The sequence below is a fragment of the Vulpes vulpes genome, chromosome 2, assembly GCF_048418805.1.
Source record: "Vulpes vulpes isolate BD-2025 chromosome 2, VulVul3, whole genome shotgun sequence".
NCBI classification, from domain to species: domain Eukaryota; kingdom Metazoa; phylum Chordata; class Mammalia; order Carnivora; family Canidae; genus Vulpes; species Vulpes vulpes.
The window spans coordinates 31,603,259-31,675,066 of NC_132781.1; the positions used below are offsets into that span (position 1 = coordinate 31,603,259).

General features: G+C 44.5%; 1 protein-coding gene and 1 pseudogene across 1 annotated transcript; one reads left to right on the plus strand and one right to left on the minus strand.

Moving 5' to 3' along the window:
- Positions 1-8,171: 8,171 nt before the first annotated feature.
- On the plus strand, positions 8,172-41,444 carry SCPEP1 (serine carboxypeptidase 1). The gene is made up of 13 exons (XM_072747539.1): positions 8,172-8,333; positions 11,705-11,853; positions 15,699-15,788; positions 20,191-20,346; positions 20,694-20,768; positions 25,612-25,684; positions 29,315-29,352; positions 29,812-29,940; positions 30,997-31,090; positions 31,909-32,022; positions 34,874-35,011; positions 36,559-36,722; positions 40,852-41,444. Exons 1-13 carry the CDS (start codon positions 8,270-8,272, stop codon positions 40,912-40,914), a joined length of 1,347 nt encoding a protein of 448 aa, XP_072603640.1. The 5' UTR covers positions 8,172-8,269; the 3' UTR covers positions 40,915-41,444.
- A 25,414-nt stretch (positions 41,445-66,858) lies between these two features.
- On the minus strand, positions 66,859-67,348 carry LOC140597786 (ATP synthase subunit d, mitochondrial pseudogene; annotated as a pseudogene).
- Positions 67,349-71,808: the final 4,460 nt, after the last annotated feature.

Consider the following 71,808-nt stretch of genomic DNA (forward strand, 5'->3'; position numbering starts at 1 on the left):
CCCTGGGTGGCTCAGCGGTTTAGAGCCTGCCTTTGGCCCAGGGCGGATCCTGGAGACTTGGGATCGAATCCCATGTCGGGCTTCCGGTGCATGGAGCCTGCTTCTCCCTCTGCCTATGCCTCTGTCTCTCTCTCTCTCTGTGACCATCATAAATAAATGAAAATTAAAAAAAAAAAAAAAAAGCCCCACGTTGGGCTCCCTGCATGGAGCCTGCTTCTCCCTCTGCCTCTCTGTCTGTGTCTTTCATGAATAAATAAAATCTTTAAAAAACAATATTTTAAAAACAAAAAATTGTTAAAATGTAACAAAGTAAATGTAAAAACAAACACTTGACTTCCCAAAGGAGTGTTTACCAAGTTGCTAGAGTCATTTACATTCTCAATATCTGGGAAGGGTCTACTAAGACTAAGTGATGAGGGACCTCTGGATGGCTCAGCGGTTGAGCATCTGCCTTTGGCTCAGGTCGTGATCCCAGGTCCTGGGATCAAGTCCCACATTGGGCTCCTTGTGGGGAACCTGCTTCTCTCTCTGCCTCTCTCTCTCTCTCTGTGTCTCTCTGCAGAGACACAGGCAGAGGGAGAAGCAGGCTCCATGCAGGGAGGCAACATGGGACTCAATCCCAGGTCCCCAGGATCATACCCTGGGCCAAAGGCAGCACTAAACCACTGAGCCACTCAGGCTGCCCTAAATAAATAAAATCTTAAAAAAAAAATACTTAAGTGATTATTATACCATTTACACTTAGAGGTGCCTGGTTTCTGGAGCTAAAATTAGGTGAAACTGGGGTAAAAATGGCAATTCCATTGAAATGGGGATTGTAATCAAAGACTTGCGTATTCATGGATAGGGTGATGGACATTTGTGAACTGTTATAGATTTATTAGCAATTTAATCTGATAGTTGAAATCAATTATGTTTATAAGAACGCGTTTGAATTGAGAGAGTGTATCAATATCTAAGAGAAAGGAGTTAATCCCAATACAAGAAAGCTGTTCTCAAGTTCAGGGAATTACTAGATTTTATGTATCAATGGTTGCTGTCATGTGCATTATTACAGTAGAATGCACTACATTTTTTCTTAAAGTTTTTTTAAAGTTTTTTTTTTTAAGATTTTATTTATTTATTCATGAGAGAACAGAGAGAGAAAGGCAGAGACACAGGCAGAGGGAGAAGCAGGCTCCATGCAGGGAGCCTGACATGGGACTCGATTCTGGGTCTCCAGGATCACGCTCTAGGCTAAAGGCAGGCACTTTGCTGCTGAGCCACCCAGGTGTCCCTAAAGTTTTTTACTTCTAAGTAACCTCTAAACTCATGTGGGGCTTGAACTTACAACTCTGAGATCACAAGTCACATTCTCTAACTGACTGAGCCAGCCAGGGGCCCTCATTTTTCCTTAAAGTTTTTTTTTTTTTTTTTTTGTATTTTTTTTATTGAAGTTCAATAAACAACAACATACAGCATAACACCCAGTGCTCATCCCGTCCAGTGCCCCCCTCAGTGCCCGTCACCCAGTCACCCCCACCTCCCGCCCACCTCCCTTTCCACCACCCCTTGTTTGTTTCCCAGAGTTAGGAGTCTCTCATGTTCTGTCTCCCTCTCTGATATTTCCCACTCATTTTCTCTCTTTTCCCCTTTATTCCCTTTCACTAATTTTTATATTCCCCAAATGAGAGACCATACAATGTTTGTCCTTCTCCGATTGACTTACTTCACTCAGCATAATACCCTCCAGTTCCATCCACGTTGAAGCAAATGGTGGGTATTTGTCGTTTCTAATGGCTGAGTAATATCCCATTGTATACCTAGACCACATCTTCTTTATCCATTCATCTTTTGATGGACACCGAGGCTCCTTCCACAGTTTGGCTATTGTGGACCTTGCTGCTATAAACATCGGGGTGCAGGTGTCCCTCCTTACTTAAAGTTAATGTAAATTTAATAATACATGGTAGAAACAAATGACCTAGTAGGTGCCAGTGAGGCTTATTTATATGGGGCAGGAGAGAGAAAGAGATACATTTATTTCTCTCTTTTTTTTTTAAGATTGTATTTATTTACTCATGAGAGACAGAGAGAGAATGGCAGAGCAGGCTCCATGCAGGGAACCCGATGCGGGACTCCCATCCCGGGTCTCCAGGATCAGGCCCTGGCCTGAAGGTGGCGCTAAACCGCTGAGCCACCCGGGCTGCCCAAGAGATACATTTTCTTTTAAATTTTTATTTATTTATGATAGTCACACACAGAGAGAGAGAGAGGCAGAGACATAGGCAGAGGGAGAAGCAGGCTCCATTCACCGGGAACCCGACGTGGGATTTGATCTCGGGTCTCCAGGATCGCGCCCTGGGCCAAAGGCAAGCGCTAAACCACTGGGCCACCCAGGGATCCCCAAGAGATACATTTCTTTTCGAAGAACAGAAAACAGTGCAGTCACATTCTCAGGCAAGCAACTTTGGGAAGAAGTTCAAGTGAAACAAGAAGTATAACTTAATTCTCTTAAAACCATACATGCTTGTTTCTCCTTAGAAAGTGTTTGGGTATTCCTTAGGACTAACTTATGCCGCCCCCTACAAGACTGCTACTCCAAAAATGGAAAGTTACCTAAGCAGCAGGTGGCTTTTAAGTACTTGCCTGCCTATTCTTGTTTCCTCCCTAGAGATAGGCAAAATGCCACCATTCTCTTTACTATGAACCTGGAGTGATGACAAAGGATTGATTCAAAGTGATAAATCTAAGAGTCAGACTTAGTCTTAGATATGATCTGATTAAATCTGATCAGATCTAATCTAAGACTCAGAACCAAAATATTAACATTAATTTAATAAGACTGAGTGTTAGGTACCCAATTATATGTGTTTATCTGTATTTTGCAACGTTCATGACTAAAAATTTATTGAAAGGGCCTATCATTTGTCAAATGACCCTTTAAAAACTTCTAAAGGGTCATTTGACAACATTTGTCTAAATTATAAATTCATGTATCCCTTTTGTTCATGTACTTTGACCTATCCATATACGATAGGTCATATCTAGGCATATTCCATATCTAGGCATGTATAGACTAATACTACGAGCAAAGAATCCTATATAATGTTTCCTGAAACATTGTAAAAGCAAATAATAAGAAACAAAGTAAATATCCATCAACAGAGATTTAATTGAATAAAATTGGTGTACATCCAAGGTTGTATAGAATTTCACTGTATCAAATTTATTTTTTTATTATTTTTTTCTTAAAGATTTTATTTATTTATTTATGAGAGACACAGAGAGAGAGCGGGGCAAAGACACAGGCAGAGGGAGAGGCAGGCTCCCTGCAGAGAGCCCTATGCAGGGGACTCAATTCTGGGACTCCAGGATCACACCCTGAGCCAAAGGCAGATGTCTGCTCAACTGCTGAGCCACCCAGGTGTCCCTATATCAAAATTTATGTAATGAAATCCATATTGAGGTAGTTCCAAATATACTGCCATGGAAATGTGCCTAGGATATAATGAGAAAAAAAGAGCAAGGAGCAGAACACTATATGTTTTATGCTTCGATTTGCTTTCCTTTTTAAATTAACCTTTTTTTTTTTTTTTTAAGTGGGTAGCTCAGTTGATTAAGCATCAGACTCTTGATCTCAGTTCAGGTGTTGATCTCAGGGTCATGAGCTCAAGTCCTGCACTGAAGGGGAGCCTACTTTAAATCAATCAATCCAGTATGTTTAAATTAAGTTTTTAAATATAATTATAGATTCTCATGCAGTTGTAGAAAGTAATACAGAGAGATCCCATGTAACCTTTAGTTAATTTCCCCCAGTGATAACCAGGGTATTGACTGATACAGCCAAAACACAGAACAATTCCATTATCACAATGATCTTACCTGTTGTTCTATTATAGCTGCCACAGTGCTTTCTATTTCTATGATTTTTTGTCATTTCAAGAATGCTATATGAGTGAAATTGTAAAGTATGTAACCTTTTGGTATTGACTTTCTTCCTTCTCAGCATAACTCTCTGGAGATTCATCTATGCTGCTATGTGTATCTATAATTTGTTCCTTATGCTGAACAGTATTCTGTGGCTTGAGTAAACCACAGTTTGTTTAATCATTTGGGGTGAAGGCCTGTTGACCCTGTTTAAGGCCATTTGGGTTATTTCCAGTTTGGGGCTATTACAAATAAAGCTGCCATTAACATTCCTTGATGGGTTTTTATGTAAATAATTTCTCTGGGATAAATGTCCAGGAGTGCAATTGCTGGGTCATATGATAGCTGCATGTTTAGTTTTTGCTTTTTTTAAAAAAAAGATTTTATTTATTTATTTGAGAGAGAGAGAGAGCACAAGGGGGGAAGAAGGGCAAAGGGAGTGGGAGAAGTGGATTCCCCACTGAGCAGGGAGCCCTACACAGTGCTCATCCCAGGACTCCAGGATCACGCACGACCTGAGTCAAAGGCAGATGCTTAACCAACTGAGCCACCTGGGGACCCTTGCATGTTTAGTTTAGTTTTTTTTTTTTAAGTATTTATTTATTTATTCATGAGAGACACAGAGAGAAAGAGGCACACAAGCAGAGGGAGAAGCAGAGGGAGAGAGAGGCACAGAAGCAGAGGGAGAAGCAGGCTCCCTGCAGGGAGCCTGATGTAGGACTCAATCCTGGGACCCCAGAATCACGCTCTGGGTCAAAAGCAGATGCTCAACCACTGGGCTACCCAGCCATCTGGCATGTTTAGTTTTTTAAGAAATTGCCCAACTGTTTTCCAGAGTAGCTGTACCATTTTGCCTTCCCACTTGCAATGTATGAAGTGATTCAATGTCTTCATATCCTTCGTTGCTGGTTTTCATTTCAGCTACTCTGAAAGATGTGTAGTGGTATCACATTGTGGTTTTATTTATATTTATTTTTAAGATTTTATTTATTTATTTGACAGAGAGAGCAAAAAGGCACAAGCAGAGGGAGCAGCAGAAGGAGAGGGAGAAGCAGGCTCCCAGCTTAGCCTGGGATCAAACCCCTCCAATGTGGACCCTGGGATCAGGACCTGAGCTGAAGGCAGACACTTAACCAACTGAGCCACCCAGGCACCCCCTCATTCTGTTTTTGTTTTTGTTTTTAGATTTTATTTATTCATGAGAGACACACACACACAGAGGCAGAGACATAGGCAGAGGGATAAGCAGGCTCCCTGCAGGAAGCCCAATGCAGAACTTGATCCCAGTACCTGAGCCAGATGCTCAACCACTGAGCCACCCAGGCATCCCAGCAAACCAAAACTTAATTGCAGAAATGTGATCCTTATTTATTTTTAAGAAACTATTATTTTTTAGTATTTTATTTTTTAATATTTTATTTGTTTATTTGACAGGGAGAGAGCACAAGCAGGGGGAGCAGCAGAGGGAGAGGGAGAAGCAGACTCCCCTCTGAGCAGGGAGGCCTGATGTGAGTCTTGATCCCAGAAGTCTGAGCCAAAGGCAGACCTAGGCACCCCTAAGATTTTTATTTTATTTTTTTTTAAAGATTTTATTTATTTATTCATAGAGACACAGAGAGGCAGAGACATAGGCAGAGGGAGAAGCAGGCTCCATGCAGAGAGCCTGACGTGGGACTCGATCCAGGGTCTCCAGGATCACGCCCTGGGCTGCAGGTGGCGCTAAACCCCTGCGCCACTGGGGCTGCCCAAGATTTTTATTTTAATCTCTACATACATGGGTCTCAAACCCACAACCCTGAGATCTAGAGTCACATGCTCTACTGACTGCTCCAGCCAGGTGCCCCAGTGAATCTACAGCCTGCTAATCAGCACTAGTTAGGTAATCTGCCTGATAAAGCCCACCTCCCACCCTCCCCTGCAAGAAAGAGGATCTTTCCTGAAACAATTCTTTTCTTTTCTTTTTTGTTTTATTTTATTTCTTATTTCTTTTCTTTTGTTAATGACTTCCTTGTTGAGAGGTTTCTGCCTATAAAAAGCCTTCAATTTTGTAGAGCTCCTTGGATCCCCTTTCTATCTGCTGGATGGTGTGCTGCCAAATTCATGAATCATTGAATACAGTGAATAAGATCTTTAAAATGTACTCAGTTGAGAGGCACCTGGCTGGCTCAGTTGGAGGAGTGTGCAATTCTTGATCTCAGGGTCATGAGTTCAAGCTCTTTGTGGGGTGTGGAAATGACTTAAATAAAACTTTAAAAAATTTTACTCAGTTGTATTTTATTTGTTCAACACACCTATCAAAATATACAACATTACTGTTATTTCAGGAAATTACTTTATGTCCCGTACCCCTGTCAATGTCTGCCCTTTATCCTTGAGGGGTAACCACAGTTTCTAATTGATTTTTACACCATTATTTTGTTTGTTTTTAAGTAGGCTTCACACCCAGTGGGGAGCCCACCATGGGGCTTGAATTCAGACTTTTAAGATCAAGACCTGAACAGAGATAGAGTTGGATTGAGTCACCTGGGTACCCCATACATCCATCATTGTTTTATCAGGCAGTTCCCTGGCCCTTACCTGTATCTCCATCACCCCTACCGAATTAGCCCACCCCAGGGCTCAAAGTGGGGAGCCTGGTTGCCTCAGTCGGTTGAGTCTGGCTCTTGATTTTGGCTCAGTTCTTTATCTCAGGGTCGTGAGATCAAGCCCCAAGTGGGGTTCCCTGCTCAGCAGGGACTCTGCTTGAGATCCTCTCTCCCTCTCCCTCTGCCCCTTCCACAACCCTCTCACTCTAAAATAAATAAATCTTAAAAAAAAATAAAGTTATATAACATTTGTAGACTTTCATACAAGAGTATCACTTCTATTTTATCCTCGAGAAATAATTCCCTGAAAATACCATATGGAAAATATATTTACTATAGTGTTATTTTTGCAATGAAAACACAAAACCCTGAAAGTCTAGCTATACTGGAACTGATTAAGAGGATTTGAAGCTCTGGTGACACAGACCAACTTGGAAGCTTTGTTACAATGTTTGTAAGATAGTTACTTGTTTCACTAAGGGTGTAATCTGTATATTTTTCAAATGTTCCCCTAGAGGTTTATTACCCTCCCCCCCACCCGGCTGGTGCCCTCAATATGGCATTTTACACCACCCCCGGGGCCACCCCCAAACTAAAGCTTAAGGGAAACTGGTTACCTGTTTCTCTTCTCTGGCCTCAGTCTCGGGGCCTTTGCCCATCACCAGCAGGACTGTCACTTCACAAGGTGGCAGATAAAAACACCTGACCATTGATGAGAGTGAGGAGGAGAGGGATGCCGAGGGGAACAGGAGAAGGAGTCCTTGTCACCTGGACTTTGTTTTTCTGTTTCGTTTTCTGTCACGTGCGCTTTTGAAATAGAGTAATTAGCAATAACCTGACCCTCACACTGTCCTTGTATTATCTTGTTTCCTAGTTCCACGAGGTGTTGTTCAGTACATCCTTAGGGGAAAAAATGACTTTTTAACACACACACACACACACACACACACACACACACACACACCTCTACCATTCATTTCCTCCCTCTCCCTCCCCAAACCTACAGTTTCCTCTTTAAAATGATTGTTGTGAAGACGAAGCTAACACCGAATTCTGACAACGACAAATTATCATCAACACAGAAAAAAAAAAAAAAACAATAAAACTTTTTATCATTGTACTTCAAAAGATGAAGACCACAGGAAAAAAATATATATATACCCCAAATGCCAACAAGGGTTTTGTAGGATCCAACACATTTTTGTAATTTCCAAAAGGTCCGTGACATATGTAATTTTATAGTTAAAGTAATTTTAAAGATAAATCTGTGAAAACGGAATCGTAGGCTTCTACGAACCAGCTGGTTCTGGCTTCATCTCTCGGAGGTACACGCGCGGTAGCTTCTGAAATGCCAGGCCTGTTTGGGGGGAAGGAAGAGAGGAGCCCGGCTTGACTGCTCTGCAGCGTTTCAGTCCCGTCCCATGACCCAGGCCATCAAATGCATTCACCGCCTCTTCCTCTCTGATCTGTCCCCAAAACGGCCGAGGAGGATGCGGTGGGGCAGACGGGACACCCCGAGCGCGGCCGTCTTGCTCCGGGGGGACCAGCCCAGCAGAGCGCGCCCGGGACACAGGTAGCCCCCGCGGCTCACTCCCCGCCGCCCCGGCCCCGCCCCCGCCGCCCCGGCCCCGCCCCCGCCCCCGGCCCCGCCCAACCCCGACAAGGCCCCGCCCCCTTAGACAGGCCCCGCCCCCGCCAGGCCCCACCCGCCGCCGTCACGTGGCGGGGCGCGGGTTGCAGCCTGCAGCTGCTGATGCTGCCGCCCGGTGTTCGCCATGGAGCTGGCGCCTCGAGCCTCTTCCGTGCCGCTGCTGCTGCTACTTCTGGGCCTGAGCACCGGTAGGTTCGGGCAAAAGGTGCATCAGCGGCCGGTGCCTCCTTCTCTCTCCAGGGCTGAGCGTGTGTTAGTGGGTTTGCGCTTTTGAAAGCAAATCTCTTTCCCCCAGTTTCTACCTTGCATAATTATACTGCTTTGGAACCTCGCTCTCTTTCCTTCCTTCCTTCTTTTTTTTTTTTTTTTTTAATGCTAAGTATTTTTTCTACACCCCTTTCTGGCTGAGTGGTCTGGTACTCCTCTCTTCCCTACCCCCTAGGTAGAAGCAGTTGTGCAAAATACATGACTTGGGAAAACTGCTGATCAGTGAGGTTTCCACGATCCTAAGTCCACCGCCCTTTTCCTGCGGTGATTGGCTGCTAAATGGGTTCATGAGGACTTTTTATTTTGAGCTGAAACATGCGGTGCGAAGGACCCTGAAAAAACAAACCCTATCACGAATGGGACGTTTCATTGAGATAAGGTCTTTCTCTCTCTCCTTATCAGGACGGGATAACATCTCCCCTCACTGCAGTTCTTTTTGACGAAAACAAATTCGTGTTTAATAGGATGACTTGCACATTGGTTTTCACTCTTTCACCAGAATGTCTCGTGGTCTGAATCAAGGTCCGAGAATTCCAACTGGTCACAAACTCGCCTTGTGATCTTAGGGGGAGTGCTTAGGAGTTCGCTTGCCTTTTGTAACCTGGGGATCCTCTGGCCCTTCAGCTTGGGTCTGGGAAATGTTGTCAAATATATCGCCCTGCCCAAATTTTTAACAGTGGTCACTGCCAGGGAAGGGAGGAGTGCCAGCCGCCAAGTCAAAAGGGACGCAAACCCTATTTGCCATTTCTCCAGGAGACTGTAATCTTAGGTCCCTTGAACAGAGAATCTTTAAGCCACATCTGTGATCTAGCCATTCTGTTTTGCTCCTCAAGTCACTTTCTGGTTTTCTTAATCTACATCCTTCTTACAAAACCCCAAAATCCCACCCCCAAGGGAGTAGTGTCGTGGTCTACTCCCTTCTCTTCTGTTTCAGACCAGTCTTTGTGCCTTGCCTTGTCACCGGGGCTTGAAATTTCAGAAAAGAGGAAGTAGAAGGCAGGAAACTCCCATCATGGAGGGTCAGCTCTCACCATCTTTAAGCCTTTTCTTACCCACAGAGGGGTATTTGAGGAAAACAACTGTTGAGTTGTTACTTTAGCAAAGGTGACAGAAAATGTATCGAACCTACTCTTTTCTGATACAACATCTTTTCAGATGCTACAAAGTTAACTAGGGAAAATTGAGGCTGTGGAATTAAAGGATACGCATGTGTGTGTGTGCATATATATATATATATATATATATATAGCTTTTGATCTATGGAATATCTTTCTTTTGATATTTGGAAAGCCAAGCTGCCTTCCCCAAAGGTGATGCCAGCGTGCACTCTTGCTGACAGTGCTGAGGACTGATCTCCTGTCTCCTTGTGGACATTGAGCCATTGTTTTTTTTTTTTTTTATCCATCAAATAAGCCAACGTTTTTTTAGTGACCTCATATTGATTTGACTTTCATAGCCGAGTATTAGTGATGTTAACTCTTTTTTCACATATTAATTAGCCATTCAAATTTCCTTTTCGTAAATTACTTTCTCAGAGCCTTCACACATTTAATTAGGATCTTCCTTTTTGGATTTTTTTTGTTTGTTTTTTAAAAGATTTTATTTATTTATTCATGAGAGACACAGAGAGAAAGAGAGAGGCAGAGGGAGAAACTGGCTCCTCGCAGGAAGGAGCCTGATGTGGGACTCGATCCTGGGTCTGGATCTCCAGAGTCACACCCTGGCTGAAGGCGGCGCTAAACCGCTGAGCCACTCCGGCTGTCCTGATCTTACTTTTTGAAATTGATCTACATGAGAAAGGAAAATCACCCTTTTTCATATATGTTACAGATCTTTCTTTCTTGTATGCTTTTTAATTTTATTTCTGATGTACATAAATTTTGTTGTACAGAATATATAACAAGCCTCTGTCCTCAACTCTGTTTATCTTTTTCTTTGTAGTCTCTGGGGGTATGGCCACATCACTTCCCCAGCCAGAGATCAGAAAAGCATTCAATTATATTTTTGTATTTTTTTAATGTCTAAAATTTAAAATTGAAATGCTTGATCCACTTGAAATTTATTTTGGTTTACAGTGTCAAGTAAGGACCTGTGTTGTTGTTTTTTTCTCCCTCACAAAAGCTAACAGTTGCCCCAGCATAATAAAGTGAATATTGGTCCCTCTCATTTGGGATACTTCTTTAATCATATATTAAATGAGATATTAAAAGCCAGCATCTTGCAGTTTTTTTTTTTTCCAGAAATGTGAATCTGTCTTTCTGAAATAGAATTGTAAATGTGTTTCAGGCTTATTGTTAAAAATCTAAGTATTGGGGCACCTGGGTGGCTCAGTGGTTGAGCTTCTGCCTCTGGCTCACGTCGCGATCCTCATGTCCTGGGATCGAGTCCTGCATCAGGCTCCCCATGCGGAGCCTGTCTCTGCCTCTCTCTCTCTCTGTCTCTCATGAATAAATAAAAAAAAATCTGAATATTGCAGAGGGTGCAGAGGAAAAAGTGAAAGCCCTTAACCTCTTTTGCCACTATTAAGTTTGATTTGGGGATCCCTGGGTGGCGCAGCAGTTTGGCGCCTGCCTTTGGCCCAGGGCGCGATCATGGAGACCTGGGATTGAATCCCACATCAGGCTCCCGGTGCATGGAGCCTGCTTCTCCCTCTGCCTGTGTCTCTGCCTCTCTCTCTCTCTCTCTGTGTGATTATAAAAAAAAAAAAGAAAAGAAAAAAAAGTTTGGTTTGCCTTTTTTTTAAATAGTTTTTTTTTTTAAAGATTTTATTTATTTATTAGAGATACAGAGAGAGAGGCAGAGACACAGGCAGAGGGAGAAGCAGGCTCCATGCAGGGAGCCTGATGTGGGATTCGATCCCAAATCTCCAGGATCCGGATCTGGACCAAAGAGGGCGCTAAACCGCTGAGCCACCAGGGCTGCCCTTTTTCTTTTTTTTCTTTTCTTTTTTTTTTTTTAAGAAGGAGAGAGTGGGTGGGAGAGGCAGAAGGAGAGTCTCAAGCTGACTGCTCCGCACAGAGCCGATGCAGGGCATGATCTCATGACCCTGAGATCAACACCTGAGCTGAGATCAAGCGTCAGGTGCTTAACTGACTGAGCCACCCAGGCACTCCTGGTTTGCTTTTTCATTAACTGAAGTGCTTTTCCTTATCTCCACAATATATTAAAGTGAGTAAATTGCCTCAGATAGGAACCAAATTTTCTCCAGTTTAGCATGGCTGTCTCTGCAGGTTTGGACTTTACCTGGATGTTACACATTCTTCAGGAAGATCACGTTGTACTTCTGTTTTAGGAGCGGTCACTGACTGGCCCGCAGAAGAGGGAAAGGAAGTATGGGATTACGTGACCATCCGCAAGGATGCCCACATGTTCTGGTGGCTCTATTATGCCACGAACCCCTGCAAGAACTTTTCAGAACTGCCCCTGGTCATGTGGCTTCAGGTAAAAGTGACTTGGCTGCCCAGCCAGCTTCCCCCACATACTGCTTTGCTTGCTCTTAAGGTCTCACAGCTCAGCTGTGAAGGACTAATCAGATCCAGCAGCTGATGGAGGGTCTCCTAGAGTTGGAGGTTTGGTGTCCTCCTAGGGCAGGCAAAGACAATGGTCTACCAAGGGGGCCAAATCAAAGAGTGAGGGGTTCTAGCCTTTGTGGGGGGGTCTTTTTATATTGAGCTCAGCCAGCAGCAGGACGCCTTCGTGGAAGCTCTTAAAGACACATTTGACTTTATGCTCACAGAAATGTTTTGAAAGGTTCCAAAGCAAAAGCTAGGGCACTCTGAGCACCCCTCCCTCTCCCTCTTCTACTAGTCCCTCCTAGACCCTAAATCCTCACCGCCAGAAAAGCTGATCTTTGTAAAGGATTCATTCAGCCTTTTGTATCTTAGTATTAAATATTGGGCCTATCCTTCTCCCTAAGTGTGTTTGCATGTTCATCTTGAGCTCTGATTGTAGGCTGGAAGGCAGGGGACTGGTTGAAGGGTATTTGGGGGTAGTCAGAGGAGCCTTCCTTGCATTCCTAAAATACCTGCCCAGAGGTGGCCCACACCCACTTGGAAGACCAGTCTGTAGGGAGGGGTTGAGGAACATGCTCTTGCTTCAGCCTCTAGAGACTGGAGGTATGGCCCAGATTGGGCTCCAGGTGGCTCATCGGTAAATAAGTGTCCTGCTTCTCCCTTCCCAGGGATGCAAATGTCACTTCCTCCCAGAATGTCAGCATTCACCAGCAACCTGCCAGTGCCCTGGGCTTGGCCTCCTTGGCTAACCCCCACAGACTTTCTGGTGAGATAGGGCTCAGAGGAGCCCTTTGTAGGGAAAGGCCCTTTCCCTTGTAGCATTATCACAACTGTTACCTTTGAGGGCTGGACGTGAGGCCCCGCTTGAGGGTGCAGATAAGAAGAACGCATGTGTGTATCCCTGTGAACTTCTGTTTACCTCGGGGCTGCCGGAGGCGGAAATGCAGCAGAGTTCTGTTTTCTGAGCTTTGGTTTTTCATCTGAGGATTTTATTAATCAGCAGGACTTCTTCCAACCTCAAGTGAAAGCTTACAAACGGAGCCAAAGCAGAAAGCAGAAGTACTGGAGTGTAGGCCAGGTGCTACCCAGTCAGCATCCTCTTTGTCACATGCTGCCCCTGAAGCACTTTCTGGGCTCTTAGGAATTTAAAAACTGTTCACCTTTAGAAGTTGCAGATCTTTCCTTTGGTTGATTGCAGAGTGAGGTGGTTGTTCTATCTGAATTAGTTGCCAACATTTTGTTTTGTTATTTATTTATTTATTTATTTATTTATTTATTTATTTATTTAATAGAGAGAAGGGAGAGAGAATCCCAAGCAGACTCCAGGCTGAGTGGAGCCCAGCTTGGGGCTCAATCTCATGACCGTGAGACCATGATCTGAGCCAAAACCAAGAGTTGGACACTCCAAATGCACCACCAAACATCTCACTTGCCAACATCTTAAATTCAAAACATTTTCTTTTTTCCAACAATCAGGAGACATGGCACCTTGGGTCCTGAACTTGCTATCCCAAAGCTGAGTGATCGTGGCCCCTTTCACACAGGGCAGGAGCTTCTGATTGTGAAATCACACAGCTGATTTCTCTGCTCTGTGCGTACACTTTGTCGCGCTGCCCAGTGTATGACTTTGGTTAGGTTAACCCTCTGAGCTAAGATACTCATTGGAGGTTATCCACAGGCTAAGTAACCAACCTGCCCTTCATTTCCTCTGAGGCCCACAGGAGAAGGAAAAAGACTATGATTAGGGAAGAAATAATTAATTTCGATGAAAAGGAAATCTATTTTAGCAGCCTACTGGTGACACACATACTGACTTCTGTGGGCAGGTCTTTGAGTAATTGAGGTCATGTCACCAGAGTGAAGTAACTCTGAGTGCAGTAGTGAGCTATTTTCGATACACTTTCAAGTCATTTAAGCAGTCCAGTTGGTCTGCTGACATGTTTCCCATATTTCAGAGTCACTGGATAGTCCTGGGCCATGAAAGCACCCCATCCCGAAGTTCTAAGGGAAAAAAGACTTTGCGGTAGGATGTTCTCAAATAGAACAGAAACATCTTTCAGCCAGCTTCTTGTTGCCATTGGGGTTAGGTGAGGGAGGGGTGTCATCTCCTGCCTCCGACCACAGCTTATCAAAAGCAGGCCAGAAAATTGGGAGTTGTCCCAAGCCTCCTAGGATTCCCAGCTTCCCTCCTTTTGTTCTGGTCCTGTCCTGTCCTGTTTCCCAGTCAGTCCACTAGGAGAAAGGGGCCCAGCACCCACCTGGAGATACACGCTTGCTCTTAATTTACTGTGTGTTGCATTTTGCAGTGTTGCCACATAATTCCATATAGTTTGTGGTTCTAAATGGCTGTTTCACAGTCTGTACTGATCTGTTCCCTCAGCGAGGGGCATTGGAGGTGCATCCTTTCACTGTCATAAATGTCACTGTGATGAACAGCTGCCCCTGGTTTGTGAGCTTTTTACCATGATATTGGGAAAGCTTAAGATACTGAGTGCATATAATTAGAGGGATGGATAGCCTCCCAGTTTTATAATAGTTTGGGGTAGGTTCAAAACATTACATAGTTTCACACAGTCTTTCCCTGTTGGAATCTTCCAGTTACCCCTGAGCCCTGACCCGACGTTGTCTTTTTTTTCCCCCCTTTAGATTGTCCTGTACAAGTAGCCCTGGCTTCTGTTTTGCCGGAGCTATTCCTTCCATGTTTGTGTATGATCCTTTCTTGTCCATCTTGCTCGTGCACAGGGAGGCAGGATCCTTTCTCTGAAGGCCTGTGCCCTTGGCTCAGCTGGTCCCTGAGGCTTTGTTCAGAAGAGCACTGACCACGCTTTCCCCTGACTGTCTCCCAAAGGGCCACCTTCCCTGGCTTAGCCCTTCACAACCCATGGACGTCCAGCTCCCGTGGTTGGGCCCAGACACTGAGCTTTGTTCACAGCCCTGCCCCACCAGCCCTCAGCCCTGAGTGCACAGTGTCCAGCCCTCCCTGCTCTAGGACTTTTGCATTTGCTAAATTATATCCTAGGGATTCATGTGATCACACCGCCCCTTAAACTGTGGCCCTAGTCATTTCGCAGGGACACTGAGGAGACAGTGGTGTGGTGGAGAGTCACAGGGTATGCCCCTTCCCTGGACATACTGCTCATCTTGGAAATATGAGGGGTTGGGTAAGGTGTCGTGAAGATCAGTGAACCCCATGGCAGGCCAGGGTTCAATCTCAGAGGATCAGGGGTAGGAAAGTCCCTTCTGGGGCTCTTAGACCAGATCTTTTCCATTTATTTGTTTACTTACTTAATTTTGATTTTAATTTTATTCTCAAGTAATCTCAACATGGAGCTCAAACTCACAACCCTGAGATCAAGAGTCACATGCTATACTGAGCCAGCCAGGCGTCCCTGGGTCTTCTCCCTGTAGAAAGCTTGAGCAGTCAATTACCAGGGGGTTCTGTTGATACAGACCCCCTGGTTCTCCAGGTCAGCTGCCTTTCCTATAATGTTGACCCAGCCATCCCTAAATCATAAGTTGTTGGGAACCCTGGGTGGCTCAGCAGTTGAGTGCCTGCCTTTGGCTCAAGGCATGATCCCGGATTCCCAGGTTCAAGTCCCACATTAGGCTCCCTGCATACAGCCTGCTTCTGTGTTTGCCTGTGTCTCTGCCTCTGTCTCTCATGAATAAATAAATAAAATCTTTAAAAAAAATCATAACTTGTTTATCATGAATGTGGTCAGTGTTATGATGCTTTGACTAATGTTTTCTCTGGGTTTATTTTCTCTTCCACAGGGTGGTCCAGGTGGTTCCAGCACTGGATTTGGAAACTTTGAGGAAATCGGGCCCCTTGATAGCGATCTCAAACCACGAAGAACCACCTGGGTACAGTGAGCGTAGCCCCTATCTGCACATGCCCTGTGGCCTCGCCAAGCCTGAACACCGCCACCCCGGCCCTCCCGCAGTCTGCGGGGGCGGGGGGGGGGTGTCACAAGTTTAGCAGCACTGCCCCATCCCTTTCCCTGTGTGTCCATTTCTCAGGACAGCTTATCCCTTCCCGGGACTCTCTGGCCTTCCCACATCGCAGCAGAAGCTTGTTCTCACAGACACCAGAGTCCTCGTGACTCCCCCCATATGGGCCATCTCTGTCATCCACCTGCAGGGTCCCTGCCTCTGGCCACCACTTTCCTGCCAACCCCCTCTCACTCCCTCACTACCACCTTGCTTCTGGACTTCATCACGACTTCAGAGCCTGTGTCCTCTACCCTGTTGGTGTCTCTCTAGCTCTGCCTTCCTCCTTCCCTCCCTCATTCTTAGTTTCACTTCCTGCCCTAACCCCTCTCTGCTCAACCCCTGGCTCCTTCATCCTTCTCCCTGACCAGCCATGCCACCCCCAGGCTTGTATCAGTCCCACTGTCCCCCTGGTCAGATCTCCTCTTGGGTGCCAAATGCTGGTGGGCAAAACCGTCTGGCTGGCAGGGAGGGGCCGAGGCCGCCCTCATCGGTGTGCTGGGGCCCTGCTCCCCTCCCGGTCTGACCGGCCTCCCCGCCTCCCCGAGAGAGCAGAGCCATCACCTGTGACCAGCTAGCCCCTGGCCTCGCTAATAAGTGCTTCACTACCCTGCCCCTCATTACCCTCCCGTCTCAAAACAACACACGAGGCTCCTCCCTGCTGAGGTCCCTCCTCCAAGATTCCTAACTTGGACAGTTAGTACCTTTCCACATCCTTACGCTATCTCTAGGCTCTCTTCTCCCTGGGGTGCAGGGTACACAGGTTTCCCCCAACCTACTACACAAGCCACTCCAGCTACTACCTTTTTTTTTTTTTTTTTACGATTTTATTTATTCATGAGAGACAGAGAGAGAGGCAGAGACATAGGCAGAGGGAGAAGCAGGCTCCCTGTGAGGAGCCTGATGTGGAACTTGATCCGGTGACTCCAGGATCACACCGAGCTGAAGGCAGATGTTCAACCGCTGAGCCACCCAGGTGTCCCTAGCTACTACCCTTTCCTAAGAGAGTTCTTTATATAGGCATACCGTGGAGACACTGTGGGTTTGGTCCTGGATTTGGTTTGAATTTTTTTAATTTCCCAGGCCATATAAAAGTTAATGCTTACATTATACTGTGGTCTGTTACATGGGCACTAACATTATGTAAAAAAACACTGTACATACCTTTTTTTTTTAAGTTTTTTTTAAATTTTTATTTATTTATGATAGTCACAGAGAGAGAGAGAGAGAGAGAGAGAGAGAGAGAGAGAGGCAGAGACATAGGCAGAGGGAGAAGCAGGCTCCATGCACCAGGAGCCCGACGTGGGATTCGATCCCGGGTCTCCAGGATCGCGCCCTGGGCCAAAGGCAGGCGCCAAACCGCTGCGCCACCCAGGGATCCCAAAACACTGTACATACCTTAATGAAAAAGTGCCCTATTGCTAAAAAATGCTAGCCATCATCTGAACTTCCCATGAGTGGTGTTCATTGGTTACAGAGCACTAAAATAAGTACAATAATAATGAAACAGTTTAAGTATTGCAAGAATTATCAAAATGTGGCCACAGAGACATTACGTGAGCAATTGCTGTTGGGAAAATTGTACTCATGGACTTGCTCAATGTGGGGTGGCCCACAGACCTTCAATTTATAGAAAGAGCAGTAAAATGAGGTGTGCTGTTTACTGCTGTCTAGTCTTTACTTCCTATATATGCTTTAGCCTAGAGCTTTCTGGGCTAGGGGCTGGGGGCAGGAGAGAGTGGGTGCTAGGGAGCCCAACGCACATTAGCTCTAGGATACAGTACACATATCTCCTCCATGGCCCAGACAAGGTTGGGAAGCACTGCCCTAACCCATTTGGCTCTTCCCCTAACTCTGCTGGAGCTGTTGTCCTCAGGGGCATGCTGGTTTCCCAATTCCAAGTCCAGCAGATCCTTCATGGGATTCTTTTCATGGACTTTTTTGCTATCCTGTTGGCCATTCCCATGTCTTAGATGTTGCTGTTTCCCATACTGTGTCCTTGGTAATATTCTCTTCTATGTATGTTCTTTTGGCAGCCCTATCCTCTCAGATTGCTTTAATGATACATAGATGATGATGATTCCCAAGTCAGTATCTCTAGCTCAGAACTTTTTGCCCCAGAACTATTTCTCCATTTGCCTCTGAGATGTCTCCGTGTGGATGTCCCTCATACATCCCCTATTCAAGATATTCCAATCTATGTTCATTAGTACACCGTACCCTCTACCCACCCACAAAACCAGCCAACTCCATGTGTCCCTCATTGTGGCAGATGGTACCACCATCCAATCAGGTGTCTGAGCCAGAAACCAGAGAGCCATCCTTGTCTTTCTGTGCTCCTCACCTACTCATCCAATCACTTTTAACTAAAAATAAATTCTTTTTTCTTTTTTAAAGATCTTATTTATTTATTTGAGAGAGGGAGAAAGAGAGGGGGAGCATGAGTAAGGGCAGAAGGAGAAGCAAACTTCCTGCTGAGTGTGGAGCCTGACACAGGGCTGAATCCCAGGACCCCGAGATCATGACCTGAGTCAAAGGTCATGCATAACTGACTGAGCCACCCAGGCTCCTCTAAACATGAATTCATAGGGACGCCTGGGTGGCTCAGTGATTGAGCGTCTGCCTTTGGCTCAGGGCGTGTCCTGGGATTGAGCCCCGCATCTGGCTCCCTGCATGGAGCCTGCTTCTCCCTCTGCCTGTGTCTCTGCCTCTCTCTCTGTGTTTCTCATGAATAAGTAAATAAAATCTTTAAAAAAAAATGAATTCATAAAATATAGCTTTATTGAAATAATTCACATACCCTGCAACTCACCCATTTAAAGTATACAATTCAGCGTCATTCAGTATATTCAGAGTTTTATAACCATTACCACAATCAATTTCAAAACATTTTACTACTCTTCCATCCCAGAAAGCCTCCTACCCCTTAACTATTAACCACCAGTCTCTCCTTAGGCAACCACTAATCTATTTTCTGTCTCTGTAGACTTGCCTGTGTTAACCACTTTATAACAATGGAGTCATACGGTATGTGGCCTTTGGTGTGTGGCTTCTTTCATTTAGCATAATATTTACGAGGTTCATCCATGTTGTGTGTGCCACTACTTCTCCTTTTGTAAGGGCGAATAATACTCCATTGTATGGCTATACCACATTTTGTCTCTTCATCTGCTGATGAACACTTGGGTTGTTTCCATGGTTTGGCTCAATGAATAGTGCAGGGGACACTGGTGGCAAACATTTGTTTGAGTTCCTATTTTCAGTTTTGGTGAAGGGGGATATACCTCAAAATAGAATTGCTGTGTCACATGATAACTCTCTTTAACACCCGAGCATTGGTAATATTCTTCATCCACCCCTTTTCCATCCTCTCTAGTGGCTGCTTTCAGAGTGCATCTCCAATGCAGATCTCTCCTTAGTTTAATCATTCTTTCAGTTCCCAGAAGATCAGATCCAGATTCCTGCTCTCTCCCTACCTCCTGCCACATCTCCCAACATCTGTCCATCTACACTTTACCTTCAGGCCTCTGCCTGGCCAGTTCCTTGGCTTGGACTTCATTCCTTTGACCACTCATTCACACCTAGCTTCCCATACTCACGTCTCCATTAGTCACTCAGTGCAGGGCCATTCTTCCTCCACGTCCCTCTGAGTCCTTGGATTCTCTGTGTCTCCCTTCTGGTCCTCCTTTTTTTTTTTTTTTTTTAAAGATTTTATTTATTTATTCATAGACACAGAGAGAGGGGCAGAGACACAGACAGAGGGAGAAGCAGGCTCCACGCAGGGAGCCCGATGTGGGACTCGATCCCTGGTCTCCAGGATCATACCCCAGACTGCAGGCGGCGCCAAACTGCTGTGCCACTGGGGCTGCCCCCTTAAGTGCAGTTTACTTTTGCCTCTGAGTCTTTGCACATGCCGTTTCCTTAGCCTGGAACATTCCTGAACTTGTTTCTGACTGAAATATCACTTCTACTTTGCCTTTCTTTGTCTTAGTCTCTGTTTCTGGCCCTTATTATTTATTTATTTTGAAAGTAGGCTCCAGGCCCAATGTGGAGCTTGAACTCACAACACTGAGATCAAGAGTTGCAAACTCTACTGACTAAGCCAGCCAGGCGTCCCTCCTATCCCTTACTATTTTTTGAAATCCCTTTTAGCAGTAGGATTGTAAGCATGCTGGTACCTTCACATCCTTGGGTTTTGTTGAGTTCATAGAAGATGGTAGAAAGACAGTCAGTGACTGAGTGATTGTACCACTTGACTTTCCTGTGTGACATGTAGCTCCAGTCAGCCAGTCTCCTATTTGTGGATAACCCTGTGGGCACTGGGTTCAGTTATGTGAACAAGAGTGATGCATATGCCAAAGACCTTGCCACAGTGGCGTCAGACATGATGGTTCTCCTGAAGACTTTCTTCGATTGCCACAAGGAATTCCAGGTGAGCAGTGACTCGGGCACAGCTAAGCAAAGGGGCTAGCAGTCACACAACTACATCCACCTGAATAAACTTAAATTTCCCCAAGAGATCAGTGTCTAGCCATTGTCAGAGAAAACTTTTCTGCACCTGAGGTCAGATTGTGGCCTTTTGTTTCTGTCATCTCTAAAAGTGGTTTTGAGCTTGAAAGAATGACCTTGGAGCCCAGTATTCTGATCAGATATGGGGGGAAAGACTAATAAAAGCAGATTTGTCTTGTCTGGCCATGACATGCAATAGAAATTTGAAATTCATGTGAATAAAAAAGCATTCGGGGTGTTTAATTCTTTGTAAATTCCTTTTCTTGCTAGACGATTCCATTCTACATTTTCTCAGAGTCCTACGGAGGCAAAATGGCTGCTGGCATTGGTCTAGAACTTTATAAGGTAACGGGAAAGATGACTCTGTTTTGGTTTCAGACAGAAACTGATTCGGTTCTTTTCTATATCACCTTATACTGAATATACTTTGAGTAGGACCTTATATAAAATCTGTAATAATCACCACAAGAAGTTTCAGAGAGAACAGTGAAAATTGCCCTACCAGTTGTGAAACAAGCTGGAAAGAAAGCTACAGCGAGTGAAACAATGTTGTGCTAGCACAGCAGCAGACTAACAGATTAAATGCAGCAGGATAAAGGATCCAGAAACAGATTTTACGTATACTGGTGTATAAATATGTGTATGTAAATAACATATATATGTAATGCATATGATCATATGGCATTATCACATCCGATGATAAGATGGCATTTCAGATCATTGGGCAGCAGATAGAATATTCCGTGAATGGCATGGAAACAAATGGTTCTCACTTTGAAAAATTATAACGTTGAATTCCTTTCAAAAAACATCAGTTCTAGATAAACATCTAAACATAAAGAAAAAACCCAAACATAAAAATCAAAACTATAAGAGAACCTGAAGCTTACCTTCATTTAAAACTTTTTCTTTTATTTTTTATTTTTTGAGAGAGTGTGGGTGTGTGAGCAGGGAGGAGGGTAGAGGCAGAGGGAGAAAGAGAATCTCAGGCAGACTCTGCAAAACCCAACATGAGGCTCCATCTTCTAACCCAAGATCATGATCTGATCCTAAATCAAGAGTTGGACACAACTGACTGAGCCACCCAGGTGTCCCTGAAGCTTTCCTTCATAAGATGAAACACCCAAAGGCTAAAAAGGATAAAGTTGATATAATTAGACCACATTAAAATTTAAAACTCAAGAGTTCCATAATTTCAGAAGACATATGTATGCCGACATAAATATATGCTAGAAAAAATACTTATATACATTTTTTAGAGAATTTATTTATTTATTCATGGAAGACACACAGAGAGGTAGAGACATAGGCAGAGGGAGAAGCAGGCCCTCTGTAAGGAGCCCAGTGTGGGACTCTATCCCAGATTCTAGGATCATGCCCTGAGCCAAAGGCAGACACTCAACCGCTGAGCCACCCAGGAGTCCCAAAAAAGTACTTATATTGATAACCATAAAAAGAGACAAGATCCTAGAAGTAAATTGGCAAAAAATATAAAGCAGTGTATAGCAAAAATGCAAACAGCCTGTGAACATATGACAAATGCTCAACTTTTGTTAGCCAAATCTATAAGGTTTACAAATATTTAAAAGATAGTGACACCCAGTTTTGGTAAGAAGTCAGGGAAATAAATGTTTTTCTCCACTTTTGGTGAGACTGGAAATTGGGAAATCATTTTATTTTATTTTATTTTATTTTATTTTATTTTATTTATTTTATTTATTTTATTTATTTTATTTATTTTATTTTATTTTATTTATTTTATTTTATTTTATTTTATTTTATTTTATTTTATTTTATTTTATTATTTTATTTTATTTTAATTTTAAGATTTTTATTTATTTATTCATGAGAGACAGAGAGAGAGGCACAGACAGAGGCAGAGGGAGAAATAGACTCCATGCAGGGAGCCTGACATGGGACTCGATCCCGGGTCTCCAGGATCCCGCCCTGGGCTGAAGATGGCGCTAAACTGCTGAGCCACCCAGGATGCCTGGGAAATACTTTTAAAAGGGCAATTTGGCAGTCTTTGTCAACTTGTAAATCTATATGCCCTCAGACCCAATAATTTCAGCTCCAGGAATCTGTCCTGTGGGAATTCTTGTGTGTGTGTGTGTGTGTGTGTGTGTGTGTGAGAGAGAGAGAGAGAGATTTTTTTTTTAACATTTATTTGAGAGAGAGAGAGAGAGAGAGAGAGAGAAAGTGAGAGCTTGTGGGGGAAGGAACAGAGGGAGAGAGAGACTTAAGCAGACCCCCAGCTGAGCACAGAGCCTAACACGGGGCTCAATCTCATGACCCTGATATCCCAAACTGAGCTGAAACCAAGAGTCAGACACTTAACCAACTGAGCCACCCAGGTGCCCCAAGTCTGAGGATGTTTAATACACTATTGTTTACCATGCCCTTCAACAGGAAACAAGGTCAGGGCTGTCCCTATAAGATTAGTTAGATAAAATAAATGTATCCTTCCATGAGAGGACACTTTGCAGCCAGTATAAAGAATGGCTACATTTCTATATCTGTGTGTATAAGCTTGTGAAAGCAAAGAAAGGGGTTAGAAGGGTATGTAACATGTTAAGTGTGGCCAGCTGGCCATGTGGGACAGAGGGCAAGTCTCTCCACATTTTCTCCCGTCCACTGCACTGTTTAAATTTATTTACAATGCTCTTATATGGCCTTTGCTTTTTTAAGATTAATTTAAAAAAAATTTAACCTTTTGTAAGAAATAGTATATGTGTGATAACAGAAAATTAGAAAATACAGCAAAGCACAAATTTAAACTTAGAATGTCACCTTTGCACCACGTGGAGAGCCCCATTAACACCTTAGTGGATGTGCCTTTACATCTTTTTCTGCACTTTTATAAAATCCTTTTTAAACCAATATGAGGTCATCTTAGACATCATGTCTACAGCCTACTTTCTTCATCACTAGTCCTCACCTTCCCATTTCAGTACATTTTCATCTCAAATATTCAGATTCCTTTAATGATCCCAACGTGTCCTTGATAGCTGGTTGGTCCTGCATCAAAGCAGATGCAGGAATCACAGCTGACTGTGATGTCTCTAAAGTCTGTTTTCATCTAGCACAGTTCCTTTAAAATGACTCAGACTCCGTGAAGAAACCAGACTACTTGGCTTGTCTCCCTTTTTTGTCTGGTTATGTCTTCATGGTGTTTATTTAAATCCTCTCTTTACTGTATTTCCTACAAAACTGTAAGTTATAGATAAAGGCTAATAGATTCAAGGTAAAAGTTTTGGCTAGCATATATTGTAATAGGTCAGGTTTCAGGAAAAATCCAGCTCACCTGTTTTTATTTATTTTTTAAAGTGTTTATGTATTTGACAGAGAGCGCAAAAGAGCACAAGCAGGGGGAGCTGCAGAAGGAGGGGCACAGAGAGAGGGAAAAGCAGGCTCCCCACTAAGCAGGGACCCCGACTGAGGCTCAATCCCAGGACCCTGAAATCATGACCTTAGCTGGAGGCAGACGCTTAACCATCTGAGCACCCCTACCGCCTGTTTTTATATGATCTGTGAGCTAAGAAGGGCTTTTATATGAACTAAGAGTGCCTTTTAGATTTTCAAGTGGTGGTGATGTAGGGAGGGGAATAAAAGCAGAATAATTTTTTTAAAGATTTTATTTATTCATAAGAGACCCACACATACAGAGGCAGAGACATAGGCAGAGGGAGAAGCAGGCTCCCTATGGGGAGCCCAATCCTGAGATCATGACCTGAGCCAAAGGCAGGCACTCAACCACTGAGCACCCAGGTGCCTCAAAAGCAGAATAATATTTCATGGTGGTGGGCATCCCTGGGTGGCTCAGCAGTTTAGCGCCGCCTTCAGCCCAGGGCCTGATCCTGGAGTCCTGGGATCGAGTCCCACGTTGGGCTCCCTGCATGGAGCCTGCTTCTCCCTCTGCCTCTCTCTCTGTCTCTATGTCTCTCATTAATAAATAAATAAAATCTTTTAAAAATATATATGTATATATATTTCATGATGGTATGAAAATTACATGAAACTCAAATTTCAGCATCCACAAATAAAATTTTATTAGAACTCTTCATTTGTTTACCTATTGCCTATGGCTGTTCTAGAGTTACACTGGCAGAGCTGAGTAATTGCAACATAGACTGACTGGTCTACAAAGCCTACAATATTTGAAATTCTGTCCCTTTATAGAATAAGTTGCCAGCCTCTGATATCTATGATGCTGTGCACTTCATTGGGCTTCAAATCAGAAAGCACATAGCATCTAGATCTAGTCTGATTTTTCTACTGGACTTTCTCACCCTCTGCCTGGGCAGAAAGTTATCTGAGTGGTGTTTTCTTCAAACTATGTGGATGTTCAGTTCTTCATCCATCGTTCACCTAACGGTTTTAATATCAATTTTTAATTCTCACTTAAGTCAGTAATTTCATTAGGAGTTTCAAATGGTGGTTTTCTCCTGTTTTTTTTTTTTTTTTTTTTTCCCCACACCTATTAGCTGGTATTCTTTTATAAAGTGGAACTTTCCCTTATCATCTGGATTACTTAGGTAACTTATGAAATAAGTTCCTGGGGTGCCTGGCTGACTCAGTGGGATGAGTGTAAGACTCTTGATCTCTGGGTCATGAGTTCGAGCCCCATGTTGGGAATAGAGATTACTTAAATTAAAAAAAAAAAATTATTTTTAAAAGAAGTAAGTTCCTTTTGGAAAACCCAGATAAATGCATAATTCTTTCTGTGTAATTGCTAATGTTCAGATTCAGGATGTTCATTATTTTATTTTAGATCTCTGAATAGTTCATGCACACACATAACTTAAAATTCAAAAAATGAAAAAGGTATTTTTTTTGTAAAAAATCTCCCTCTTGCCCCAATCCCCTTTCCTAAGTTAGCCTGTTATTAGTTACTTCTGTATCATTCCAGAGGTATTCCATGCTTATGTTAACTAATTCATGCCAACACTCATGAAAACAGTAGAGAGAAATTCAAACAGTTCTTTGTCATTTTGCAAATGGCAGGAGGAAAAGAATTACTCTTGCTCTCTACTGGGTCGCTTAGGTCTTTGGGAATCTTAGAAAGGATGAGCAGAAGTTTTCTGTGCTCAGGAAGGGTGGTGCATAAAGGCTTGGCTCCCTCCTGCTGAGGAAGGGATGGAGGTCTCTGGGTTCCCTTGGCAAGGATGTTTCTTGGCTCTTCTTTCAGGCCATTCAGCAAGGGACCATCCAGTGCAACTTTGCTGGCGTTGCTTTGGGTGACTCATGGATCTCTCCTGTTCGTAAGTACAGAATTCTCAGATACTTCTTTACTCCTTTCCTCCATCTTTCCCTGGAACTTTGGGCTTTGCTGTCCAGATAAAAAAACAGGGTGACAGAATTTTCTGGGTCCTTAGAGATGTCAACACAGGAAGTGTTTGCCTCAGGAGCATCCAAGAAGTTTGGGGATGAGAACTCATTTATAGAGCTCCTACCATGGACTGCTGCTGACTGGACTGAATGACTGAATTCTCTTATTTGATTCTCACACCAGAAGAATCACATTTTACAGTTGACTTTTTTTTTTTTTTTTTTTTTTTTTTTTTGAGAAGGTAGCAGGGCAGAGGGGGAGAGAGAGAGAGAATCTTAAGCAGGCTCCATGCCCATCACAAGCTCAACAGAGGGCTTGATCTCACGACCCTGAGATCATGACCTGAGCCAAAATCAAGATTTTAATGCCTAACCGACTGAGCCACCCAGGTGCCCCAACAGTTGAAAACATTCTAAAGACGAGATAGGTGATGAAATTTGCTCTCTGACACACAGCATGAGTGGCCTGGTCAGGATTCAAACCCAGGTCTGTTGGTCACTTGTCACCACCACTAGAATGAACATTAGGGGTGAAATTCCTATCTGTTGCTCACACTGGTGGTGAGACAAGGTTACTATTAGGTCCTGCAGCTCAGGTTCCTAGTTTCATAACCAGAGTGTCCTCTTTGGAAGTACAGTTAAAAGTTGTTTATGATGTACACATCTAGGGCGTGGCTTCTGATGTCTGAAATAGTCATCTTGGTGGGGTTAACTCTAACACAGGATTTCTAAATCTCAGGGCTATCGACATTTTAGGCCACATAATTCTGACGTTACTGGAAATGGCATTTCTTGCCCTTATTCTTGGCATCATCCAGGCCTGAAATGGAATAACTGAGAGCTCTTGAGTTAGCATCAGGAGAAAGGCTGCTCTTGGTTTTTCCTTCCTTCCTGGATGGACCTCATGGGACATCATGAAGTTTTGGAAGCCTTGATCAGAGGTGTGAGGCCCCCTGTCTCACAATCCTAGCCATTGGCCTCACAGTGCCTTCTGGGGTCTCATCACAGTTTCCTAACAGCAGTCAAGACTTTGCATGTGTTAACTTCATTGAATGCTTACAACAGTTCCATGGGATAGATGGTGTTATGACCACAGTTTTGGAGATGATGAAACTGAGACTCAGAGAGGTTAAGCAATTTTCCTAAAGTCACACAGCTAAAGTCAGCATTCACCTCCTGGCAGCAGGCTATGCAGAATCTAAGCATTCACCCATTACACTACACTACCTACACAAGACCAGGAAGTTTAGCCCCATGGCTTTGTAAGTGCTATTCATCCTGTCCAAAGTTTATCCTTTTTCACCTTGCTGGGACCAGCTTCTGCTTTAGAAATCTCCCTGCCCGGGATCCCTGGGTGGCACAGTGGTTTGGCGCCTGCCTTTGGCCCAGGGCGCGATCCTGGAGACCCGGGATTGAATCCCACGTCGGGCTCCCGGTGCATGGAGCCTGCTTCTCCCTCTGCCTATGTCTCTGCCTCTCTCTCTCTCTCTCTCTCTCTCTCTGTGACTATCATAAATAAATAAAAATTTTAAAAAATAAATAAATAAATAAATAAATAAAATAGAAATCTCCCTGCCCAAGGACACCTAGGTAGCCCATTCGGTTAAGCATCCAACTCTTGATTTTGGCTCAGGTCATGATCTCAGGGTTGTGAGATCGAGCCCTGCATCAGGCTCTGTGCTGGGCATGAAGCCTCTTAAGATTCTTTCTCCCTCTCCCTCTGCCCCTCCCTCCCTATCCCAATCCCCAACCCTTCATGCACACCGCTCTCTCTCTGTCTCTAAATTAACAAAAAATAAAAAGGAAAGAAATAGAAAAAAGAAATCTTCCTACCCAGATCTGAATCCCTTCTTTGGGATCCACTTATTTTCTACCCCTCCCTCCCAGTACTCCTTTTTTGAGAAAGAAATACTGTTAAATTTGTATGAATCATTATTATTTGCTAGGTAGTGGGTGCTATTATGTGCTAGGTGCTACAAAAGATGTGCAGACCTGCTCCATGTCCTCAAGAAGATCTACACAGCTCAAGATGGTAGCCATAGCCATACGCAAATAAATTTAAATTAATTGAAATACATCTTTCGATTGCACTATCCACATTTCGAGCACCCAGTAGCCACATGTGGCTATGGACTCATTTTGGACCAGAGAAATATAGAATATTTCCATCATGGCAGAAATTCTGTTGGACATCAGAGGTTGGAGACTACAACCTTTTGTTCTGCTACTCTCTTTTGGTACAGAAGCTTTTTACTGGGACATAGTCACACCTGTTTGTTTACATACTGTCTCTGCTTGGAGGCTGCCACAATAGAGTTGAGTAGTTGCAACAGAGACTGGCTGGCCTGCAAAGCAAAAAATGTTGACTGTTCCTTTACAGAAAAGTTTTGTCCCTCCCTGGTCTAGATCAAGCAAGGAATGGGGCACATTGGAAAATTGCACATGGTTCTGTATTTCAAGAAACTAAGGCACAAGCTTGGTAATTAAGCTGGAGAGCTGAATGATAGCTAGGTCCCGGAGGACCTGGTATGCCTGCATTTCTCAGGGTGTACTCTGAAGAATACCAGACCAATGAGGTGCTATACAAATGGCTCCGTGGTCATGTAAGTCGCCAATGCGAGTACTGGCTCCACCTCCCCAAGGTTTCACACGGATGTTAAAGGCTCTGCGAAGTCCCATGGGATGGAGTGTGGAATACTTATTTTGCATAGCCTTAAAGATATTTAACTAAAGAATCATATTTTCTACTCTAATACCTGACTGAACTCCTACAGTACTGAGGTTACTTGAAACATATTTTGGGATGCTTGGCCTTAGGGAATAATTGAAGACTTTTAAGCAAAGGAGTGACACATTCAAATGTGCAGGTTGTGGTCCTTGATACTTTCTTGGCACATCTCTGTGGTCCTAGCCTTCTGTTGGGAGGTAGGTGAATTGTGAATCTGTCCAATCAAGCCACCTATTCTCTTTGAGGGCAGGCATTGTTTTACTCATTTAGAGATCTAAAACTCCGTGATGGCTTCAGACCCTTAGTAAATTCTCAATACGTTTGTGAAATAGAAAAGAATTGATTGACAGTATAGTCATAGACACTTGAGTTACAAAATCTTTAGTCTTCTTCCTTAAATAGCTCCTTGGCAGAAGCTAATGTCCCCAAACTGGAGGAGCAAATACACAGCAGAAATGCGAGGGCAGGGGAAATATTCTAAGCTGTCAAAGAGCCTAGAGGTCTGGCAGAGAGAAACACACACTGCACACACACGCACACACACACAGCATTTCTGTGGGGATGCCATCACTGGCTGTGACTCACTTGCTGCACCAGTATCAGGCCAAATTAACATGTCATTAGTCCTGAGTCAACAGAAAGGCTCCCACATCATCCCACCTCCTGACTGCTGAGACATTGGCCCTGCAGGGACACCAGTGAGTTAAGGAGCCTTTAGACCCAAAGCCACCTGGTTTCTTGCTTCCTTCTCTGCTTTGGGAGGGAAGCTTGTTGGGTTTTTCTTTGGGAAAAGAGGCACAACAGACTTATTTTGTACCTATGTGGTTTCCTCTAGATTCAGTGCTCTCCTGGGGACCTTACCTGTACAGTGTGGTGAGTAGATGAGTCCCCACCTGCTCACCCTCCATGGTAAGCAGCCCAGCTGACCTCTTCTGGCTCTGTCCCCAGGAAGAATAGGCTAGCTAGGTTTGCCTAGGAGGTTGATGCTGCTCCTTGAGGGAAAAATCTAAGGAACTATCAGCACAGTTACCCATGGGGACTATGACCCATAAGAAACACAGGTTTTAAAATTTCAACTTTTTATTATAAAAATTTTCACATGTGCAAAAAAGTTGGAAGATGCCTGTGCACACCCAGGTAGCCACCATCTGGACTCTGCAACTGTTTTGCTGTGTTTCTTTCATCAATGAATATGTGACTAACCACCATGGATTTCCATATGTAGTCCTCCTTTCTCCTCCCACTTTTTCTGTCACCCGTCCCCAGCTGTAGTGATGCTAGGCTTGTGTCTCTGCGCAAAGTGAGCTTTTTCATTCTCCATTTGTGTTCCAGTCTCTTCTCGACGACCAAGGCTTGGCAGAGGTGTCTCAGGTGGCAGAGCAAGTCCTGGATGCTGTGAATAAGGGACTCTACAAAGAGGCCACGCAGCTGTGGGGGAAAGCAGAAATGGTCATTGAACAGGTAACAGGACACACTCAGGTGCAGCCCACTTGGCTTGTTCCCTTGGAGCAAGGGCCCCTGGTTTGTGCTGTCAGGACTTAGGTCTATCCTGAGACTCCCCGAAAATCTGAAAATGATCACATGGTGAATGACAAAGCCAACGAATCTGAGTAGTGATGAGGTCAGAAAGCTATCCAGGCCTGCAAGACCTGCTTGCCCCTTGACTGGATGTATGCATGCTAGAAAAAACAATATGTCTTACAGAAGTGAATGTTTGAATTCTTGCCAGACAACATTGTGCCCCAGTGAGCCAGGAGGGAAGAATGCATAGCCAAGGACGAGTGTGCAGGACCCTCTGTGGCCCTGTTCGCCCTGTAAATTAACACACGGGCTCTTGGTTTTCTCCAGCATCTGAGCTCCACTCGGATGAGCTACTCACTACCCCTCCAAGATCAGGCGGACAGCTGGTCTCAGCCCTCGGAGCTGTATTCTTTTTTCTTTCTTTCTTTCTTTTTTTAATTTTTATTTATTTATGATAGTCACACACACACAGAGAGAGAGAGAGAGAGGCAGAGACACAGGTAGAGGGAGAAGCAGGCTCCATGCACCGGGAGCCTGATGTGGGATTCGATCCTGGGCCTCCAGGATCACGCCCTGGGCCAAAGGCAGGCACCAAACCGCTGCGCCACCCAGGGATCCCTCTTTTTTCTTTCTTTCTCTTCTTTCTTTTTTTTCTTCCTTCCTTCCTTCCTTCCTTCCTTCCTTCCTTCCTTCCTTCCTTCCTTTTTTTTTTTTTTTTAAGATTTTATTTATTCATGAATGAGGCAGAGACATAGGCAGAGGGAGAAGGAGGCTCCCTATGGGGAGCCTGATCGTGAGATCATGACCTGAGTTAAAGGCAGACGCTCAACCATTGAGCCACCTGGATGCCCCCAGAGCTGTGTTTCTTTCTGGCCTGGGCAAATCTACAAAGTTAAAGCTGTCCTTGGATAAGACGGGGAGCCAGTTGCCTTTCTGTTTTGCAGCTTCGATAGTGGATAAATAAAACAAACAGCCAAATATAATTCTGTATTTCAGAACACGGATGGGGTGAACTTCTATAACATCTTAACTAAAAGTACTCCCACATCTGCAATGAAGTCGAGCTTAGAATTCACCCAGAGCCACCTAGGTAAGTCAACCTTGATGTGGCTAGACCCCTGTCTTCATCTCTGTGCAAGAGGGAATCCGTTCTTTTAACTTAATTGACATAATTTACATACCACAGAATTTACCCATTTTTAGTGTATGATTCAGCAGTTTTAGTGCATTTGCAGAGCTGCACAGCCATTACCACAGTCAAGTTCTAGAACATTTCCATTACACCAAAAAGATCCCGTGTCTCCTGGCACTTGGTTTCTGTTCCCACTCCTGGCCCCAGGCAACCACAAATCTGTCGATGTCTCTTCAGATGCCTTTCCAGGACGGACAACTCATATAAGCGGAACCATGCAGTTCGGTGGTCTTTTGCATCTGGCTTCTTTTGCTTGCTTAGTGTTTTTGTAGTTTAGACTCCAACTTCTGCACATCACATCACAACATCAGTCCTCCTGAAGGCTGGATGGAGTGGTCTTTCAGCTGACCCAGTTTCACTCTGGATGTTGAATGCCTGGCCTCCCATAGGAGGGCTATAAAGGCTGCAGGAGCCTCTAGATTCCACTTCTCAGTTGATTTCCTTTGGCCATGCTGGATAATCTCCATGGCCCTAAAGTACATAAAATGCAGCAATCAAAATTAATAAAGCAAAAAAAAAATAAAAAAAAATTAATAAAGCATCTCCACTTTCAGTGCCTTTCTGGCTTTCTTCCTCCATCTGAGGTGAATTAAGATTATGCTTTTCATTTTCCAGCTAAAGCCTCACTCTTTGACACACTATCCCAGCAATTGGGAAAGACATTTTCTTGGCCTTATTTCCAGTCCTTTGACTCACCGTGTACCAGTTTGTTTCAGTTCATCTTTACCAACGCCACGTGAGACACCTGCAACGGGATGCCTTAAGTCAGCTCATGAATGGACCCATCAGAAAGAAGCTTAAAATTATTCCTGAGGATTGCTCCTGGGGAGGTACTTCTATGACCTAATTAAGTGTCATTTGTGGGGTTATAGGGCAATAGAGGTGCCAATTCAGATGCCTTAATTTGAAGAGTGGGTTTTGTCAATGGTGGCAATATGCTGCAGGTAGGACAGCATTACTAGCCACATTTTATAGATGAGCAAACAAATATAGACAGTAAATAACATGGCAAAACTGGTTCAGACTAAGAGGCTGGCAGGGAAGTGGGTGGGGAGGGAAATGAAATGATGGGTTGGGTGTTGATCATCGTTGAAACCAAATTGTGGGCACCTGGGAATCCTCTCACTGGTCTGACATTTGTATCAGTTTGGAGTTTTCCATAATAAAACAAATTGAGATAAAAAAGCCACTTCCAAAGCCACTGTTGGTTGTGGGCATGACTTCCAGACAAAGGTCCTTTGGGGCAGGCTTTGACCAGCTTCCTGGCCAGCCCCCCTCACTCCCCCAGGTCCTGATGCTAGATGTGGTCTGGGGTCTACTGCATTCTGTTCTGGAGGCCATATTAGGAACTACTGGGGGTCCTCAGAGGCCCAGACCAGATAGAAATCTGGGTAAGTTCCTGCTCGGTCCTATAGGGAGGCTGTGAGCCAGCAGGACTCCCAGAGTCCTGGAGAGGAGACACTCCAGGCTGAGAAGGGCTTCCTTGAGGTCTGAGTTATCCCAAGGCTATGCCTTTCTAGGGCAGCCCCTTGATAGCTGCTGAGAGCCTAAGACTCCGCTCTGGCCCTGGCTCCCTCGGGGCACATGGGCTGTCTTCATTTCCACCTCACCCCTCAGAGTTTTCTAGAAATGAGGAGGAGGGAGTTAATTAGATTAAGTGAAAGGATACAGTGTCAGAGCTTTAGGGTGGGTACCACCATGGGGAGCTGTCGTGGCAGAGTATAGGGGTGTAAGCCACTGGGGGAAGGCAGCTAAAGGTCGAGCTTCCTAGAGCACCATTTCTGCACTGCCCCTTCAGTTGATCCCTGTGACTTTGTTATCCAGAGCCAGCCTCTCTGGCTATGAGGCCCCTCCATCCCCGCCCCATGCAGCTGAACGCACAAGGGGACTCCATTTTTGCAGACAATGACTGATGGAGAAACTCTGTGGCCCCAGTTGTGTCCGTGCAGAAAGGACAGACTTGTCGGCCCGCTAGTGTCCTGCGCTGTGGGTGCCAGACTTGCCATCCATACCCAGTGTCCTGCGCTCTGGTTTGTAGTTAAGCCTACGTGCTCTGGAGCAGCCCGGGTGGCTCAGCGGTTTAACGCCGCCTTCAGCCCAGGGCGTGACCCTGGAGACCTAAGATCGAGTCCCACGTCGGGCTCCCTGCATGGAGCCTGCTGCTCCCTCTGCCTGTGTCTCTGCCTCTCTCTCTCTCTCTCTCTCTCTCTCTCTGTGTCTCTCATGAATAGATAAATAAAATCTTTTTAAAAAATTATTTTTAAAAAAAGCCTACATGCTCTGGAGCCCCCCCAACCCTGTGCTCACAGCCCCACCTGCCACTGACTAGCTCTTTCACCCTAGACATGGTTCTCAGCCTCTCTGAGCCTCGTCTGCTTTAACTGCTGCAGGAGTTAAGGCTCCTTACCTCCCAGGGTTGATGAAGAGGAAATGGGGTGTTGCTTGTAAGGTGCTTGCTTCACGCAGTGACTGGCAAACAGAAATGAACACTAGCTGCTCTTAGCGTCCCATACAGCGTTGTGGCGAGGACGGTCCGGAATCCAGTAGGAATGCACTATACTGACCAGCTTCTCTCTTGTGGGGGGTCCTCCTCCTCGTGGCTTTCCTGAGGCCCAGCTCAGCGTTGCTTTAGGTCTGATTTGGTTTATTACATGGCCCATGTGCCCACTCTTTCAGAGTTTACAACTTGGCCCCGGTGTTACTTAACGAAGAAGGAAAGCTCACACCTGCCCCATTGTTCCCTGAGAGGACCAGCCAAGCAAGTGTTTTGTGACGCTCCCTGTTTGCTTGGGCATTACCGTTCTGTAGGTTTCAATTCCTCTTTAAAAATGACAACTAGGGGGACGCCTGGGTGGCTCAGTGGTTGAGCATCTGCCTTTGGCCCAGGGCGTGATCCCGGGGTCCCGGGATCGAGTCCTGCATTGGGCTCCCTGCATGGAGCCTGCTTCTCCCTCTGCCTGTGTCTCTGCCTCTCTCTGTGGCTCTCATGAATAAATAAATAAAATCTTAAAAAAAAAAATGACAACTAGGGGCACCCTGGAGGGCTCAGTCAGTAAAGCATCCAACTCTTGATTTCAGCTCAGGTCATGATCTTGGGGTTGTGGGATTGAGCCCCACAAGGGCTCCCTGGTCAGCAGGGAGTCTGCTTGTCCTGCCCTGTGCCCCTCCCCTTGCTCATGCTCTCTCTCATATGTAAATAAATAAATAAATAAATAAATAAATAAATAAATAAAATCTTAAAAAAAAATAAAAATGAGTCTGCTGTCATCACAAGCACTTGAGTGAATAGAGCACATGTGTTTGATAGGCTTCCCATTTATTTATTTATTTAAGATTTTATTTATTTATTCATGAGAGACAGAGGCAGAGACACAGGCAGAGGGAGAAGCAGGCTCCATGTAGGGAGCCCGATGCGGGACTTGATGCTGGAACCCCAGGATCACGACCTGAGCCAAAGGCTCAACCACTGAGCCACCTAGGCATCCCAATATGCTTCCCTTTTAGGTGACTAGCTCAAGGCATGGATTTCTGGGCTGGCTGGTCCCCATGGCTGAAGCGCTTGTGCTCTCAGCCTTTTTAGGTGAAGTACAGTGGGCACCAGGGCCCAGGAGGCTCTGGTCTGAAAGGTGCCTCTTGTGGCAGATTGCAGGCTGTTACCTCTTTCTCTATCCTCTTGTGCAGGCCAGTCTGCCAATGTCTTTGAGAACATGGAAGGGGACTTCATGAAGCCGGCCATCAGCATTGTGGATGAGCTGCTGGAAGCTGGGGTCAATGTGACCGTGTATAACGGACAGCTCGATCTCATCGTGGACACCATAGGTAGGAACACACTCTGAGGGGCATGTGGAGGCAGTTCTGTGGGTTGAGCTGGAAGGGAACTGACCTCCGATGTGGCAGTCATTTGGGCCTGGTGACACTGAAATGCCAGGAGGAAGGCCCTTTCCTGTTAGGTCCATCCTCCCTGACCTTGACCTCTTTGAAGAGGACAGAGCTGTTGATGTAGTTTTAGAACATAGGTGAGGTTTGGTGGAGTGAGGTCTGGAGCTGATGGCCAAGAAAGAATTCTGGAGATATCTTTGGTGGAAAATTGTGGTTTTATTAAAGCATGGAGATAGGACCCATGGGCAAAAAGAGCTGCTGCCCCAGGGTTGTGAGGGGTAACTGATTATATACTTGGGAGTTGGGGGAGGTAAGGAAAAAGAGAGGTTTTCAAAAGAACTCTTGCATGCTAATGAGGACCTACAAGATATTGGAGGCCTCGTTGTTGTCAAGTTAAGGGTGTTTCTCCCTCTAGTAAGGCATTAATATTAAGATAGTTGAGAGTTTCCTTCTGGAAGTGAGGTTATTGATAAGAATGGTTTTTGCTTGTAAATCATGAAGATATTTGTAACCTTAGGGCGACTCATGTCTTGCTAGACTGTGATCTCTATTAGTTAACCATTTGTTTTTCCTTCCCTTAGCTTTAGGGCAGCCAGGAGTGCCTGATGAATGTCACACATGTCCCATTTGGAGGAGAGGGGCAATTTGCAGGGTGTCAGCTGGTGCTTTGCCCTTAGCTAGCCTTTTGCTCCCTCATCACTGTGACCCCTTAGAGAAGCCTGGGCCTGCCAGATTTGAGGCCCCTATGTATGATTAAGAAAAACACAACAGTTACTCCTGCAGAAATAGAAAAGGAGACATTTTCCTGGCCATGGGATAAATGCACTGTTGAACTGAGTTTTTGTCACTGTCACAGTGGTAAGCACTGCAAGCTGAATTAAAGCTAAATCCTACTGACTCTGTAAATGTGAGGATCCAGGGGAATAGCCTTTGTGGTTCTGGTTTCAGTAGGACCAGGTTAAGACTTAGAGGCAGGTTCTCTGAACCAGCAGGTAAATCGAGGCACACTATCTGACAGGTATACTTCTTGAGGTCAGCAGGATTGACTGTTTCCACCAATTGTAAGCCAAGGGCACTGAGGACACTTTGAAAGTGTTCTGGGTTTCTTCCATGACCTGCCCAGGTGATCCACGTTAGCACTTCCCAACGCTGAGACTTCTTAGTCCTCAGAGAGTCCTGCCACCTCCAGAGGTCCCCAATTTCCTTCCTTCAGAGCTTACAGTGGTAGGAGATGCGGAGGCACAAGTAGTCAGGCTCTCAGCTTTTAGATTTCTCCCAGGTATCTTGGGTATCACTGGGAGTTTGCTAGAAATGCAGAGTCTTGGGTCCTACCCAGACCCACCAACTCAGAATTTGCATTTTTAACAAGATCTTGGGATGAGTTATGTGCCCATTAAAGTTTAGTAAATGTGAAGTTATGGGATGTAGATTTTTGTTTCTCCCCAGCTAGCTATTAATGGAGGGCCCTGCTTTGTTCCTCTCTCCAGGTCAGGAGGCCTGGATACGGAGACTGAAGTGGGCAGAACTGCCCAAATTCAATCAGCTCAAGTGGAAGGCCCTGTACAGTGACCCTAAATCTTCGGAAACGTCTGCTTTCGTCAAGTCCTACAAGAACCTGGCTTTCTACTGGATCCTCAGAGCTGGGCACATGGTGAGGCCATATCCTCAGCCTTTGTCATGGGCCCTTAGATTGAGATCTGAGATTGAAGCCACGGGCAGTTGATTACGCACGGGTACACTGCCTGGACTGGTCTTAGAAAAAGTGCTTTGAGTGTGGAAGTATTTCCAGGTCTCTAATGAAATCCTGCTGTTAATGCTTCATTCCTTTGAATCGAGAAATTCTCATTTAAAAAGCTAAATCCTTTTGAGAGCATTAAGCTGGGCTCTCTTTTACTCTTTTTTTTTTTTTTTTAAGATTTTATTTAATTGAGACAGATTGAAAGGGAGAGAGAGAGCATAAATGGGTGGAGGGGCAGAGGGAGAGGGAGAAGCAGACTCCCCACTGAGCAGGGAGTCTGACATGGGACTCAATCCCAGGGCCCTAGGATCATGACCTGAGCCGAAGCCACATGTTCAACTGACTGAGCCACCCAGATGCCCCTACTTTTTAGTTTAACTGAGTTTTTTTTTTTTTTTAAATGTTTTTTTTTTTTATTTTTATTTATTTATGATAGTCACAGAGAGAGGGAGAGAGAGGCAGAGACATAGGCAGAGGGAGAAGCAGGCTCCATGCACTGGGAGCCCGACGCAGGATTCGATCCCGGGTCTCCAGGATCGCGCCCTGGGCCAAAGGCAGGCGCTAAACCACTGCGCCACCCAGGGATCCCAAGTTTAACTGAGTTTAACATTACTTTCCTCTTAATAATTTGTTTTAGGGGAAGAAGGGAGAAATTGTCTACCCCTAACATTTTCAGGGAGTGGAAACCAAAGTGCAACGCTCTGGCGTTGCATGGTAGAAGGTCGCAGTGTATGGTAGAAGGTGGGGGGAGTGTCTCTGAGCAGCAGTAGCTTTCAGAATTCCAGTTTGGAAGCAGCTTTTTGCACAAATATGAGGCTGTCTGATTCTTGTACTTGCTAAGCAAACATAATATCTTCCCCAGGCTGTAGGTTGACTGGGTGCTGTCCATGGGCTGAGGGAGATTATGGAGGGATAAATTCACTGTAAACACATGTATTTGCATAGTGTACACACACAGACATCTGCAAAGGTGCCAGAGGGGCCAGGTGCTTCCCTCATGGTTATGCTCTGGTCTGGCCACTTAAATACAGGTCTGTCTTCTTTCCAGGACAGTGGTTTCCTGGAGGAGATTTGTTGGGAGGGGTGGTTATGTGCCCTCGGGCAGCTCTCCCCACTTGTCCCCCTGGTGCTTAGGATAGAATCTCCATGGAGAATCTCCACTGCTGAGGGGCAGTGGTCTGGCTAGAGAACTGGCCTTTAAGCTCCGTTTGTGCATCAGGCACATAGTTTGCACATCAAACACACATAGTGTGTTTACTTGGATGGCAGAGGAGGTGCTAATAGAGATGTCGGCAGGGGCCAAAGTGCCCTCTCCACAAACCAACTCCTTGGGGGTATGAGCTAGGCAAGGAGGAGGTATAGAAGCCAGAACAGCACGGGCAGGTCCAGAGGAGCCTCAGGCAGGGCACTGGGGAGAGATGAGGCTGGGGATACCTTGCCAGGGAGCTCACACATATCCTGAAAGCAATGGCGTGCCATTGAGGATCTTAAAGCAAAGGAGTGAAATTGCCAGATTTGTTTAAGAAATGGCATTCTCGCAGCAAAGGGCCTGAGATAAGATGGGTACAAAGAGCTGATCTAAGGCACTTTTATAGTAATCCAGGAGGGAGAGAGAAGTAGAGGAAATTTCATAAAGTATCAGAAGGGGGAACTGGCAGGACTTGGTAACTGTTTGCCTGTAGAACTGCCAAGTGGGACGGCTCATAAGGCAGCTGAATATATATACTGTGCATATATGATCGGGAGTCAAATTTTTGTTCTTGGAGAGAGAGATTTGGAAGTCAAATATGAAAAAGGTTAGGGATGGGGCCCTGGGTACACCAGTATTTAAGAGGCAGAAAGTGAAGGAAGGATCTACAAATGAGGCTTGAGAAAGGACAGCCAGAAAAATAGGAGGGAGACCAGGGGCTTAGGCATCTGCCAAGTCTCAAGGGGCCCGATAGTGACACAAGCTGCCACCATTTCAGATAAAGGAGCAAAGTGTCAGCAGTGAGTCGGGCGCACTGGTATCCGTGTTGCTCGTGGCAAGCGCTTTCAGTGCAGTGGCAGGCCTGGAGGCCAGCCTGGAAAGGGTGAAGCAGATGAATGAGCAATGAGGGAGGGAAGACAACTTCTTGGAAACCTGGAAGGAAGTAGTGGCCTGCCCCTGTAAGAAACTTGATCTGAAAAGACCAGTAGAGGGAAGCCAGACCCAGCAGGACCCAGGGTTAGGAAGGCATTTTGTTGGGCTTTAGATAGTCTGAGTACCCTCAGTATCAGCTAGGGAAGAAGCTAGTAGGAGGTCTTAGGGCACAGTACTGTGACCAGAAAAGGGTCCCTGCAGGGGTAGGTGGGAGGGGAAGAGGAAAGGGGAGAGGAAGGAGATTGCATGCTCTCTCGCTGGCATGCTGGAGTTCAGGCCATTTCCAGTGGCTTGTCACCAATAGAACCAAGACATCAGTTGGCACAGCCTTAAAATAGCTCCTGGAAACTGTTATTAAATTATCCCCAACCACTTCCCCTTTAGTGGATGAAATGTCGTTCTGGTATATCCCACTGTGCCTGTGTCTCAGGGTTGGGGTTGGACAGGAGGGTTGGGGACAGTAGTGTGCCATAGAGAAGCAAGGAGCTATGGACTCTCAGAACTTGGACCATCAGCTTGACATCCATCTTTTTTTTTTTTTTAAGATTTTATTTATTTATTCATGAGACTACACAGAGAGGAGAGAGAGAGGGGCAGAGACACAGGAAGAGGGAGAAGCAGGCTCCATGCAGGGAGCCCAACGTGGGACTCGATCCCGGGTCTCCAGGATCAGGCCCTGGGCTGAAGGTGGCGCTAAACCACTGAGCCACCTGGGCTGACCTCAACATCCATCTTTGAGGAGGAGAAACTGAGGCCTCTGTCCCTCCCCTTTTTGATGGTGTATGGGAAGGAGGTTTATAAAGGAATTATTTGAAAAATCTAAGGGATAGGGTGCCTAGCCAGCTCAGTCAGTAGAGCTTGTGACTCTTGATCTCAGGATCATGAGTCTGAGCCCCACACTGGGTGTGGAACCTACTTGAAAAATCTAAGGAAGGGGCACCTGGAGGGCTCAGTGATTGACTGTCTGCCTTTGGCTCAGGTCGTGATCCTGGGGTCCTGGGATCAAGTCCTACATCAGGCTTCCTGCGGGGAGCCTGCTTCTCCCTCTGCCTATGTCTCCCTCTATGTCTCTCTCTCTCTGTCTCTCATGAATAAATAAATAAAATCTTAAGAAAAAAAAGAAAAAGAAAAATCTAAGAAAAAACAAAAGAAAATTGAATAATAACAATAATAAAAAATGAGATCTCCCCCCCCCCAAAAAAAAAATGGGATGCCACTCAAACAAAGCATCTGTTTGTTATATCTGTTGATAGATTTACTGTTGGCTTCCCTCTTGGCTATTTTGTACTCTGTTCCCAGTCTGGTATCCCTTGTACTCAGAGAATCCTTTAAAATGTTTAGAATCTTAAAAAAAAAGTTTAGAATCTTCCCTCTTCCTTGAACAGGCTAGGTCCTGGTAACATAAGCACTGGTCTTTTTTTTTTTTTTTTTTTAAGATTTTATTTATTTATTCATGAGAGACAGAGAGAGGATCTTATAAAGAAATCAAGGGTCTTGTAAAGAAATCAACGGGTGCTTGGGGGGTTTAGTAGGTTAAGCATCCAAGTCTTGATTTTGGCTCTCGGTCATGAGATTGAGTTGGACTCTGCTCAGCAGGGCATCCACTTGTTGATTCTCCTATCTCCCTCTGCCTCTCCCTCCCTCCCTCTCAAAAAAAAAAAAATCTTTAGAAAAAAAAAGCAAGCAAGCAGATCAGCTCCAATTGGAGTGGCACATTCTTTCCTAAATGCTAACTTCTTTAGACCCCTGCAACCTGATGAGCTTTTGTCCCATGCAGGGGTCATTGCACAGATGGGACCCTCCTTCAGGGGCATCATAGGCGGCTGGCACTCCTCCCAGGAGCAGGGTCTTGGTATGTCATCCCTGAACCCCTTTGAACTCAGAACCAGGAGTGCAAACTCAGATACTGTTTGGTTCTAGGTTCCTTCTGACCAAGGGGACATGGCTCTGAAGATGATGAGGATGGTGACTCAGCAAGAGTAGGATTGTCTGGAGGTGAAGTGCTTGGCCTTGGGGCCCAGGAGGCCGGAGTAAGGACCCTGAAGCTGTAGGAGGCACCATTCTCCCCACTGGCTTGTGGCTTGCACCTGGCTTGCAAGGCTTTCCTGGCCCATGATGGTTCCCACCCACTTCTCCAGAAAACACTCGCTGCCTCTGTGCACCTGGAAATCATTTCTGCTTCTAAGAAACCTCAATCTTTTTTTAATGGATTTGTTTTCATCAAAATGAAGGGTTGAAATAGTTAACATTTTTGTATTACAAAAGTAAATTATGTAATTTATAGGACAAAAAAGAGATACAGGTAAAATAAACACCCTCTTACTCCTTTCCCTGGGATAAGCTCTGTTATCAATTTAGCATCTACCCTTGCAAGTCTTTTTCTGCTCTATATGCATATATATTTTTTACAAAAATGAAATCATTACTGTATGTTGTTTTACTACCTGGTTCACATATCAATTTGCCCCAAACACCTCTTCATGTCAATAAACGTTCTTCTATAACGTTGTTAATAGCTGCTGAGCATTCCATTTTGTGGATGTACTGTCACTTAGTACCAAATGCACAATTGTTTCACAGAAGCAACATCTAGTTTGTCACTGCTATAAACAGTGCTCTGGTGATTCATCCTGACAATTATATTTTTATACACATCCTTATTATTTTCTTACAGTAAATTCCTAAAGGCTTAATTGTTCAGTCAAAGAATTGTAACTTCTTTAAAATTAAAATGATGTCTTTAATTTTAAAATCAGGACTTTTAAGTTTTAATTTGCAGCTCGCAGTCTGAAGAAGGGATGTAATGACCTCTATGATGGCCCTGAAAGAAACACTATGTTATGTGGTTGTGGCACTGAGACATTGAAAACCAAACCCAGGGCAGCCCGGGTGGCTCAGTGGTTTGGTGCCGCCTTCGGCCCAGGGCATGATCCTGGAGACCTGGGATCGAGTCCCATGTCGGGCACTTTGCATGGAGCCTGCTTCTCCCTCTGCCTGTGTCTCTGCCTCTCACTCTCTCTCTCTCTTTCTTTCTCTCTCTGTCTCTCATGAATAAATAAATAAAATCTTTAAAAAAAGAAAAAGAAAACCAGGGGGATCCCTGGGTGGCTCGGCGGTTTGGCGCCTGCCTTTGGCCCATGGCGTGACTCTGGAGTCCCGAGATCAAGTCCCACGTCGGGCTCCCTGCATGGAGCCTGCTTCTCCTTCTGCCTGTGTCTCTGCCTCTCTCTCTCTCTCTCTGTGTGCCTCTCATGAATTAAAAAAAAAAAAAAAAATCTTAAAAAGAAAAAGAAAAGCAAACCCAGAGTCCAGAGTCTTCCTATAGAACCTGAGGAGAGTGTTAATAGAGGGTTATGCATCTGAAACTAATGATGTAACCTATATGTTGGTTAATTGAATTTATTTATTTATTTATTTATTTATTCATTCATTCATTCATTTATTAGAGCACAGAGGAAGTGGGAGAAGCAGATTCCCCACTTAGTGGAGAGCCTGATGTGGGACCTGATTGTGGGACCCTGGGATCATGACCTGAACCAAAGGCAGATGCTTAACCAACTAAGTGACTGAGCCACTCAGGTGCCCCTAATTGAATTTAAATTAAAAACAAACAAACAAACAGATTATACCTAGATAGCCTGCCCCCTTGGAGCTGAGACTAAAGCAGGCCTCCTTGGGCAGGGGCAGCCCGCACTTACCCGTTGTTCGCTACTGGAAGGAAAGCACTCCTGTGTGCCCTTGGACAAGGACAAACATGACAGGCTTATTATGCTGGATCCTCCTGGACTCCACCAGTGCATATTATTCTGCTGCTTCTGCTGGGTATCCTTTACTGAAAGATTTACCTATGAATGTAACTACTTACTGAGCCCTGTGAGTCCTTCGAGTCCTTCTAGCATTGAATTACAACACAGTTGAATTCCCAGCCTCACAGGGTCTCTTTCGTTAGAAGTTAGGGTATTAGGGGGCACCTGGCTGGCTCAGTTGGTATAGTATGTGACTCTTGATCTCAGGGTCCTGAGTTTAAGCCCCAAGTTAGGTGTGGAGCCTACTTAAAAAAAAGAGAAAAAGAAGTTAGGGTAATAGTTGGGAAGGAATCTGAGGTTTAACATTAGGATAGTCACATGGGTAGATTGGAGTGAAGCTAGGGACCTCAAACCTTTTTTGCCACTAGAATCAACTCTTCCATCCCTGCCTAAGGAAGTTAATCTTCTCTTCCCCTAAGATCCTATAACCAATTACAAGATGCCCAAAGCCCTCTTCCGGCCACATTACATTCTTTCTCAACCCACACTCATGCCTTCGTGGGAAATTCCCTATGATCAGTTCCCTTGGGGAGGAAGTCTGGGGTTTAGTTACAGATGGCTCTACATGGTGGGCATGCATCACCTGAGAGTGGACAGCTATAGCACTAAAGCCCTTTTCTGAGACAGCCCTGAAAGATGAGCAAGGGAAATCCCCCCAGTGGACAGAACTTGGAACATGTACCTGTTTGTTCATTCCTGGAAAGAGAGATGGTCAGAAGAAAGGGTCTGTACCAACTCATTCTTTTGGCTGAGTAGTTGGACTTAGAAGCAACACAACGGAAAAATCAAAAGGCCTGAGGAAGAGGTATGAGGATAGACCTTTATGGCAAAATATGAAGCTAATTTGTGTTCCATGTGAATCCTCGCCAAAGGGTAGAGGAAGATTTTAATAATCAGATGGGTAGGATGACCCATTCTGTAGACATCAGACAGCCTCCTTCCCCAGCAATTCCTGTGAACTCAAAGCCAACCAAAGTGGCCACAATGACAGCAATGGAGGTCATGCATTAGCTCTTGGACATGGACTTGTGCTCACCAAGACTGGCCTGGCTACAGCTGCTGAGAGCCTAATCTGCAGCAGAAGAGACAACACTGAGCCCCTGATATGGCACCATTGCCCAGAAGGATCAGCCAGCTACCTGGTGTTAGGTTGATTACATTGGACCACTTTCACTATGAAAGAGGCAGCAAGTTGTTCTTATTGGAGTCGACACTTGCCCCGGACATAGACTTGCCTTCCCTGCCCACAGTTCTTCTGCCAAAACTGCCATCTGTGGCCTTACAGAATGTGTCATCCACCATCATGGTATTCATAGCAGATGAAATGCAGAAGTGGGTTCATGCTCTTGGCATTCACTGGTCTTACCATGTTTCCCCGTCATCTTGAGGCAACTGCCCTGATGCATGGTTGAATGACTTTTTGAAGATTTAGTTACAGTACCAGCTAGGTGGTGATACCTTGCAGGGCTGAGGCAGTGTCCTTCAGTATGTGGTATATGCTCTAAATCAGCATCATGCTTCTCCCACACCCTGGATCCAGGAGTCCAGCAATCAAGGCATTAAAAATGAATGTCACTCCTCTCACTATCAGCCCTATTGACCCATTAGTCAAATTTTTGCTTCCCCTTCCTACAACTTTAGCCTCTGCTGGTCTAGAAGTCTTAGTTATAAAGGGAGAAATGCTTTCACCAGGAGATACAGCAAAGATTGCCTTGAAATGGAGCTTGAAGCTGCCATCTGGTGTCTTTGGGCACTGAATAAATAGGCAAAGGACTGGTGGGTTGATTGATCCTAGCTATCAAAGGAAATTGGGTTGTTACTACATCGTAGGATAAGGAGGGAGAATGCAGGAGATCCTTTGCGGTACCTTATAGTACCCTCATTGCCTCTGATTAAAGTCAAAGGAAAACAGTAATAACTCAGTCTATACTGGTAATGGCCCACACCCTCCACAAAGCTTTGGGTCATTACACCAAGCGAAGGACTACAACCAACTGAGGTATGTGCTGAGGACAAAAGAAATATGAAATAAGTAATGAATGATTGTAGTTATAAATACTAGCTGTGACCTCATTACCTGGTATAGAATAAAGACTGTCATAGTTACAATTATTTCTTCCTTATTTGAGTGTGAATATATTTTAATAAATATTAGCCAAATTTTTAAAATCTCTTCTCCCAACCCTTTATTTTCTAATTTAAGATATGCTCATAGTAAATAGCTTTATATGTAAGTATTTAAATTATAAGATGTCAAAAAGAGAGTATGAACCAGCTCAGAAAAGAAAGCACATTATTCAAAGACATAAGGGACCCTGAGACTGTTCTGAGGAGAAGGTCAGTGTGATTTTGGGTGCACAGGGAATATTGTGTCATGTGATGCAGAAGCGTGATTTTGTTGTTATCTCTATTTGGAGAATAAGTGTGGTTTAAGGCAGTGTGTACAGATGCCAAGACAAAAAGGGATGGACTGTGGGATCTTTGTAGTGTTTCCACTTGCCTATGCCAAATTATATTTTCTAGAATTACCTTTCCTGCATGTTTCTGATTAGAATGGCCCACAAGACTAGAGATGCTCATGGAGATTTGGAGGATGGACATGAGACAGTGGCCAATTCAGCCCAATCATGCTGCCATTTATCTGTCGGCTCAGCTCATTAGCAGCCGCGCTTGCAATGGTTCCACCTTCCCCTGGATCCTCCTGGAGCTTCTCTGCCTCTTGGGCCAGGTGAGTGTGCTTAGCTCTGTGATAAGGACCCAGCTGGCATGAGTCTCTGTCCCATGGACTGTCCTCCTGGACACCAACTCATGGGATTCAGATTGTTCTTGTTCTTTCTCTACTGTATGTCTCCTATCCCTTCCGACTGCTGGCCCTGTGTCCTTCAGTTTCCAGCAACACATTTCAAAGGCACCAGCTTTAAGAAGGCTGCCCACCCAGCTCCCACACCGCAGGAGTCAAATCCCCCCACCACACAGAAATGCACAAACATGGATGTGCATACACACAGTTCTGCTTCCTGATTGAATCCTGACTGATACCATAAATTAGATTCAATTATTCTTTAATGGATTCAAAGGTCCCCACAACTGGAATCTGCATGTGTGATAATGCCTTTCTGTTCTGAACATGTGAGCACCAGCTTAATCAGATGCAGAGCCCTGGGTCACATCTCTCCTTCATTGTTAGTTTCAACTGCTGCTGAGAAATTTGAAAACAATTTCACTTTGTTTATTTGTTTTTTTCTTTACTTTTATAAACAGTTAATTTGGATACCTGGATGCTATACACCTCTTCGTTTAATCTTTTAGTTGGTAACTACAGATGGTACATTGATGGTTATAGTTTTTCTAAAGATTTTGTTTATACACGAGAGACACACAGAGAGAGGCAGAGACAGAAGCAGGCCCCCTTCAAGGAGCCCAAATGTAGGACTCAATCCCAGGACCCTGGGATCACGCCCCGAGCCAAAGGCAGATGCCCAACCACTGAGCCACCCAGGTGTCTCTGGTGTTTATAGTTTTTTAAGTAATTTTGCCTGATATTTAGTGAGTTTTGGAGTTTTGTTTTGTTTTTTTGTTTTTGTTTTTTGTTTTTTGTTTTCAGAGAGAGAGAGAATGAGGAGGAGTGAGGGGCAGAGGGAGAGGGAGTGAGAGAATCTCAAGCAATCTTCGTGCTGAGTTTGGAGCCTGACAGGGGGCACGATCTCACAACCCTGAGATCATGACCTGAGCCAAAATCAAGAGTCAGACACTTAATCCACTGAGCCACCCAGGTGGCTCTGTAGTGAGCATTTTGGTTTCTGGATTCAGATCTTCAGTTCAGCAATACTTTCCACTGTTTATGTGAACATTGTTTCAACTTTTTTTTCTTTAAAGATTTTATTTATTCATGAGAGACACAGAGAGAGAGAGAGAGAGAGAGAGGCAGAGACACAGGCAGAGGGAGAAGCAGGCTCCATGCAGGGAGCCCGACGTGGGACTCGATCCCCGGGTCTCCAGGATCATGCCCTGGGCTGAAGACGGCACTTAGCCACTGAGCCACCCGGGCTGCCCTATCGTTTCAACTTCTTGTTCCCACTTTTTGTCGTTCGGTTTTCATCCTGGGTACTGTTAAGCAAGACTGCTGCCAGGTAGTAGCTAGTGCTACTAGGGTGCTAATCATTTTGCAATGTATAAACCTGTCAAATCAATACATTGTACACCTGAAACTCACCCAATATGTCAATTATATCTCAAAAAAATTGGGAAAAACAAGACTACATCAATATTACTATAATTTTTGGTAAACTCTGAGTTAAATTTTTTTGGGTCAATATTTTTTTAAGTTTTATTTAAGTCACCCCTACCTATACCCAACATGCAGTTTGAACTCATGACCTTGTGATCAAGAGTCATGCACTCTTCTGACTGAACTGGTGCCCCAAATTTGGTCAATTTTTGATGTTTCTAAAGCGTTTTTATTTTCTATAATTATCTTTTTCCTAATCTCCCCAAGTTACACCAGCTGCTGTTTCACCTTCTTATTGATGTCTTCTTGTCTGCCTCTTCATTTCCTAATTCCTGGACTCCATGTTTGCTCTAATCGCCTTGAGAGGGAGCAACGTATTTAGATTTTCCTAGTATAAACCTTCGAAGGAATGTTCCTCATTTATCTTTTGTATCTCTCATTAACTTCCTCCATTTTAGTTGAGTGTTGGTTTTTTTGTGTGTTTTTCATGTTTGTGTGTTTGCTTTTTTGTGCATGTATCTGTTTGAATGAGGGTGGTTATGGGAATCCTCTAATTCCCCATCCAGTTCATCTGGCTATTTCTTAGATCATTCACTTACTTAGATCTTATTTAGGAAGATTGGATGTTGTGGTTCTATATGGTCCATTTAGTCTTTCCGCTGCCTGAGGGAGGGAATGCTGGCAGATTGGGCAGTAATTATTTGGAACATATTCCCTGTATTCATTGTGTTTTCTGCTTCAGGATGGACAACCAACCACTTTGGTAAGAAGCAGAGTCAAGAGAGACCAAGGGACTTCTTATTTGCTTGGCAGATTAATTATCTATTGCTGCATAATAAATTACTTATAAACTGTGACTTAAAACATTTATTATCCAATAGCTTGTGTAGGTCAAGAACCTGGGTATGGGGTGCCTGGGTGGCTCAGGTCGTGATCTCAGGGTCCTGGGATCAAGTCCCACTCAGGCTCCCTGTGGGGAGCCTGCTTCTTCCTCTGCCTATGTCTCTGCTTCTCTCTGTATGTCTCTCATGAATAAAAAAAAATAAATAAAATCTTAAAAAAAAAGAACAAAAAGAACCTGGGTGTGGCTTAGCTGGGTCCTGTACTTAAGAGTCTCTCACTAGGCTGCCATCACAGGGTTGGCCGGGGCTATAGTTGCCTCAAGACTCCAGTGGGACCTGCTTCCAAGCTCACTCATGAGGTTGTCGGCAAGATTCTGTTCCTCACAGGCTGTTGTCCTGAGGGCCTTTCCGTTACTTGCCCTGTAAGCCGCTCCCGAGGGCAGCTCACAGTGTGACAGCTTGCTTCATCAGTGCAAGCAAGAGAGGAGTCAGAGTGCAGCAAGATCAAGGTCACCATCTTTAATAAGTGATCTCGGAAATGCTACTTCATCACTTTGGCCTGTTCTGTTCTTTAGGAGCAAGTCAACAGGTCCAGCCCACACAGGAGCGGAGAGGATTACAGAACGGCCCGAGTACCAGGAGCTGGACCATCATCGGGAATCCTTTAGAAGCCAGCTACCATGGTGGGTTGACACTCTGTTTTCTCATACTTGCTTCTATCTTTATTCACCTCAGATCCCTTTCTGTCAGGAATAGGGTCAGTGGAGAAAGCATGGTGACGTGTGGTCTTTTGGGCTCTCCTCACTCCCCACACTGCTATGGTGGAAGAATGAGCTCACCAAAATGTTTCAGATCCCTCCTGATGCCTGCCTGACAAGTGGGAGGAGCAGTGGTGCGACCCTTAAGAATTGGCGTCCACTCACTTTGCACCACACTGCAGTCCTGCCTTGCAGTGGGGAGTTGTGTCTCAAACCTGCTCATCCTCTGACAGTTTGGTCCAGATGACCACCTTTGAACATTTATTCTGTGCTAGACGTTCTGCATGGATTTTCACATCTGATTCCCCCAGGCTTCTGCAGTGAAGTACAATCATTTGTTGCCATTTTTAAAAATAAGATTTTATTTATTTATTCATGAGAGACACACAGAGAGAGAGAGAGAGAGAGAGAGAGAGAGAGGCAGAGACACAGGCAGAGGGAGAAGCAGGCTCCACGCAGGGAGCCTGATGTGGGACTCAATCCCCGGTCTCTAGGATCACAACCTGGGCCAAAGGCGGCCCTAAACCGCTGAGCCACCCAGGCTGCCCCTATTTGTTGCCATTTTAAAGCACTAAAGAAAACCTAGGCTTGGAAAGATCACATAACTTGGCTGCGTTCCCACAGCTATGGGTGGAAGATTGGGAATGTAAGTGTGTAACCACCATACAAAGTTTCAAATGCTCTCAGGCAAAGGGGTTTGGTTTCAGAGAGAGGGTGCTTTAGGTTACTTTGTTTTTGTCCAAATTCATTTTGTGAACTTTCCTCATTAGTGATTACAAAGTTGGATTCAGATTCAACCCTTTTCTGGCAAGCACCATCCTAGGCAGTTTTCCCTTCTTGTTCTCCTGAGATAAAGATTTAATTATGCCCAATTTACAGATGAAGAAACTGAGACCCAGAGGTCACACAGTCCACAAGGGGCAGAACAAGGGAACCAGCTCATCGTACCTTCCTGCAATGGGTTTCTTCTCGTTTTGCTGTTTTGTCCACTTAATGCCTTTTTACTTTAGGCCTATCCCTTCAAATATGCTTCTCTAATGGCTCTCTTGTGGCCTTATGTTCAAATCCACAATCCTTAGTAGACCCAGAAGACCTAATAGAATCATTCTCTTCAGCCTCATCTGGTGTTTCTCTATCCCTAGTTCTTTGCACTGCAGCATATTAGAAGATGGGTTTTTGGGAGGATCCTACATACATTGTATTTTTCCCTACCCACACTCAGAAATGATTCTTTTTTTTTTTTTTAAGATTTTATTTATTTATTCATGGAGGGACACACAGAGTGAGAGAGAGAGAGAGAGAGAGGCAGAGGGAGAAGCAGGCTCCATGCAGGGAGCCCAATGTGGGACTCGATCCCAGGTCTCCAGGATCACGCCCTGGGCTGAGGCAGCGCTAAACCGCTGAGCCACCCGGGGTTCCCAAGAAACAATTAAAAAACAAACAAACCCCAAAACAAAAAAGTCAGCAGATAAGAAAACCAAAATAGATTGGAGGACATAGCTCAGTGTTTGAGTCAAAATCCACCTGCTAACTCCCAGTCCCCAATCTTGACCTTGGACCAGCCCACCTAAGGGAAAGGTGGCCCGTGGAGGGCAGACACTGCCTCTCACTTATCCCAGTAGAGAGAGAAAAAGGAAAAACCAAATCCTGAGATCCAGCGCCTATGCTAGATTGGATCTACCCAGTCAAGAAATGTTGACCAATGTCAGTGCCCCACTGTGATGATGAGTACTGTGGCTCAGTTCTCCAACCTCCAGCCCACCCTTAAAGGCACCTTCCTGACTGCAGAGGTCAGAAGGCTAAAAATGTAGTCACAGACTCCTTTGTAGCTAGGGGTCTAGTTGGAAATAGGTGCAAATTTGATGGTGGCCCCTTTTTTATTTTTGTTGTTGTTGCCAACAGGTTGGGGTGTAGAAACATGAGATTTTTCTGCAGCAGCCATCCAGCACTCATTCTTGGAGCATATCAACAGGCTCTTGTGGCAGTTTCTTGACTAAGGTCTCCAGGCCTCTGACTTGCAACTATGGAGGTCTGTGTTCAGTCAGTAGTCCAGTGGAGGGCTTAAAGGTAGTAGCCCCACTCATGGGCCATTTCTCCTGGCTTCTTGGAGTGACCCTGGAGGCCTTATCCTAGAGCCAATTCTTCCCCTCCTCTCAGTCTTTCCAATGATGTAAGCACAGAAACCTGGTAAATCCTTTCCTACCCAAAGCATCTAGAGAGCTTTTTCTTTCTTGCACCAAACTTTGATACTGTAGTGCCAGAGCCTGACAATTAGCTTTTTAGATCATAACACAAGTGCCTGCCATTAACTAAGCCTTTGATTGCCAAGGCATCCATCTTAAAGACGTTCATGTCCAATAAACATACTGCCAGCTACACACATAGATAGAGAGCCAGGCTGCCCCATCCATGAAGTTCCCCTTTTAGAGAGCCCAGGGTGACCTATATAACTGGCCACGTGAGTGTCCCTGCCTTTCCCTTCCTGGGCTCTAATTCTGCTCCTATGTTTTATTTTTAAAGTTATTCTTTTTCTTTTTCTCATGGAGATATAATGGATACACAACATCGAGTATGTCTTAGGCATAGGATGCTGTTGACTTGCTACACTTACGGATTGTAGCATGCTTACAGCACAACGGGACCCAGCACCTCTGTCATGTCACAGAATTTTTTGAGTGTGTGGTGAAAACAGTTATGATCTAGTTTCTTAGCAACTTTGAACTTTATAGTACAATTGGTTGTAATTGCTATCCAATGCATTAGATCTCCAGAACTTATTTACCCGCTCTTATGTTTTAAATTCACCAAGAGTGAACTTGTGAAACCTAGGTCCCCACACTCAACCCAGAAAAGGCAGAGTCCCAGGTCTGCTGCTCTCTATCCCTGACCTCAGGGTGTGGCCTTCAGGCTGTCATGCCCCCTCTGGGTCTTGTGAGTAATAAACCCTGTTTTGTTCAAGTTCCCTGAAGCTTATTGGGATGTGCATCTTGCAGTCCAGCCTCCGGGTTGACTCCAGTGGGAGGAGGGGAGGCGCACAGCAGTAGTAGGGGCCCAGGTGAGTGCTCCCAGGCATTCCTGGCTGGTGCCATCACATTACTGTCTATAGGCTGAGACTAACACAAAACAGATACCCATCAAATAACTCACCCTTCCTCACTGTGGAGGATTAAGGGCCAGAGGCCAAGAGTCTTTAGGGAAGACTTAAAACCAGAAATAAGGAAGAGGCATTTCTCCTCCCTACTCCAACACCCAGCCTGGACTGGTCACGTGCCCTTCTCGATGAGATATGTCCTGCTTCTCCCCACCTGGCTACTTCCTTACTTACCTTTCAGGTCTTGGCATAAACAAGACCCCCTCCCAGAAGCCTTCTCTGATATCCCACATGAGGGTGAGAGCTCCCCTCCTAGCACCCTACCCATACTCTAACCCTCAGGCTCCTTGTGATGATGTCCTCATGTCCCTGGTGCAGGGAGGGTGTTCAGTGTTCATTAGATGGCTGGCTGGCTGGCATTCTGGGGTGGGGACGGAGGAAGGGCATGATGGACCTCTTCCAGATTGGGAAGTGTGGCCCTCGAGCTTCATTCTTGGCTCATTGGATTTTGCTCTGTTGCAGGCTCCTACCTACCTCATTTACTTTGGTGGGATTTCAACACTTAATGATGACACCCACTTTTTGTCTCATCTGTTTATGAAAATTTGCCACATTTCCTCCTTTCAGAAACTTGGCCTCCTTATTTGTGCCGCCCTTTTTCCAAGTGTTTTGGCAGATGAGGTTTGCCATAGTCGGATCTTTGGGAGTAGTGTCTTCAGTGACTGCAAGAAGGGCATTTCTCACAAGGAACTGTGCTGTGACTTAGAGCTGCCTGTTGTGAGGTTGGACTTTATGGAAGTCCATATCCATGCATGGTGTTGATTATCAAGCAGGTTGTAGGTTGAGTGTGCCAAAGCCTTCTTTGCTGCAAAATGGATTTGTCTTATATCTTAGAGGACTTCAACTACCTGGATGAGCCCTCTCTGACTTCACCTCCAGGTTGTCCCCAGATTAATAAGACTCTCTGTCATCTGGTACAGCTTCTGATGTAGGACTGTCCCTGGAATCACCATTATCCCTTTCCTCTACCAGGCAATAGAGCTCTTCAAGGGAACAGAAAAGTGTCTGACTCATCTCTATATCCCAAGCACTTGGCCCACATCCTGACAGGTAAAGAGCACTTGATAAATATTAGCCGAACTGAAATTGTGGGCATCATGTTGGGAGCACAGAGCCTACCTAAGAAATGGAGAAGGCTGCCTTTACAAGAAAGTCTATCTCCCCTTTCACCCATCTCTCACCACACTCTGAGACCTTTCGTGGACTCCTGCCAGGTGCTCCTTCTTTGAATGATCTGGAGAACTCTGTCTGGTTGACCTGTAGAATGACCTGATGTGGGAAACCAAGGCAGAAGGAAAGGTAGATAAAATTAAATGTCCTCATAACCTGTAGCCAGTTGACAAATACTTGAGGCAGGCAGAGTATAAAGTTCCTCCAGGAAACTCTCAACCCTTTTAATGTTAATACTTTGCTAGAGGGGAAAACAACCTTAGCTTGACAAGAGCCAGGCCTCCAGTACCTTGTAATAGTCTTCTTTACCATATGAACATCCTTTTGGAACTTCCCTTTGTCTTTACATCCCACAGCCCCAAAGTATATAATCAGTTGCTCCTCAAAATCCTAAAGCAGCAGCTCCTTCTGCCCACGAGTTCTATCCCCATGCTTTAATAAAACCACCTTTTTGCACCAAAGACATCTCAAGAATTCTTTCCTGGCTGTTGGCTCCAGACTCCAACAATATTCCAAATCTAACTGGGAACCAAACTTGGGTTGCACTGTTTCATTACCTCAGGGTCTTGATGAGGAGTTTCTTAATATGTCTGGTCTTGGAGATACATAGGATTCTGATCAGGTCATCAGCAGACACTTTGGTTTCATTAAGTGAAACAAGTTTTCGTAAGATCCTTTTTTTCTTAAAAATGTGTGACCTTGAAATAATTTTTGAAAAAAAAAGTGCCTTTCCTACCTTACCATCTTAAAATTTGCATTTCTGACTACTATACCATGTGAACAACTATTATTTACTGAGCACCTGCTGTGTATGAAATGCTGGGCATTCATACATGCCTCATTTGTCTTATTTATTCTTTACACTGACCTCATGAAATGGACACCTTAAAAACATCCTATTTATGAGGAAATCAGTTTAGAAAGATTAAGTATAAGCTCTTCTAATTTTGATCCCTAAGGAAATTTAATTTTGGTATGTTTTTAAACATCATGAATTTCTATTTTATGCCTGTTTAGTGGGCATAATTGAATAGTATTGCATAGAAAACTTTCCAGTGATTGGAGCTTCCAGACTGGTGAACAAATCAAGGTGCTGAACAGGTGACATACACAGAGAGGATATGGAAGCTCCATGCACCTCACCCCGCCCCCATACCCCACCCTATGTATTCCTTCCATTTGGCTGTTCCTGAGTTACATCCTTTCTAATAAACCAGTAATAGTAAATAAATAACAACCACAATATCTTTCCAGGTACTTATGTAAATTTTATAGTTCCCATTTTCTGGACTCAGAGTAATTCCATGAAATTGATTTTTTAAAAAGATTTTATTTATTTATTTATTCATGACAGAGAGAGAGAGAGAGAGAGCCAGAGACACAGGCAGAGGGAGAAGCAGGCTCCATGCACTGGGAGCCTGACATGGGATTGATCCCGGGTCTCCAGGATCACGCCCTGGGCTGAAGGCAGAGCTAAACCACTGGGCCACCAGGGCTGCCCCATGAAATTGATTTGTAATGGTTGATGTCATTCATCTTTATGTTTATGTTAGCCTCTCTTTACATTTACTGCCACAAGCATTCTTTATCTACAACAAGATAATATTTTGAAATGCTAATACTTGTGATTTTCTTCTCGGTCTTACTGAGTGTATGGCCCTTCACCAAATCATCCAGGGACATCTAAAATGCCTGGAGAGGGGCACCTGGCAGACTCAGTCCAAGGAGTATGCAACTCTCAATCTCTGGGTTGTGAGTTCAAGCCCTACAATGGGCATGGAGTCTACTTGGAAGGAAGGAAGGAAGGAAGGAAGGAAGGAAGGAAGGAAGGGAGGGAGGCAGGCCTGGCATTTTTAGAACAATGCAAATAGAGGCACCTGGTTGGCTCTTGGTAGAGCATGCAACTCTTGATCTTGGGGTGTAGAGATTACTTAAAAAAAATTAGGAACCATAGCTTTTGATTTGCAATATAAAAGAAAAGGTATTTGAGAAAAAAAGGCCCTGCAAGGAAAGGGTGGAGAATGTGTGTCTTACACACAGATGGTATCAAAGATCTACAAAAGTGGAGCCTAATTAAAGTGATGAGGATAGATCTAAGGATAGAGATTGAGGTTAGTAAAACTCTGGCAATAGGGAACTCAACTCATCTTGAGTTTCTGCAGAGGTCTGAAATAGAATTGTAAATTTGGGATCAGTGGTGTATAAATGGTGCATTGGTTGCCTGTCCAATATTAATTCTCATTTTCTAATTGAGATGTAGTGGATATAACAATGTGTAAGTTTAAGGTGTGCAACATATTGGCTTGCTACATTGCAATACATTGCAATATGATGACTAGAGTACATTAGCTAACACCACTTTCATGTCACATAATTATCATTTCTTTTTCATGGGGAAAACGATTAAGATCTAATCTCTTAGCAACTTTGAAGCTTATAGTATGGTTGATTATTATCACTATACTGTGTATTAAATCTCCAGAACTTATTTACTACTTGCAAGTTTGTAACCTTAAACATCTCCCCAGTTCTCCCATCTCCCAATCCCCAGTAACCACCATTCTACTCTCTGGTTTTATGAGTTTTATGAGTTCTTAAAATTCCACATGTAACTGATTTCATATGGTATTTCCCTTTCCATGTCTGACTTACTAGCTCACTTAGCATGGTACTCTCAAGGTCCATCCATGTTGTAAATGGCTGGATTTCCTTCTTTCTTATGGCCGAATAATATTCCACTGCATATATGTAAATTCTCTTCATTCTGTCAGTCTCAAATTTGTTCAGAGTGAAGTGTGCCTCATTAAAGATACCTTCTCTGACTCCCTGGCTGCTAGGAATGGCCAGCTTTGCCCAATGGGAGGGAAGGAGAAGTAGGTGGATAGTTTACCAGCATACTTTATACAAAGGGATAGATGAGACGAGTGCAGTTTTGTCTTTTCCCCCTCTGCCCCAAATATAAACTTGCGAGAGGCAGAGCATCCATCTTTCTTAAGGCAAAAAAGAGCATGCAAGTGCAAGCTATGTGTGAGGATGGTGGAGAAGAACAGAAGAGGGGCCCTGGGACAATGATGACATTGTAGAGCTACTGTGCCAGTCCCAGATCATGTAGTCTTACTAGAAAAATAAGCCCCTCTTTGGTTAAGTTATAGTATAATGACTTTTTCTGTTGCATGTAGGCAAATGCTACCCTGCTACTGATGACTGCTGAACCCAGGGGGCCTTTATGGAATTGCCCAGGGAGAGTCTAGACTGTGAGGAGAGAGGGAGGCCTAATGAGAATCCTGTGGGAACTTGAAACATGTAACAACCCGACAGAGGAGGCAGACTTACAAGAGAACTTGGAGAAGTAGGAAGAAACCTGAAATCAGTGTTGAGCAAGGAGTGCTTGGAAGTAAGCGTCTCCAAGACCAGGAAGCAGAGAGGTTAAAAGAATCATCTCATAGACAAATTACCTGGGTTCAGTCCTGGCTCAGGTCACTGCTACCCAGGTGATCTGTGTCTCAACCTCCTCTTCTGTAAAATAGGGATAATAATAATAATAACCGGGATGCCAGGCTAGCTCAGTCTATAGAGCATGAGACTCTTGACCTTGGGGTTGTAAATTTGAGCTCCACGTTGGATATAGAGATTACTTAAAGAAATATATTTTTAAAAAAGAATCAAAAGGTATACTGTAAGGTTATTGTTAAGTGTGAAGGGCATACAGTAAACCCTCAGTGAGCATCAGCTGCTATCATTGTTAATCATTCCACAGAAGAGGAAGGTGTTTTAGTTTTTGTTTTTGTTTTGGTAAAGGCTAATCCCTCGAGAGGCCTGCAAATGGTGTTATCCTCCACAGAATTAATAAACATTAGTCATCAGATGGGCCTAATGAAAGGCCGTTCCCTCTGGGGTAGTACGGAGTTCCTCCTCTGAGTCTGGCTGGCTCATCCCGTGATGGTACACTGGCACAACATTTTCCATTCATAGAGGTATTCAGAAGCATTTGTTGAACCCCTTCCATGTGCAGGAACCGTGTCGGATGATGGTGGGATGCAGAAATGTACGATACAGTGTGTGCATGTGTGCATGGGTGGGAGGACCCCCCTGGACACTAACAGCAGCCACAACCTTTTTTCTGCTGGGGTTGAACCAGAACAGATGTGACCCTCAAGAGACACCTCAGGAAACCTGAAGAGGAGGCTAACTTGGCATAAGGCAGAGCCAAGAAATGGAGAGCAATAGAGTCCCAACGTAATGATATATTTGAACCCTGTATCAAATAATATTTGAAGGGAGAAGTATTCTCCAACTTTTTCCTGTGGAATCCGATGAATTGCTTAAACCATTTTGAATTAGATTTTCCTTCACTTGCAACTGAAACAGCCTTAAATGATACAAGTGGTACCTAATTCATATTTGCCTCCTGCCTTAAATTTCACTGCTTTGTTCAAAGCTGTTAATGCTTAATTAAATGAACTGTTGGCATTGCCTAGCCAGCCAGTTTCAAAAACTGGAGTAAATCCTAGGTACTATTTTTTACAAAATTATATTATGGAAAATTTCAAGCAAATACGATAGTAGAGATGATAGTATAATGAGCCACCATGTTCCCATCACTCTGTTTGGACAATGATCAACTCATGGGCAAACTTTTTTTTACCTATTCTACATTACACCACCCTAATAATAATAATAATCCAAAATGGATTATTATTGTTTATTTTTTTAGAGAGAGCTAGAGAGAGCACACGATTGGGGTGAGAAGGGCAGAGGGAGAGAGAATCTTAAGCAGGCTCCATGCCGAGCATGGAGCTCAATACATGATGCTGAGATCATGACCTGAGCTAAAGTCAAAAGTTGGATGCTGGGATCCCTGGGTGGCGCAGCGGTTTGGCGCCTGCCTTTGGCCCAGGGCGCGATCCTGGAGACCCGGGATCGAATCCCACATCGGGCTCCCGGTGCATGGAGCCTGCTTCTCCCTCTGCCTATGTCTCTGCCTCTCTCTCTCTCTCTCTCTGTGACTATCATAAATAAATAAAGATTACAAAAAATGTTTAAAAAAAAAAACAAAAGTTGGATGCTTAACTGACTGTGCCCCCTCCTAGGCACCCCCCAATGGGTTATTTTTAAAGTATATCCCATACTTTATTTTATTTGATCAGTGTGCTTGTCACAGGACATCATTCTAATTGCCAAGAAGCAGATGTAGTGGAGGTCTAACCCCCTTGAGACCCCAGGACTTCTCCAGCAGAGGATTTCCCTTGATTCTGGCAAGTCGGAACGGTGACTTCCCATTACAAGTGGTGTTAACAATGATGCTGGGATGCCTGGGTGGCTCAGGGGTTGAGTGCCTCCCTGCCTTTAGCCCAGGGCGAGATCCTGGAGTCCTGGGATCAAGTCCTGCATCTGCTCCCTGCATGGAACCTGATGTGGGACTCAATCCTGGGTCTCCAGGATCATGCCCTGGGCTGAAGGCGGTGCTAAACCACTGAGCCACCGGGGCTGCCCTGTAAACCTAATTTTTAACAGAGGTATAGTAGTTCATTAAGAACATATTCCATAGTTGATGTGCCCATTCCCTCACATTTTGGTATTCTAATTCCATTTTGTGTGTGTGTGTGTGCAGTTATAAATAACCATGTGATTAATAATGGTTTTGTTTAAAACTTTTTCTGTATTTAGAAGTATTTAATTACTATGAACTACCAAAAGCAAAATTACTGGTCAAATAATATGAATATTATAGAGTGGGGCATTTCTTTCTTTTTTTTTAAAGATTTTATTTATTTGACAGAGAGAGTGAGAGAGCACAAACAGAGAGAGAGTGGCAGAGGGAGGAAAAGCAGGCTCCCCCGCTAAGCAGGGAGCCCAGTGCAGGGCTTGATCCCAGGACCCTGGGATCATGACCCAAGCCAAAGGCAGATACTCAACCGACTAAGCCACCCAGGTGCCCAAGTGGGGTATTTCTTTTTTTTTTTTTTTTTAAGATTTTATTTATTCATTCATGAAAGACACACAGAGAGAGAGAGAGAGAGAGGCAGAGACATAGGCAGAGGGAGAAGCAGGCTCCATGCAGGGAGCCTGATGTGGGACTCCATCCCGGGACTCCAGGATCACATCCTGAGCCAAAGGCAGACAACTCAACCGCTGAACCACCCAGGTGTCCCAAAGTGGGGCATTTCTAATACTGATATATTTTTTAAAAGATTTTCTTTATTTATTCATGAGAGAGACAGAGATAGAGGCAGAGACATAGACAGAGGGAGAAGCAGGCTCCACGCAGGGAGCCCGATGTGGGACTCAATCCCGGGATCACAACCTGAGCCAAAGGCGGATACTCAACCACTGAGCCACCCAGGCATCCCTCTAATACTGATTTTACACCATCTTGTATTGTTCTATAATAATCTCAAGAGCCATTCTAATTTTTTCAAGATAAATTGATAAATACTGATGACTTTTAAGAATATAAGCCCTAGAGTATATGACAAAGAAATAGGATTTTTAACTGGGTACGCTGCTGTCTAGAAAAAAGAACTACATTTGCCAGCCTCCCTTGTAGCGCAGCACAACCATGTGACTAAGTTTTGGCCAATGAAATAGAAGCAGAAATATTCTCCTGTTGGTGGCTCAAAACCTTTCCCATTAGGTCTTTTTTGCTCTCTTTCCCCCCCTTTTTTCATTTTAGTGGCTAGAAAGTGCATGACACCTTTTGGGGTAATGAGCATAAGGACCAAAGCACAGGCATGGGAGAAAAGCTGGAAGAAACCAGGGTCTCTGAGGACTGTGAAGTACAGAGCCACCATTCCACTTTTCCACGACTTCCCTCTCTTCATGGGAAAGAAAGAAAGTTCTATTTTAAGCCCCTGGTAGTTTGGGTTTCCTATCACATATGGCCAAACGTAATTTTTTTTTTAAAGATTTTATTTATTTATTCATGAGAGACACACAGAGAGAGGCAGATACAGAGGCAGAGGGAGAAGCACGCTCCCTGCAGGGAACGATGTGGGACTTGATCCCAGGACCCAAGATCACACCCTGAGCCGAAGGCAGATAGATGTTCAACTGCTGAGCCATCTGCTAAACCTAATTCTAATACAGTGTGGTTTTAGAAACTAGGAGTGGCATTGCTACACTCCATTTCATAAGCCCAGAGACATTGGGAATTACTGCCATGGGAAGCATTTCAAATGTATTTTCAGACCATATCATTAGGTTTAGCTTCTTAAAGTATTCCTGGTCCCAACACAAAATCTAGTGTCAGCAAGCAGGTAATTCCAAGTTAAACTGTGAGATTCACGATGTCCAATTTCTAATATAGTTGCCTTGAGTATAAGGGAAAAGAAAGGACTTGGGACAGGGTAATCTTCTCCCAGTTTATCTTGTTTCCAGAGATTACCATCCCCACTCCAAGAACTATTAAAAGGCCCTCTTGAGAGAACTGCAACCAAAAATAAAGTGGCATTTGGCATCTTTCTGGGAACACATTTAACTCTGCTCCTAGAAGAATAACCTGTTTTAATTTGCTAAAAAGCTCAAGTCAAATCATGTTTTCATCTGGGCTGGGAAAAGGAAAACCACTGACAAAATATTTTAAAACAACAATGCCAATCTAAAAAGCAAAATGCCAAGTTCAAATAAGGTTATGCTAGAATGTACTTCGGTTACAGTAAATCAAGTCTGCTGAAAACACACTTTGGGAGTCAGATCTAAAATATTAGGACTGGGACACCTGGGTGGCTCAGTGGTTGAATGTCTGCCTTCAGCTCAGGACATGATTCTGGAGTTCTGAGATGGAGTCCCGCATTGGGCTCTGCATGGACCCTGCTTCTCCTCCATCTGCTTGTGTCTCTGCCTCTCTCTGTGTCTCTCATGAATAAATAAATAAAATATTTTTAAAATAAAATAAAAAATAAAATAAAATACATTAGGATTGGGGAATCAGGGTTTTTTTGGTTGTTGTTCCTCGAATAAAAAAAAGGATGGTTATTGGGCACCTAGCTGGCTCAATCAGTAAAGCATCCAACTCTTCATATCTCGGTGTTGTGAGTTTGAGCCTCGTGTTGGGTGTAGAGATTACTTTTTTAAAAAGTTATTTGTGGGTGTGGTGAAGGGAGGTGCAATATATTGCTGTGATGTTTAGAGGAATCCTAGTGCTTACTCCTTCCTGCCAAAGTTCGAATTGGACAGCAGTGAAAATCACGGTCAGACTCAAAAGCAAAGAGCTTCACTCAGGTGATTCTCTCCAGAATTAAATAGTAACATCAAGTTAGCTTAATTTGATGTCCTCTGGTGTACAGAGCTCACTCTCTTTTCCAAACTCCCTGCATGTTGTCCCCTCTACCAAACCAAGAATGATGGCTCTGGCCAGTTTCTGCAAGATTCCCTCTTCCCACCTAACTCACTATGGACTGAAGCTAGGTTTGTGCGCAGTCAACTCTCAAGTGAGCCGGAAGAGAGGCTATGCAGCGTGTGATTTTGCACTGGCAACGTGTTAACCTGACCCAGCCATCCTCCTGCCAGTATGCACACCTCTGGACTACTCCAGGCAGTTGCTGCCCATGTGGGGAAAGCAAACAAAGTTAAGTGTTGTTTTAGGCAAAGCCTGACTGAGGTAGCAAATCTGTCTCAAAAGAAATCATGCAGGAGCACCTGGGTGGCTCAGTCAGTTAAGTGTCTGCCTTTGGCTCAGGCCAAGATCCCAAGGTTCCCTCTCCCTCTGCTCCTGTTCTCTCTCTCTCTCTCCCTGTCTCTTGCATGTGCTCTCTCTAATAAATAAATAAAATATCACACACACACACACACACACACACACACACACACACACAAAGAAATCGTGCAGTGCATCCCAAAGCCAATATAATGAAAACATTCAACCATCCTCAGCCGTTCTCCTGTTATGATAAATAATTAACTTTCAACAGGTCAAATTATCTATTTATGTGTGGACTTTAGAAGGTTTCTGATAGGGACGCCTGGGTGGCTCAGCAGTTGAGCATCTGCCTTCAGCTCAGGGCATGATCCCGGGGTCCCGGAATTGAGTCCCATGTCGGGCTCCCTGCATGGAGCCTGCTTCTCCCTCTGTCTCTGTCTCTGTGTCTCTCATGAATAAATACATAAAATCTTTTTTTAAAAAGGTTTCTGATATTATGTCTTTTTCAGAATAGGTATTTCACCTCTAGGGTAAAGGAGAACCTGGCAATGAAATCTATACTCTCTTGGGGAGCAGGGGAGGGAGAGGTAAGCCTTGCATTTAACTTTAATTGGTGATGAGTTTTAACATTCTATTCCAGTGTGTTCAGCCAGGATAACAGCTCATTATTAACCTGTGCTTTCTGAAAGCCACCTGCCTGCTGCCACAGCACAGGAAAGGGCGCCTTCATTCCTTGCTCACTTTCCCTTTAAGAGTCCTTCGTATTTCAGCTGGTAAAGTTCCAAGTGCCCTCTGGACTAATTGGCACAATGTGAGAATTTTCCAATTTGGAAGAGAAAGAGCCTGTTCTCCAGGGAAGGCTCTTCAAGGTAATTGCTCTCTGAGAGATTCCTGCCACTACCTTTGGCAGCCTTCACCAGAGACAAATCCCTCTTGCTGTTAGGAGGAGCTAGAAACCCACAGATGGAAAAATAAAAGTTTGGGACACACTTGCCAAGACCTTTGAAGCCAATGACCTTTAAAAAGGGAGGAAGTAGAGAAAAGGCCAGTACAGGCAAAGGCAGCTGAACTACCCACCCCACACACACACACACACCATGGGCACCAGAGCTTTGGCTAGGCTTTTCCAACATCCTCTTTCTAGAGATCTTCATTTCAGTGAAGGCAGTAGGAGGTAGAGGGAGCTCATGCATTAACCAGGATTCCAAGCAGGGGTGAGAACAGCACTTATTTGGAGCAAATCCTTTAACAAATCACCTGGGCTGGATGGAGGACCCAAAGGATGTACTATATAAGAAAATGCAGTGGTTGGGGTACTTGGCTGGCTCAGTTGCTAGAGCGTGGGACTTTCGATCTCAGGGTCCTGAGTTCAAGCCCCACATTGGGTGTTGAGCTTACTTAATAGGTTAAAAAAAAAAAAAAAAAGATAGTGGCTAAGCCAGACAAGGCTCTTAGAGGAATCTGTGTGCACCCAGGGGGTGAGGGGGAAAGTGAAAAGCAAAGACACAGAGAAGAGAGAAGTCCTTTCTGGGCTACCATCTGCCACCCCGGACGGCAGGGGATATGTGTGGGGAAAAGGCCAAGATGGGGATGCCAAACAATTGGGTGGCAGGCTGGAGAGAAGTGCTGAAGAATGAAACTAGAATAATGGTTTTCTGTGAGTGGTGGGCTGTGGGTCCCCTTCCCCAGTTGTGCTTTCAATCTTCATTCAAGTAGATGGTGTTCCCTGTTATGTGTGTGGGTGAGCACAATCTTTCTGGAAACTAAGGAGGTGCTGAGTCCCACAGTCTGTTGACATAAGGTGAGAAAGAGAGAGAGAACGATGCTGGATGCAGGAGGTAGGAAAGCCCCAGCAGGGCTGTGGCACTTTCGTTCCTCTGTGAGTTCATATCACAGTCCTGGCAAAATGGCAGGAAGGAGATGGCAGCCAGAGGTGTTCAGGGGTGGAAAAATGGAGGCCTGGAGCTGAGCTGAGGGGCAGCCCCAAGGTGAGGTGGCCGGGCTAAATGTGGATTCAGCACTGCCAAACCCCAGAGCTCCCCATCTCCATGATCTGGGTAGTCCTGTCCCTCCTCCTGGACAGCGCTTTGGAACTATTGCAAGTAGCGCCTAAAAGCTGCTGGCCTCTGGTTCTGTTGGGAGGAGCATAGCACAGGCCATAAATGGGTGTGTTTGGGAGCAAGATTCTCTGGGTTCGATTTCTAGCACAGGTATTTACTAGACCTTGGACAAATCATTCTGATTCTCTGTACTTCAGTCTCCTCATCTGCAAAAGCAAGACAAATAGCCGTGCCCTCTTTATAGGATTGTCAGGGGGGAGTAAATGAAGTTATGTACATATGAATTTTAGCACAAGGTGATAAATATTAGTTGTTATTTTCATGACTTTCTAACAACATAGGACCATGCCATGAATAACATGTTTTGATGCTATCATTTTATCTATCTTTCTGACCCACAGAAAGAATTCAGATGCTAGAGTCCAACAGATTTGTTCCAATCCCAGCTCTGTCCCCTCTAGCCGGGTCACTCTGGTCACGTGACTTAACCTCCCTGTGAAAGGGGTGAAAAACACATCCCCTGCCCTGCAGGATTGTTGGGAAAATAAACTCCCATGGAAAGTGTCTGGCCACGTCCTGTTCATCTGGTCTGATCATGAAATGGCCCAGTGGCTCCCTTGTCCCACTCCGCATGACTATACATGCATTCTATTTTTAAAAAATATTTATTTATTTATTCATGAGAGACACACAGAGAGAGAGAGAGGCAGAGACACAGGCAGAGGGAGAAGCAGACCCCATGCAGGGAGCCTGATGCAGGACTCAATCCCAGATCCCAGGGTCACGCCCTGAGCCGAAGGCAGGTGCCCAACCACTGAGCCACCCAGGCATCCCTCCACATGCATTCTAAATGGCTCTGGGGGCTCCTAGACTTTTCAGACTTTTCCCACATTTGGTTAAGTCTGGCTGAGGTTAACCTCACTTGTTGGTAATTGTTCCTCTCTGTGTTGTCTGGACATGCCATTAGCCTCAGCTTTGCCAAGCAGGTTGGCTGAAATAGGACTGGGTTAGTTCAGAGGTACAGGCTGTCTCAAGAAGCACGAGGAAATCTAAACTGGTGGGAAACTCTAAGTCAGACACATTTATTATGAACCGTATGTTTCCCTTTCTTGACCAGCTCTGGGTTGCTGTCCATGTGAGCTGCTCCTCCTCTGCTTCTGGGGACCTCCCCAGAGGCTGTCACTGAATGCTACCATCTGTACTCTTTACTCCTTGTAAACAAGGATGCCAAGCCCCCATTACTGCCCCTCCGGAAGGCCTGATTTCCCTCAAGGTGTGCATGGGGACCAAGATGTTCTATTTGGCTGTTGTAAGAGTGACCACAGAAAGCTGAAGGACTTGGGAACATATATGTCCCTATATATGTGGTTAAGACGCATTACAATTGCCTTAGAAGCATGTATCTGGGGGTTAATGGTGGCTGTCTCTAAATGAGAGATGACACAGTTTTATCCTTTTCTTAAATCTGTATTTAAATATAATCTTTTATACAATGAAAACATATGGCTTTTGCAATCGGGGGAAAATGACTGTGAAGGACAAAATAGGCATACTTAGCTGGGAAATTCATTCGAAAGGTGTTTACGAAGCCTATGGTATGGCCAGCCCTGGGCTTAGCACTGATTGAGCAAAAAGGATAAGGAAGACTCATGCACTCAAAGAAGCTGCAATGAACTGAGGAAAGCCTTCAATAAATAAACAAGTATGTCATGGCAAATTGGGATGCATGCAACAAAGGAAATGGCCTGGCTGCTGCAGTTGACAGTGGGAGGAGGCTGTGGGTGATGGAACCTACTTTTTTTTTTTTTTTAAGATTTTATTTATTCATGAGAGGCACACAGAGAGAGGCAGAGACCTAGGCAGAGGGAGAAGCAGGCTCCATGCAAGGACCCTGATGCAGAACACCATCCCAGACTCCAGGATCACGCCCTGAGCCAAAGGCAGATGCTCAACCACTGAGCCACCCACGCGTCCCTGGAACCTACTTTAGAAGGTGGTTAGTAGGTGCCATGGAGATTCAGAACCGAAGGCAGAGAAGGAGTGTGCAATGCAAAGAGTAGGTGGAGAGGAGTTCCAGACACAGGAAGTGCCTGTGGGATGGTCCTATAGGAGGAGCAAGGTTGGCACTCCAGCGTGTTTGGGGAGTGGAGGTAGTATTGCAGAGGGGCAGAGGCCAGCTCATGCAAAGCCTCTAAAGCCTTGGCAATGATTTTGGCCTTTATTCCAAATGCAAGAGGAATCCAGTTAGGAGGTTCTTGAAAGAGAAGAAAGAGGCCAGAGCAGCATCAATGGAGCCAGATAGAGATGCTTGGGTTTAGGGCATTTTGAAGGGAAAACAAAAAGACAAACCATGCTATTGGATCAAAGGTGGGAATGAGAGGGAGGGAGGTGCCATAGATGGCTTCCTGTTTTCTGGCTTGGAATTATCTACCAAAGTGAAGCAGATTGTGGGAGGAATAGGTTTGGGCATGTTAAATTTCAGATGTCTGGGTTTATTAAAAGGGTGGCATTTAGAGGTGACTCCGTCCTCTGATGTGATGAAGTCCAATGCAAACAAGAGAAACAATTCACTAAATTGCTTTGGCACAACTTAACAGGTTTATAAAGGTTTAGTTCCCTATTTACAGAACTGTTAAAGATCTTAAAACGTCATGGATAATGTTCAGTTGTACTTTATTTCATTTTATGGGTGATTATATGTGCTATGGGAGCATTTGGTAGTTTTCATAAGGGTAATGGGTATAATCCTCATGAATGTCAAAGATCTACTATAGAGGGCAGCCTAGGTGGCTCAGCGGTTTAGTGCTGCCTTTGGTCCAGGGTGTGATCCTGGAGACCCGGAATCGAATCCCACGTTGGGCTCCCTGCATGGACTCTGCTTCTCCCTCTGCCTGTGTCTCTGCCGTTCTCTCTCTGTATCTTTAATAAATAAATAAAATCTTAAAAAAAGAAAAAAAAAGGATCTACTATATAGATACACTACACAGTATCTTGAACTAATTTCTAATACAACTTTATGGAAAATGTTAAGTGGCTAGTTGGTGTGTGTTCTGTGGATATGCAATAGTTATCCTTTATTTAGCACTTACTATGTGCTCCACATTCTGTTATATACTCTATAAATATTTCACCTGAGCCCCACATTATTTATCATCCATTTTATTTATTTATTTCTATTTATTTATTTATTTATTTATTTATTTATTTCCATATCATTATCTTTAATGTCCAAAGTTTATAATATAAGGGCCAGGGCTTTCTCCCCAACTCAAGTTTATAAATTTTCGATTGGCTTGTGAGGCCAATAGGGATACTTTTTATTGTCTAATTTGGTTTTTGGGAAGACTTTATTCAGGTGCTCAATGGTCATCTGATCAAATGGAATTATGTTCTTCATCTTCTCCATCTCTTTTTTATATTCTTCAATCCTGGCCTTTGAGAGAGACAAAAACTCAGCACAGCTTTTCACATCTTCTTTTTCCTCAGCATCCACCTGGACAGTGTATTTATCCTCTGGCACAGGAAGGAGTTATCAGGGCATTAAACTTCTTCTCAAAGTCATCTACCAAGGCAGCCTTTGCCACATTGGCCTTGCAGTAAGTCCAGTCAATAGCAGGTGGTTTCTCAGGAAGAGTAGCCAACCTGGAGGTAAGCATCTCATTCCAGGATCTCAGGGAGTTGGCAATGGCCTTCTGGTTTCAGGGTATGATCTCCCCAAAAGCTACCCAGTCAATGGTTTTTAGAGCAAGTTTTCACCCAGCCATCTTGAGATCCTTCACTGACCCCAGCAGCCCACAGTCCACAGCCTATCATCCATTTTACATGTGAGAAGTAAAAGCTCAGAAAGGTTAAGTAACTTGCCCAGAGTCACAGAGCTAGGAGGGGGTGGAGTTTGTATCAGACCCAGGCCTGAGCTGACCAGAAAGTTCAGATTTATATGAAGCAGGTTTTGCCCTTGGTTACAGAATGGGTAAAAGAGGGATTGAGGCCAAAGTGGGATTGAGAATGAGAGAGGTTTATTGGGGAGTGACACCCACAGATGGGCAAGATGCAGTACAGACCAGACAAAATCTCTGCCAGCCCAGCATAGAGCTCTGAAGCAAAGACTGCCCATTCAAGGGGGTCTGCATTGGGCAGAGATGGGTGGACCCTTGTACCACTACTTCAGCTCACCCATCAGCTAGGGAGAGCATGCCATGATCTCAGGTTGAAAACTGGTCTGGCCCCTCAAGGCTGTCAGTGAACTGCACTCCTTGCATCGGGCATTTAAGATCTCCTTAAATGGAGATCTGAGCAGTGTATCTCCTCATCTGTCACATGCTCTAAAAATTGCCAGTGCTCCTTTCATCCAAGAGAAGGGTGTACATGAGTTATCTAGTGCTGTATAACAAATTGCCCCCAAATGTAGAAGCTTAAAATAGCAGGTATTTGTTATCTTACAGTTTCTGTGCATCAGGAGTCCAGGCATGGCTTAGCTGGGAGCCTCTGGCTGAAGGTCTTCTGTGAGGTTGTTGTCAAGCTGTAGTTGGGGTCACCATCTCACCTGCAGGCTCAACTGGAAGGGAAATAGGCTTCTGAGCTCACATGCATGTTTTTTGGCAGGCCATGGGCCCCCATCACTTTGGCCTCTCCACAGGACTACCTCATGACATAGCAGCTGACTTCCTCCAGGATAAGCAACCCAAGAGGCAGTGAGAAAGAACCCACAGTAGAAGTCATGGCTTTCTATAAACTCCTCTTGGATGTGACATCCCATCATTTCTACCACATTCTGTTTGTTAGAATTGAGTTAGTAAGTCCAGGCCATACTCAAGGAAGATACAAGTACAAGAATACCAGGAGTTGGGGATCACTGGCAACCCTTTCAGAGGCTGCCTCTCATAGCTTATTCAAATAAATAACACTAATGAGGGATGCCTGGCTGGCTCAGTTGATAGAGCATGGGACTCTTGATCTCAGGGTCTGAGTTCAAGCCCCATGTTGGGTGTAGAGCTTACTTAAAAGAAAAAAAAAAAAAAGCAAAAAACAATAATGACAATAGTAATGAGTTTACCCACCATGTGTTGAACATTTGCTATGAATAAGAGGTGGTACTATGTCCTCACCATATCACCTCATCCTTACTCCTTTATTTTTTATTTATTTGTTTGTTTGTTTAGATTTTATTTATTTATTCATGAGAGGCAGAGATATAGGCAGAGGGAGATGCTAGCTTTCTGTGGGGAGCCCGATGTAGGACTTAATCCCAGGACTCCAGGATCATGCCCTAAGCGAAAGGCAGATGCTCAACCACTGAGCCACCCAGGCATCCCTATTTTATTTATTTTTAAGTAGGCTCCAAGCACAACATGGGACTTGACCTCACCACTCTGAGATTAAGAGTCACATGCTCTACCAGCTAAAGCAGCCAGGGGCCCCCTACTCTGTTATTCACTTAGGATTCATCAGCTAGCAGGCGCTGAACTGCTGAAAACAGAAAGACAGATGAAGTACACTTCCTGTTCTTGAGGTGTTCATGTCCAGAGGCATAATTTATTCAATTTTACAAGGGAGAAAAAGAGGAGCCACACTGTTAGTAAGTAAGTGGCTGAGCTAGGAGGCCGAAGCTGGTCCGTGTGACATCAGGGCCGCTAATATTTGTGAAGATGACATACTCCTGAATTCACAAGCTTGAAAACATCGTTAGTCCAAGAACAATTTTAAGTACGAGACAAATCATAAAGAATACATACGATGACATTCCATTTATATGAACTTCAGAAACAGAGGCTTGTTTAGTGGTGGGGTTGTTTAGACACACTGAATGGAAAAGTAAAAAATGATTTCCACAAATTAGGGTGGTGGCCATCTCTGAAGGGAGGAAGGGAACGTAGAGGGGTGGTTGTACAAAGGGCCTCTGGAGAGCTGAGTACTCTTCTGGATCTGGTGGTGGCTGTCCAATTTATCATGATACATGTAGCTGTACATATGCTCTGTTTACTCCTCTGTATGTATGACATAGTTTACAATAAATAAAACTCCAGTAAAAAACAATTGTGTCATAAGGGATGTTATTGGCCTGGTGCAGGCACTTGTGATGGCAGGTAAAGAGCTCTCTTCTTCAGACACACAAGGGCATAAAGGTCTTTTTGCCTTCTGCAAATGTCCCACACAGGTGCACCTGCAGCCTGGCTCACCACTACAGTAACATGCATTATACCCAAAATAAATTGTGAGGAGGACAGTCCTTCATCTTCATCAAGTGAGATCATCTTGCCATTTGAGCCAACATGTCCAAGCATTCCCAAAAGGACTGCTAAAGAATGAGGCCCTAGTCATGTTTTAACGGTAGCCACTAGGAGCTTTCCACAGCAAAGAGCAACTCTGTACAAAAGTGTGAGGGAAAGCTTACTCCCTGGGTACTTCCAATTAATGACGTTTTAATTTATTCTCTTTCTGAGCCTGTCAAAAAAACAGAGTGGGGGCAGGGCACCTGGTTAGCTCAGTCAGAAGAGCATGCAACACTTGATCTTGGAGTTGTGAGTTTGAGCCCTACATTGGACATAGAGATTACTTAAACAAACAAACAAACTTAAAAAAAAAAAAGCAGAGGGGACTTTTGGGTTGGGTTTAAGTTTGAAACTCTGGAGCTAGACCAGTTGGATATACACAAGAGGAAGTTGGAGGTCAATCTCTGTCCATGAAAAGGGTGGGGAAGAAGAGGGGGACTGGGAGGAGATATCCTTTCTCCTTTGGGGATTTTGAGCTTCTTCTATCCAGTCCCACCTTGGTCAAGATGGAACTTAGCTTTCTGAATTACCAGCCCTCTAGATGTTTCCTGGGCTCATGACAGTGTTCCATATATAGATGTGGGGGTTGGTTGCCTGCACTGAAGGCAGGGTCACATGGAGCTGAGGGCCTAGAAGAGCGTGTGTTCTGTATCAATGTGTATGTGTGTGTTGGGGAGAAGGTGTAGGATTGCCAGATAAACACCTGCTATATTTAAATTTCAGATAAACAATAAATAACTTTTTAGTATCAGTATGTCCCATGTAACACCTAGGTGTTCTTAAGCATTATTCATTGCCGATCTGAAATTCAAATTCAACTATCCAACTCAATATCCTGTATTTTTATTTTTTTAAAATTTTTTAAAATTTATTTATTATAGTCACACACAGAGAGAGAGAGAGAGGCAGAGACATAGGCAGAGGGAGAAGCAGGCTCCATGCACCGGGGGCCCGACGTGGGATTCGATCCTGGGTCTCCAGGATCGCGCCCTGGGCCAAAGGCAGGCGCTAAACCGTTCCGCCATCCAGGGATCCCAATATCCTGTATTTTTATTTCCTAAAGCTGGCAACCTGAGGAGAAGGCATTCAGCATCTGCCAGGTGTAGGCAGGCTGCTCCTGAGCACTGTGCAGCTAGCAGTGGATACTGCTTCCTTGCTCTGCTCATGATCCCTACCTGTCTCCCCTTTCCCAGCTTTTGGAGGCTTCAACCTAGTGTGCAGGTTATGCATCTGCTCTGTACTGGATGTGTAATAATGTTAAGGAACTATTGTTAATTATGCTGTGTGATCATGGTATTGTGGTTATGCTGTTGTTGTTGTTTTTTTTTTTTTTAAGGAGCTCTTATGTCTTAGAGATGTATCCTAAAATATTTATTAAACATAAAATATCTCCAAACAAAGTGATATCTAACATTTGCTTCAAAATAATATGGGGGGGGATGTATATTGAAAAAAAGGGAAGATCATGGTGATCTGGAACTAGCAACAGAAGGAGAAAGAGACTGTAAAGGGACACAAGAGAATTCGGGGGATGATAGAAATGTTCAGTATTTTGATTATGGCAGTGGTTTCAAGGGTGTATATATCTGTTAAATCTCATCAAACTGTAGACTAAAATGGATGCAGTTTATTGTAAACGAATTTTACCTTAATAAAGAAATAACCTCGGGATCCCTGGGTGGCGCAGCGGTTTGGCGCCTGCCTTTGGCCCAGGGCGCGATCCTGGAGACCCGGGATCGAATCCCACGTCGGGCTCCTGGTGCATGGAGCCTGCTCCTCCCTCTGCCTGTGTCTCTGCCTCTCTCTCTCTCTCTGTATGACTATCATAAATAAAAATAAAAATTAAAAATTAAAAAAGAAATAACCTCAGGGATGCCTGATGGCTCAGCGGTTTAGCACCTGCCTTCAGCCCAGGGCATGATCCTGGAGATCCGGGATCGAGTCCCACATCAAGC

Coding starts and splice junctions, on each gene's coding strand:
- SCPEP1 (XM_072747539.1), top strand. CDS start 8,270: ATGGAGCTGGCGCCTCGAGCCTCTTCCGTGCCGCTGCTGCTGCTACTT. Junction 15,789..20,190: donor AACCACGAAGAACCACCTGG/GTACAGTGAGCG, acceptor TGTGACATGTAG/CTCCAGTCAGCCAGTCTCCT. Junction 36,723..40,851: donor TCCTCAGAGCTGGGCACATG/GTGAGGCCATAT, acceptor GTTTGGTTCTAG/GTTCCTTCTGACCAAGGGGA.